General features: G+C 40.8%; 2 protein-coding genes across 2 annotated transcripts; one reads left to right on the forward strand and one right to left on the reverse strand.

Annotated features, from left to right (window-relative positions):
* Positions 1 to 9,037: 9,037 nt before the first annotated feature.
* On the reverse strand, positions 9,038 to 37,560 carry FAM91A1 (family with sequence similarity 91 member A1). Its single transcript, XM_059836121.1, has 24 exons — positions 37,489 to 37,560; positions 35,518 to 35,602; positions 34,650 to 34,801; positions 33,708 to 33,765; positions 31,952 to 32,019; positions 30,586 to 30,699; positions 29,566 to 29,656; positions 26,438 to 26,500; positions 25,259 to 25,365; positions 24,428 to 24,466; positions 24,210 to 24,322; positions 23,178 to 23,296; positions 22,651 to 22,763; positions 22,363 to 22,449; positions 21,464 to 21,596; positions 20,607 to 20,755; positions 20,016 to 20,150; positions 17,742 to 17,855; positions 16,721 to 16,793; positions 15,324 to 15,473; positions 14,724 to 14,831; positions 14,303 to 14,426; positions 13,150 to 13,219; positions 9,038 to 11,736 (listed from the first exon to the last, which is right to left on the reverse strand). The coding sequence occupies exons 1-24, from the start codon at positions 37,558 to 37,560 to the stop codon at positions 11,554 to 11,556; spliced, it is 2,520 nt and encodes an 839-aa protein (XP_059692104.1). The 3' UTR covers positions 9,038 to 11,553.
* Positions 37,561 to 56,567: 19,007 nt separating this feature from the next.
* Positions 56,568 to 69,785, forward strand: ANXA13 (annexin A13). Its single transcript, XM_059836324.1, has 11 exons — positions 56,568 to 56,597; positions 58,136 to 58,214; positions 60,496 to 60,590; positions 62,282 to 62,452; positions 63,053 to 63,086; positions 63,168 to 63,247; positions 65,107 to 65,175; positions 65,380 to 65,481; positions 67,421 to 67,496; positions 68,335 to 68,447; positions 69,666 to 69,785. Exons 1-11 carry the CDS (start codon positions 56,568 to 56,570, stop codon positions 69,783 to 69,785), a joined length of 969 nt encoding a protein of 322 aa, XP_059692307.1.
* Positions 69,786 to 72,089: the final 2,304 nt, after the last annotated feature.

The raw sequence follows: 72,089 nt of genomic DNA on the forward strand, positions 1-72,089 counted from the left end.
TTGCTATTAAATTAGCTCTTATTTTTAGACCTTGGGGACCATAATGTAGAACAATGCAAACTTTAAGCAAATGAAACCTGTAAGACCACATGAGGACAGAGGAAGGGGTAAGCAATACTCCAGCAGAGCGATCAGGCAGCACAGGTATGCCAGTGTAACTCCCCCGTGGGAGCACCTAATCCCAGATTAAAAACAACGCTATTCCAAAATGATGACTCCACTTTGAAGCATAATGACCCTCTTCCCAAGATGCCATTCAATTCCCTGCTCTAGAAAAATTAACTTTACAGTGGTTATGATTGGAAAAATTTATTTCAGTGACACAAATACAACGTAACAGTTAAAAGGAGTCCATGGCGCTAAATAAAAAAGCTTGCTGCATTTTTTCCCCATGTGTAACCCTCTATGTCTTCTAACCCTTTGCAAGGCTTCTGCCAACATCAGTCTTCTTTCTCAAGCACGAAGCAATCCTTCCAAATATAATGGCTGCATACAGCTTTGCAGCTCTGAAAGACTCAGTTATCAGTGCATACCTTCAGAAGACACAGTTTCTTCTTACAGAGACAGTACAGCTCTTTCACAGTTCTCTCTGCTGGTTATTAAACACACAGTGGCCACAGCTGCCCAGTGGCCCAGCTGTCCCTTCCAGTCCCGGGTCCCTGCACAGACCTTTCTGAAGCCATCCGAGACGACAGGACCCTGAGATGTTCAGGAGCAGTTTGGGAAGCGTTTCACCTCCATCCCTTCTCATCCAGCACGGTAAAGGCACTGTGAGTGGAAAGGGGAGGCGTGCAGTGAAGTACAGGCTTTGGCCGACAGACACAGCATGGCTCTATCATGGGGAAAAACCCTTTCCAAAGAGCTGTTACGTGCTGGAATAGCAACACGGAGCAAGACATGGGTTTGACAGCAGAGATGGAGGAAATGGAGTGGGAAGATCTGCAAAAGCAATCCTGGCCCAGCAATCCCAGCATGGAAGTGCAGCAGCGATAGCAATGAAATTCCCACAAGTACTCTCAGTTGTGTGGTACCATCTATTTCTACTCTTCTTCCCCCGCAGCCCTGCTAAGAGGCCAAGAGGTACCCCAGTATCAAACTCCTTCCCTTGAATCACCTCACCAGCACTGTTAATTGATCTCAGCACAGACTAATTGATCTCAGAAGGGGAGATTTTTTCCATCATGGCAACTTTCTTCAGTGGCAGACCACATAGTGTTTAATAAAACTAAAATGATCATCTAAATATTGTAAGAAATCCATCTGAGCTCTTCTCCACTCAAGCAAATGGAAAACTATTAAGAGCATTAAAAATTCTTAATTTGTTTTCTTAAGGTCTAATAAGATCTACACACTAAGAATCATTTCTTCCTCTCTCCCCTTCCCTCCTCCCACAAAATATTACCTGACTGTATGTCTGACTGTTAGCCCACAAAAAACCAAATCATAACCCGGAGTCCAGGGGATACCTGTCTACAAATGACACAAGATAATCCATCACGCTGTGCCACCAGCTTGGGTTTGCAACAAGTCAGACAACACCCACCCCACTGCGAGAGCAGCGCGGAATCAAGCCTCGTTTTGCAAATGTGGGATGGTCCGAAGGGGTTGGACATGGGATGAAACTCTGCTTTTGGGGATGTCTGCTTGGGCTGCGCTGCTGAAGCGGTCCAGGGGTCCCCTTTTAAGCGCAAATCCCCAGTGGATGTATTCACACCGACTGCAAGCAGGTACTTGCAGAGGTTGGCAGCTGGGCTGTTCGAACAGTACAAACCATCATTTTTGAGAAAAGGCAATCGGCCAGGTGGGGATGCAGCTCGCAGGCTGCCAGGCACACCACGCCAATGCTTCCCGGGGTCCTCGGTGGACAGCTAGGGACCACTGCTGCAGGCACCACACCGGCATGCAGCGAGAAGCCACTTCTGCCCTGTAAGCACTTGCAAAGACGAAGTAGAAGTGAGAAGCCAAGCCAGGAGCTGCAGTCAGAAACTTAACACCTTCACAACAAGCTCATCCACTCTCTGCAGATGAAGATTCAGCCAGGAACAGGGATAGGAGGGGAGAGAGCCTCTTTAGAAAAACAAAAATACATTTTTCTAAAATCAAAAGCTTCTGGGTAGCTGCTCTCACTCCTAACCTAGGAGACGCAGACACAACAGCACTTCTCTGCAATAGATTAGTCTCCCATTTTTTCAACCCAAGACTGCTCTCTGTTGGAGAAGCCCTGCCTGCTCTTTGCATCCTATTAAAATCCTGTCAGGCAGCAATTGGTACTTTTCCAGTATCAGCAGGACAGTAGTGCCCCTGGCTGGGAGTTAAAAATCAGTTTATGAAAAAAGTAACAGTTTGTTCAGCATCCTAAGAAAGCATTATCTAGATCTTTCCCTTGATAAACGAAGGGCCTGTTCTGCCCAAATCAGAGCAAGGACTATAAACAATTCTTCTACATGGTACGCTGATTATTTTTTTTTCCTAATTGTGGACTACAGAGTTTCTTTCCCTAATACACAGCTATTTATATGAATTATATTAGTTACAGCAAAGAAGAGCATACCACTTCGGAGTAATGGCACACCTGGTTCAGAGCAGGGATTGAGCGCCCTGCAGACATCTCTGCTGCAGGGAAAAGGGTTCATCGCACACATACAGGCGTCTCGGGCAAATCAGCACTTTCTATCCAGGACTGCTTGCAAAAAGTTCCCAACCAGTTCCAATTTTGCTGGTCTAAAGTGCAAGTTTACACAAAGCATGCAGAGAAGGTATCCACATGCAGCTTCACACAGGTGCCTCCTTTGGCACAAGCTGATTGACCTGGGTCTCTCTCACTTCAGCCCTCCACAGGTTTCCATAAGCAACGGTTGACTCAGACACTCCATGTATTTATGCAGCCTCATGAGTATATTTTGTAGCCAAGGCCGAGATCTCCGCTGCTGTTGGCTTTGCACAGGGCAGGCTGCCTTTGCCCAACTCACCTCACTTAGAACAAGCTCAGCAACGTCCCCAGTAGCTGCTGGCTCCATCAACTCAGTCCACAGGTTTGACATAGATAAATTCATTATTTCAGTGCATGAACTCAAGTCAAAAGATAAACTCCAGACCACCCTGTCCAGAGGAATTGGCTTATTTTATTTTATCTTGCTTCACTCATACCCCACAGCACCTTCACCTCCTGTACAGCTAGCCTGAAAACAAACATACAGAGCACTTCAATTATAGATCCTGGTGTATGTTTAATAATGGATTTGAGATGCATCCCCTCTGAAGACTAGAAATGAAAACACAACATCTCCTTCCCCCTTCTGAAACATTACCATATGTGTGTTACCATGGATAAACCTTCAGTTTCATCACTGACATCTATTCAGTCCTCTTGGGACATATTCTGCATGGTTATAAAATCAGCTCTCTAGGAAGAGGGCAAGAAAAGTTGGTCTAATGAAGAATACGAGCCAACATAATCAGATTTGTTAGCCAAAGAAACTAATACTTTAGAAACTGCTGTATGGAAATTCAGCTAATAATAATTTATCGGACTGCCTTGGAAGCAAGTGCCAAGGAAAAGAGCTCACTTCCGTAATTGACAAGGTCAAAAATACAGAGACAGCCTAGACAAATTGCCAGCCATGATCAATGCAGAGCAAGAAGTGCAAGGAACACTACAAAACCAAGCTTCAGTTGTCTTCTGAATACAAATCCCAATTTATTTCTGAATCAAATGGCTACACTAGCACTGCCAGACTTGGCAGGCACCTGAGGAAGTACCAGGTCCAAGAGAGAGGATGCTCCATGCTGATTTTCTATCTATGGATTAAAAAGACATTTCAAACTCACTCTTCGACCCTTCCAATCACTATTATAAAAAACCCCTTATGTAAACAGAGTTGGGCTAAACCCACGTTCCTCCTATTTCCAAGGTGTCTCGGACCCAGGTTGCTCAGACACTCGAGTTCCATGCATTTACTCAGCGCTGAACCACCTTTCCAGGGCTGGAGTCGAATCCTCCAGGAAAGCTGAGTTAGAGTAAGTCTGCCCTCATTGGGTTTACAGCAAACAAACAAACATGAATGTGAACCAGTTGAAGGTAAGGAGTAAAAGTCCTATAGTCCATCCTTCTCGCAGAGGTTCCTGGTTCTGCTTCAAAAGCCAGGACTTAGCCAACCTGGAGCTAATGCTTAACCTCAAAGATGCTGTCATATATGGCAATGCTTACGGCATCAACAACTGATGAATGTCATTCATCATACCAATATTTGCCAAAGGCTTACTCCTATTATTTAGACAGTTTTATAAACAGCTCTATGGTATTCTGCAAGTAATATTTAACCAAGTCCATTTTCTGAAACCTCTTCATCGAGTAAGCAGAGCTCTGTCTGTTAATTACATAAAATTGCCTTAGTTCAGTAGTGTTCGCTAGCAAAGAACATCCACCTCAAGAATACTTTTAACAAAAAAAAAAAACAAACCCAAATCTACTGTTTTTTGCTGATGCTGCCTGTTGCTGGAAGACAGTAACAAGAGAAGTGCTGACACCTACAGGGCAAGATATTTGTGTGCCTAGAAACCTCAACCTGGTAAGTCCTACTGCACCACTCACACTGTACAGTCCAGTTAGACAAGCATATGATTTCAGAGTATGACAGCTACTTGATCTGATTTTATTTAAAAAATGATTGGAGTAATACATCACCACTTATTTTCAAAATGTGTTTTGTTTTTACACGTCAAGTGAAAACGCAATCCAGGCCAATTCACATTGTTTGTTTGAAGGAGTTCAGAGAGCTGAACAAATAAACCACAAGAGTACTTTTCCAATTCTATTTCTACTCCCTGCTAACATGCTCAGCACCTCTCATTCCTGTGTCCAACTTATTTCCTAGATTTTTTGGGGGTAGGAATGGTCCCTTAGGACTTGTAGTTAAGAAGTTCATTTCCATTTCTCTATTCTGTGAGTTCTAGGATATAACAGGTCAGACAGACACTTCTCCCCTTCTCCCAGCACTTTTTCTAGACTGTTATTCCTTCCCCCTTCTCATCATTAGCTTCTTTTCATTTCCATTTCTGTTCTTCAGTTGAATAGATTCCTTTTACCGCAACAACTCTTTATAGTCAACAACGCTGGGCCAAGACTACTCACCACACCTCGTGGCTTATAGACGTGCTATATGTGTCACAGGCTATACACACTAGAGAGGAGCTTACAAATCACTGCAAGTTTAGCACTGATGTCACATGGAACATTTTATTCCGGACGAGTGACTTGATTCTTCCTGTTGTTTCTAGATCTCTCTCTCTCCTCGGGACTGGGGACTCCGCTGTCCTGTAGCTTTTGAAGAAGCATACTTACAAATTGAAGAAACATCAAAACAGTGTCTTGCCAAGCCAGATCATTCAATCAAAACCCATGTCTGAACCCGTGCTGGAATTCAGCAGCTTCTTGGAAATAAAAGCCCAGATAACTCAGAAAAATTTAGAGCTATCAACGTATGCCTTCAAAACAGGTGGTGTAAGTGGCAGACTCACGACTAGGGCAAAAGCCCATGTGCACTGCAATGAGAAACAGAATAATAGAGGTCTCCCCCCCCACATGGGATTTTATGCAATAACTGCGATAAAAGAAAGTTTTGAGCTTGCTAAAGGCTTTAGACAAGAAAAAAACCACATAAACATTATTAATAAACAGGAAAGACATAAGCAGAGATTCAAGGTTAGATTTTGCACACACACAACAAGCACAGTGTAAAGTGACCAAGAGGGACATGTAGACTAGCCGCAGGTAAAAAGCTGAGGCTGCAGCGCAAAAGCCTGCAGGAAATAAAACATAAGGAAGAAAATGGGCATCACAGAAAACAGGATGGCTTTTCTGCCTATAGAAGGAAAGCAAGCAAAAGCTACAGACCAGGAAAACCAACTTCAAGTCCTGCGACAATAAAACCATAAAAGAATTAAACCCTTATTCACTTACAAACAAAACAGCGAACAAGTTGAAACAAGACAAACAGAGAAACAGCTGTTCTCAAGTGCTACTATCATTGACTCATACAACACAGAAGGAATTCGAAAGACAGAACTGAACAACCTATGAAAACCTTGCAACAGATCTCTTAACAGTTTCTCACAGTGCATTTTTTCGGCTGGGATGTTTCCTATGGGTACATTACATCTAGAAATAAAGGATTCAGCCAGTTCATTAGCATTTCTCTCTTTCACATGGGGGGAAAAAAAAAACCCAAACACAATAGGATAGAAAAGTCAATAGAAAAGAAGCCACCTCTGAGGTTAGGAAATCAGGTTAGCTGCCCAGTAACCACCAAAAAAACCTTCTGGTATTGACCTATATAACAGAACCACAAAGGAAAACTCACTGCTGCTAGACAGCCACAGCTGAAGCAGTGTTGTGGGTTTCTCAGCAGTGAAACTCAAAACCACAGCTTGAGGCCACAGAACCCATTCAGTGCTGTTGGACGAGGAAAGCAGTAAATTCCCCCATACCAGACACCAACAGGTAAGACAGAACCTGGAAGCACATCAACAACTTACAAGTTGCTGTGGACACATGCCTTCTTGCTACCCTTAGCAGCATCACCCTCCTGCTCCATAGGATTTAAACACCCCCATCTCCTTCCACCCTCTCCTCCTCCAAGGTCTCAGTCCTCAGCACTTTGCTGCTACCCTGGGCTCTAGCCCCAGTCTTCTTGTTGCTGTCAAGTCTTCTTGTCACTGGCTCAAAGTAGCTGGTACCACACAAACACCACATTCCTAAAGGTAATCTAATGCCGGTAGTTTGATAGCAGTGAACTATATAGTTTTACAAAAATGCGTTGCACTGTATGACTGGGTGTATGTTCTGCTATACCAGCGTTCTCTAAACCCACAATTTTAATTTTGACTAGCATTCAATCCTGCCCTACTTAAAAACAAGCGTATAAAATCACGTCACATGTTTTATAACCAGGAGCATAGAATAATGGAGGTTGAAAAGGACCTCAGGTGGTCTATAGTCCAACCTCCTGCTCAGAGCCATGAGATCAGATAGAGTTGCTCAGGGCTTTACCCAGTCTGTTTTTTGAAAACCTCCACAGATGGAGGATGCAGAACACCTCTGGGCAGTCTGCTCCAGTACTTGACTGTCTTAATTGCAAAAAAAGCTTTCCCTTATATCCTTGGCAGGGGAAAAAAACCCCCGATAAGTAATTATAAGAAATTATACTGCTATAGTACAGAAAGGTATTAGGAGAAAACATGGGTCACCTGTGTACCTATTTTGAGGTTCTGTCACAGTGCCTGCTTGGACTTGGAACAATAGTTTTCTGTGAGTGGCTGGAAGGGTGGAGGGGAAAGCAAAGGATGGAGAGGGGGAGCCTAGAGTTACAGAACATAGATCCATAATGTAAAGAGAAAATGGTTAAACAAATTAGGTCTCCATTAATTTGCAGGAATCCAACATCCTTATTCACTAAAGCTGTCATAAACTGCCTCCATCATCCTGTTTGCATAGTGATACTTTTGATTCATTTTTGTGAAGCTGTGCAGAATCACCTAACAAAAGAATCAAGGATACAAGGAGTTGCTTGCAACCCTAAAGCCTGTGTTACTGAAGACAGGAATGGAACCCTGAGCTGCATACCTCACTGCAGGCCCAGAAGTACTTTATGTCTCTGAGCCCAGCTCAATTCCTAAAGCCTGCCCAGTCCCAGCTCACCAGAAGGCCCATTTTCAAAAGGCATCTTGTACCAAGTAGTTCCTAAGCAAGCGGTCTCTATTATCAAAGTCACCCAAAGCCTTCTTCAAGAAGCATTAAAAAGCTTCCATCCAAGGGATCGGGGAGAAGATTAATATTAGCTTTAAGCGCTGAACAATAAAACCAGATACATTTTATCTGTGGTCCAAAAGGAGCCTTGAGCTTTATCACGATGACAAAGCTAAAGGCATGCATTTAGAGCATTCAAGTGGAACAAAAGGACTTGGGGTTGAGGGGAAGTAAAAAAAAAAAGGAAAGAAAAAAGGTAGTTACACACACATTCTCAAGAAAATCTGAGATAGAATAAAGGAAGGTTTAAACCCAAGAAGGAGGTTAATCGGTTTCTTTCACCATCTAGGTCTGTATTTCTTCTTTATATTGTAATCAGTCAGACTCTCTGCAGTTATACTGCTAAGATGAATGCTGGGCCTGGATTACTTTAAAGAAACAAACAAATTACAATTTTGGTCTCATTTCTTCCAAGTTCCCAGTCAAAAATGTCTTTAGTCAAATAAAATGGATAAGACACCACATGCACAAGTGCCTTCAAATATCCAATATCAAACACCACAGGTTTAGATTGTGGCTGAAAGAGGAGACAGAGCATACATCATCCTCTTGTACCTTCCCTTCTTAGAGATTAAGCATATGGTATGGACAAAACTACAATAAAATAAAGGGTTTCCATTGATAAAATGGCTTTCTGCTAAATTGCATGCATATGGGAAAGAGATACTTTGATGACATTTGGTAGCCTTGAGCACTATAGTGAGAGTGTGACATTTTAGTGCTGCGCCCACAAGAGAACTACTGCATGTGAAGGATTCTGTACATGGTTTGACCTACATCACAGTTTATTTGTAAACATTTGTTACATGTGCCAATAATTTAATTGAACACAGACTTTGTACACTTCAATGTATAATATTAAACAATGTCACACTAGAAGAGTGCAACTGTATTCAGTTACAGTCATAGTTTAAAACCTTCAAAATACAAACCATTTGGAACACTGAACAATAAAGGAAAAATTGAGAACAATGGTGGAAGAGAAAAAAAGAACTGTGAAATAAGTCATGATCAAAAACCTGAAAACAAACATGCACACTTTCTAGTTGGCTCCTGAACATCTTCAGGTATATCCGTCTAGACTGAATACTACTTGGGTTGTGCCAGAGCACAAAGCCAACCTCTCTCCTGCAAGTTAAAAATCTTGCTGAAGACAGAAACGTAAAACAGCCTTACAATGTGTAATGCATGTGATTTTCCCCACTGTCAATAAAAATACCTGAAGAAAAGAAATTGATTTAAGTTGTCTTTATTTGCAATACAATATAAAATATATTCTTTTGGTATAAAGATCTTTGAGATCTTATTTTTTTTACACCATATTTAAAACAAAAGTCACATACTTTGAGTAAAGCCTCTGGACCATCCCAAGCACTAGAGCTGTAGTTGAGTTTCAGGTATTTTATGGACTTCTTTGGTTGCAATCTGTTCAGTAAACTTCAGATATGCAGACTTGAACATTTAAGCTCCTAAACTAGTGCTGAAGCACCTAAATTAGAGCGGATTGAGTTCTAAGAAACCGCAACATATCTGGAATTCTTACCATTAACTGTAAGATTTATGAGTATTAAACAACTTTGAAGAGCAGGCTACTTTTATTTAGAAACTTTAGACAACCTAATAACAAAGGGTATCCTTCACTTAATAACACTGAAGAATATGCAGTGAGAACAAGAAATCGTCATCCATTTTCAAACGTCCATACAACTTGCGCTATCATCACTTTACATACTAGTATAGACAGTGCATGTCAAAATTCAATACAATACGCCAAACTAGCTCATCTACTACAGCTCACTGTAGCACTTAAAGTAACATCTACAGTACTGAAAGTGTAAGCCATCACCTACTGGTTAGTTCCTCTACAGTGCTAGATATTGGCTTAATCTCCACATAACGACTCTCACAGTAAATGTTTCCTCTGCCATTTCTAGCAGATTGACATCGAATTCCTCTTTAATTTCTTTTGAAGGAAATAAGGCAACTTAAAAACTGCTATGGAGAATATGCACGTCCAGTACAAAAGTCACTGTAGTGTAAATGATCAACTTTATCTAGATAATCTAGCTCTGTAATATACACAGAACACTAAGTTCAGCTGCTGTTGGCAAGATACAAAAACAAAACAGATGCAATAAAGGAGCACTGAGCAAACTGAAGTACTACACACTTCCAGTTTCTCAGAGCACAAGTCCTGCGCTTACACTTTAGGAATGTATATAAAGCAAAGGAAAAAAAAAGAATGGAATTTTCACAGTTGTAACTGAAGCCTCTGCATTATTCTATCGTGGTATGTTTGTCCTTTTCAAACTTCTGTCATGTTTTTTCTTACAGCCATACAGAACAGCATACAAACCCAAATATTGCCATTTTTCTCCTTGCTGTTATCCAGCATCATTTATGCCACAGATTGTTGGCCCATTATGTATTGTAGGCTAGTACTTACAGAATGTCAGTAAAAGTACTGACAGAAAGTCTCATTTTTAATTATGACTATTTAAAACAAGGCAGTTCCAGTAAAGAATGGAGTTGGCAGAGTACTTTAGACAGCTGGGTTAAAAGTCTTAACATTTTACATCTCCTGTCCTCCTCATGTGCTAAATGGGACAGACTTTTTTTAAGCTGGCAAAAAGTTGTTAATGCCTAATATAAACAAAGTGAAATCATGCTACAGAAAATCATCCCCTACAAATAGAATCAGAACATGATTTTAGATGAAACACTCACTGTTAACGTTTGTCATAATCAGCAAGGAAAAGAGATTCAGAGAAGTCTCTGCCTACACATCCTCTGCTGTCATCTTCCTTTACTAATGACTGTCACATGAAAAATCAAGAGCTCTGTTATTTCAAACATTAATCAACATTAATCTAGTTATCTACCTTAAACTCAACTTATGACATCAGGAGTTTTCCTACAGCAATCATCACCAGCTTCAAATAACAATGAGGGACTAGCTCCCAGTGTGATCAAATCTCAGACACTACTCCTGGTTTCATACAAAGAGCAAGATGAATCCATTATCATGAAGAACCCCATGAACAGAGCCAGCCACTTCAGCCCTTTCATAATTCCACACCTCCATCGAACTCTACCACAGATGAAGAGTGTACTACTCATTGTCAGAGCGGCCTTAAGATATCAGCAGGCCTTTGAGTTTTGCACTAACTCAGCCTCCTGTAAGCATCAAATCTCTTTCCATTGTACTGACTTGTCAAGGCCCCAGTGTTAAGCTGACCTACAGAATTCAACAATTCTTAATGCCCATATCACCATAATACTTTTTTTTTTAAACAGTAGGTATCACTGAGCTTTCAGAGGAAGAGCCAAATCTCTTACCTTTATACAGAAAGATTTTCAGTAATACAGTACAAAACTAAACAGAATTTATGTCTGAGTAACGAACATAGAAAACTACCATTGCAATTTTGTGGTGACAGCATAGAAATTTAACAAACATCAGAAAGCCTAGAAAGGACGTGTTTAGTTATAAAAGAAAGATTGTCTCAAGATAAAAATAGTGCTGACAGCTAAAAAGCTCTCTGTTGCAGCAAGATATGCAGTAATGAGCAACAAGTTCTAGATGGTTTAAGCATTTCCCCAATACTGCAACACAACACATTTTTGTAACACTAGTTTTACATAGGTTATGCTGCAGCAGCAGTACACTTCTTAGTGGTTGGCACTAGGAATTAACCATAATAGAAGAAAGGCATTTAGTGATCAATGCATGAGAATCCCTATTTGACCTATTCCTTAGGTGGGTTGAAAAAAACTGAGGAAGGGGACCATCCGTTCCATTCAGACAATACACCTTCTTTGAACATGAGATTCTTGGCAGGAAGTGGAACACCCATATCTGCAGAAATAGGCTGCAAAAGTGAACTTGAAGAACCAGCATCATGGAGCTGATCCAGTCCTGAAATACCTTCCTAAAAGCAAAAGGAAGAAAAAAAAAAATAATGTCTTAAAACCAAGACAAACAATGAAGGTAGAATACGACAGGCTAATCTAATCTGCAAATACACAGTGTTTCTGAAGTGTGTTACTTTAATCCAATAAATACCAAATCATTATGGAAGTAAAACCAGAATAAACAAAGGGAAGCATGAAATAGGCATACAGTTGCCTCAGCTGCATCTGTGCATGCATTATTTGGCTTCCAAGAAACCTTCAGGAAAGCCTGAGGCTTAAAATTGAAAGAAAGACCTAGCAAAATGAATGTAAAGCAATAAAATCGTCAGAACAGCTATCACACTGCTATTTATCCCATACCGTGCTAAGAGCTATACATGTATTAGGAGGCACTGACTTGACCATATTTTGAGTAGTTGTATTTCCCAAAAGTTTGTTTTTCTCAACTGAAAAATCACTTCAGCACCTTCTTTTTTTCACTCTACACACTTTTCCTGATGATGATCTGAATCTCGGAGATAACATCTAAGAGATTAAGACAGGAGTCACTTGAGACTGTTTGACAGATGGTTTCAAGGCTTCAAAACTACTGGCAATCTCCATCTTCCCACAAGGAAGCGGTTTCAGGATCTCACCATCTGTAACGCTACCTGGTTAAGTAACCTGCAAGTTCCTTACCTTACTGCAAAGACAGAATTTCAGAGAAAAGCATTGTAAGACATAAGCAGCTAAGCAGATTCTATGTTACACGTGGACATGCCTTGCTAGCATACACTTCCATGCAGAATTATAGCAGGCTGCAGACCTGGCATTCCTCCTTGCTTGCTACACAAGACTCCTATTCTCTATCTACACTCTTAAAAAATCCTCCCAGAGTACGCAGCTTTGCGTATTTATGCTCATTTAACACCAAGTTCTAGAGGATCTTAGGACAAGTGCAAAAAAGTATACTGGTATGAAATACATGTTAATGTATTTTATTTTTTCCTAAGGGAACACAGTTGACTTGAGATGCAGATAAAAAAAATCTCTAAAGATTAGAATAACCATGGTTTGCAGTAAATCTCCCTGACATATTTAAGAAGCAACCAAGTAACCAGCAGAGTAGGCTGTGTTATAACAAGAGGACTGAAAAACAATTTTGCTGTGCAAGTCCCATAAAAAACAATGAAACTAATTACACACAAGATGCAACCACGGAAGTTAAGAGAGAAATATCACATAAGGCTAGAAAAGGGATAGTGAAGTACTCACTTTTTGCTACCAATAGAATTTGAGGTTGATAGTGCTTTTAATACAGTTACCATTTAAAGAAAAAGCAAATAAAACAAACCATGTGTGTTTCCAGACACCCAAGAATGGCAAGCAGAAGGGCAAAAAGGGATGACAGACCATAAAGAATGATTTACATCTGGATTATTGCTCCTTACCTGGAATGAATGAACAAAATTAAGGACCTGAAGAGACAGCTTTCTACTGGAATGTAAGAGTTTTTGAAGGCTGTCGAAAACAAAAGAGAAAAGCTATGTCCAAGGTGTGCAAATTTTTACTAGTAAAGTAATAACATAGTAACTTGCTCACAATTAACTCTATTAGCACATAACATCATGTGACAAAGTTAAAGGCTTTCACACAGAAAGCTTGATAATATTGCCATTACTGAGGAGGTGCTCAATTCATCTGCTCTTGAGTCTAGCCAGCTAAATGCTATTTTTCCTATCATTTATACTGTGCTAAAGTGAAACCATTGCAACTGAAAAATGCTATTTTACATAAGATATATATTAATATATTAGACTTGATCATGTCTCATTCTTATCTAGGACAGTCTAGTAAGGACTTTTAAGAAGCAGATTAGTAACACACTATTAAAAAGCAGGTCAACTACTATAATAAAATCCTTAAGCCATGTTTTCAAGCAGCCTTATTTTTGGTCTCCAGAACCAGGCTCCAGAAACAAAAAGAAAAAAACAAAAACACAAACCCAAAAATCCCATTGTTGAAAGAGTAATCTTCCATAAAGAAAAACTACAGTAAAAGGCAGAAGATAGCTTGATCATAAGCCATGACTAAACTTAGCAAGTAAGATACCAGTAGTAAAGAAAAATTCCACAAGAGTTAAATGCATTTTACATCAACGCATTACCAGTAAGTTTCCCCACCCTGCCCCCAACCCACCCCCCGGGGCCTCCGGAACAGGAGCAGGGGTAAGGGGATTAGGAGGAAGAAAGAAAACCTGGGCTAGGCTAGGAAGGGGAAATGAGTAGGAAGGCACCCAAATTTACTTTTTTTTTTTCTTTCTGATCTGTTCATAGACAAGTTTGCTACAAAGAATTAATTTTCACCTTGCAGAACTACAAAAACAGCCTAATCTTACCAAAACTAAGGACCACAAAATTGTACAACATAGCTGGTAACTATGAGCCAAAAAGCGGCCACCTTACACACTAGAATTAGGTACTCTATGAAACTTAGCTCAGTTCTGCTCCTATACTCATCGAGTTGTAGGTATCATGTTTTGCAGAAGCTCTGGGGATAACACATACAACCTGTTAAACCTGTCACTGATAAATTACAGCTCACCTTTCTTTTCTACATAATCCATGAGTGGCAATTTTTCTGCAGACTTTCTGATTCAACTCAGAGCTGAAGAGTGGAATACCAAAGCATAATTCCAGGGGAACCCATTCCAGTTCTGTTGTGGGTACTGCAGAAATAAAACCAAGAGACAACCAAATTTTAAGAAAAGACAAAGCAAGAATATTGATCCCAGAACTAGTTCTCGCAGATCAGGCTCCATTGGACAGTTCATACTTTTAAAAACACAGTTAATTTACTGAATTGCTCAAAGATTTAAGGGAATGAGAATTTTAAGGAGGAAGAACACTTAGTGTTGCACTTACCATCCAGACAACAATAAAACAACAATGTGTTCAGATCCTTAAAAACAGGATATCTCATCAGACTGAAAGGATTTAGTACAAGCCATTTGTCATGTTTTTACCTTCAAGGCTTTGCTTGACTGCAGAATCCATTGAGGTTTCTTCTATTACCATCTCAAATGATTCTGTGCTCCCATTTACGTCAGATCCTGATGCTAGTTCAGCCTCTCCTAAAGGTAAAGTAATTCTTACATAAACATTTAAGCAAATATAAGTTTAGATAGCACCTGATGTAAGGAACACAAGTTTTGCCCAAAGACCATACAGCTATAAAACGGAAGGAATGAATATGGAGAAACACAGGGCCTGACCCACTTTAGGACTGAAGAGTCACTTAGGGATCCTCAACACACTTAAAGATTAAGTTCTGGCATATAAAAATTGCACAATTTACTTTTAATGTTTTGCAATTTTTTTTCTTCTATTGACTGTTCTAACCCAGTGATTTTCAGCCTGTATTTGCTATTTTTGAGCCAGTCACAAAGAAGAATTAGGAAGTAAGCCTACTGCCAATAGATTCACACTAAAGAAGGGTTCCTATCTGTGTTGGATAGTACTTCGTAGAGTTCCAAATTGAAGAATTGTAATCCTTTGTTCAACTTTGCTGAAGTGATGAGAAGTTAAGGGAACACAACCAAAAAAGACAATTATTGGTAACTAACCTCTTCCATCAGAAGCATCGCTCAGCTTTCTGTCAGCATGCCGGCTTGTAGGATTCAACATAGTGACATAGCCACAAAAATGCTGCAAGTCTACTTTGTTTCTCAGTATTTTTAAAGCTGTATGAATGCCCATGTTCACACGAGAGAAGTCTAGTAGAAAACAACACATATTCCAGCTTACTTTACTAGAAGACTGTTCCATAACAATATAGTTTGTCTCTAGACTAGGCTAAGTTTTTTATCTGGATTTTCCTCTCTTGCAATGCTCCAAATTAATGATCACATTAGTAGATCTGGGATAACACATAAAGTGATCACAGTCTTCCCACACCAAGCACTAACTGGTATTTTATAGTACAGTAAAAGAGCCAAGGAGGAAGAAACATACAAACAGAAGATGTTCTCTCTCTCACACACAGACACATACAGACAGCAGAGATGGCAAGGTTCAGCTAGGAATCAGATGTCCAGCTCTTTCAGTGCCAGAGTCTTTTACGGCAAATTCAATATAAGAGACATGTTCCACATAGCTGAAATTCTGAAGAATTAGAATGCAATATTAGAAGGTAACAAGGAGTTTCAACACTGAGTTGTTCATGCCAGAACTTAGAGATTTTGCCTTTAAGATTTTTCACCTAGCATCAAGTTGGAAGAAAACAGACAACCCAGAGAGAGCGGATATAAAAGTAACTGATTTTGAACATAGTAAACACTAAATTAGGAAATTCTCTAGTTCTAGGTGGCCCAGATTTTTCTAAGTGGCAGCTTAAATAATTTTAGATTTCATACCTGGAAATTCATATTTTTACAACAGCTCTCAGCTGGGAATGCTATAGCCTCAACTATCCAAAGCTTATGTCCTACTCATCAAGGAGTATCTCAGAACATGTTAATTCCTGCCTCTCAAAATCAGTTGAGCTTGACAGACTTTGAAGGAATAGGAGATTTTCCTAGTAAAGCTCTTCCTGGGGAAAAAAACTCCATGATTAGTAGCACTAGAAACTATTAAGATAAGCTTGTTTGGTTTTGGTCTCACTTGTCTTACAGAAGATTTATTTATGCAGTTAATAAACATGCTAGTTAATAAGCAAGTATGCACAAAGAAAGATTCAGAGGTGTTTGTGGAAGTTACTTCTTTACATCTGTGCTAGGAGAGAAGAGAGGCCAGAAAACACATTCTAATTAGGACAGAGAAAATAGAAAGGGGAAGACTGTACCTCTAAGCCCAGAACAGACTTGTCAACCATTTAAGTATTCTTTCCATTTTCTCATCTAAGTTAACTCATAAGTCCAAGAAAATTTGTATTAAAAGGATTATTGCAACCTTACTGCATGAGGTAACATGCAAGAAAATTAAATATGGTGTTGTAGAGATTACATTAAAGACAGTCAGTTACCTCCCTGCTGCTCAGCTTCATCAAATGGGAAAGGTATGTGCATTGTTTCTCCCATTCCGTGCATGCCATGCCCCTGAACATCAGGAAATTAAATTAGGAACAGAAAAATATACTCATCGCCTTAGCTTAGTTCTACTTGTGCTCCCTTTTAAGCAGTACCAGTCAAGTTGATGAAACAAATAAGCAGATTGAGATATTTATGCAATGAAGTTCTTGCTTAGCTGAAATAAGTAATTAAATGAAATACCTACCCTTCCCCCCCTAAAATGCATGTGAGTAAACACAATGAAATTAAACTTCACTGAAGAGGAGCAATTTTCCTCTCCAATTACTGGTTATAAACGGATTTCCTAATCGCTGAGCTCTTCTGGAAAAAAATAGAGTTTCCACTTGTAAGTGCCAAACATTTTTGAGCAGTCAAGGCTGTCACAAATGGGCCTTTGAGAATGTGTAATATTATGTTTGTTACAATATTAAACATCTATTTTTTTGAATTATTAATTCTGAGAGTTCAGCTGAACCGAAGAAACAGAAGAGGAAGCTATTTTACTTCTCCCAGATAGATAGATAAACCCACTCTATTTCTGCTGTTTGTGGCAAAGGGCATGTTTTGCTCATACTTTACTCTCAGAGCTAAATACCAAGCACTCCAAAAAAGTGCATTTCTTAAATAACACTTCATATTCCCAGTTACCTTATACCACTGCTGTCTAAAAAGCTTGTGGACTCTTCACTTTCATGCAGTTTCCTACATCCCTACTCTCATAAATCCACATCTCATTTTTAGTGAGCAAAACGCTGTTATATCTGCCCATAATACAATAACGCATACATAATATGCATTCAGTCCAAAACACATCTTAACCACCATTGAATCATAGCGGCGCTGGCTACAGAAGTTAAGCATATTTTTCAGCTCTTGGCAAAAATGTAGCTCTCCTACATTGTTAATCTCCTCTACCACGTAACAGCCTAACTCAAAAAATTATGCATGTTTTCATTTATACAGAGCAGTCTGTACCTGAATTAGAACAGCAGAATGCGTTAAAGCATCATTCAACATTGTGAGCACATTTGAAGTAGGAACTACTCCTGGGTCGTGACCCCAAGACGTTATTAGTAAGCGATCATAACCCTAGAAGAGAGAAATTATGAGTATTTAAAGTAGTAAGGGACTACCCAAGCTCATAAAGTAAAATAATAGTTAGGCATTAGCATATTGTTACAATTATGAAGTTACCACAGGTAACTACAACTCTACAGTGTTATACTTTGTACCAAGGATCACTCATGTTCCTATTCCTGGTAAAGACAGAAGTTTGCCAACATCAAAGTTAAGATGCTATTTTGAACAGGAGGTGTCTGTCACCAATTCCTGTAGAACTATATGGCCATTGCAGCAGCCTCCTAGCAAATAGAAGATGAAAATAGTCCCACATAAATTTAAAAGCAAAATATACGCTAAATAAACTAACACCATCAACAGAGAACAGATGTATCCATCTCCAAAATACCTATCCAAGGGGGAGGGACAGGAAGACAAGAACAGTGACTAGGAAGTAATTTCCTAGTTTCTCAGTATTCAAGATTTAATTCCCCTGCATCTCCATATGATTTCTAGAAATGTCTTGACAGTTCCCTAAGAAAATGACACTCTAAAACAGTAGCAGGATAGAAGCACTCACATACGCACACAGGAAAAAAAGCTCCAATAAGTTTGTGATAGTGCAGAATGTGAGATCATTTAGTACAAGAAAACCTGATCTATCAGCACACTGAGATTCAAGCAGTATTGAAGTTTTCCAAGGCTACCACACTGAATGCTTTTTACTAATAAAAGTGCACAATCCATATATTTACTGGTACTTCAAGCTAATGACAGGCTAAGGTTTGAATCAAGCTCATTACCAATGGCCTTATAAAATGCCTTCTGCACTAGAAGCCTCAATTCACTTAATCCTATGTTATCTTAAAGTAAGTCTTAGAAACAGAAGTGTCTACAAAATTTTTGGAATCAGGAAGTGAAGGAACAGGTGAAGGAGGTTTGAGGAATGGAAAATACATCTACAAATCCTAGAGCTAGAGATGACTGTAATGTAGGTACACTGAAGAATGCACATCCCTCTCTGAATGTGTCAATACCATTCAACACATTTAGCTCAAGTATCTGCTCAGGATGATGAGATCAAAACTGTAGAGGCCTCTCTGCAATTATAAATTTGAACGACATTATTTTACAAATGCCATTGTGAGCAGCAAGACCCAAACACTGCTGAGCATCTGTGGCATTTAGAATCAAAGTCGATAGATACAATGATTTTTGGTTCAGGCAAGTTTAGAAGTTGCCATGGCCACTTCCACCTAGGTTTGCCTAGTATACAGAATACCTAACAGTACTCCTTCGTGGCACATTTGTCCTTATTAGCATCTCAGAGACAGACTGGGAAAAGGCAGCATCTGAAGTCTTTCAGGCATGAGTTGATCACCTGCACTGTTTTGTGGAATTCCTTGCCAAAGCACTGTATGGATGCTAGTAAGTTAGGTGGATTCAAGGCTAGAAGGAATTTAGGAGAGGAACTGATCACTGCAGAGACAAGAATTCCAGCCACAACCTCTATATACACAAAGTCACACACAGCTCTAGAAGTTCCAGACCAGAACATGGGGAGGGCTGGAAAGGTCTTAAGAGGAAGTATTACATATTGTGCTTATTCTTTCTTCTTCCAGCCACTGCTAGAGACAGGCTACTGTGCTAGAAAACCTGTTGTCCCGCCTAGTGCAACCTTTATTCAATTATTCTGTCATTTAAACTGCACGGACAATTACAGCCTAGAACTTCAAAGTCTCCATCAGAGATTTCTACAGCGGACAAATTGGAAGTGACCATCTCACTAAACGACGCAAAGCTGTTTATGTAGAGGTATCCTTTCTTATATAATACTAGAATGAGCACAATATACTATGCCTCTATCTTTTCATATAGCTCTTCCACATCTTTGTAACAAATTACAAACCTATATTCACAATGACTGCAGTACCACATTTTACACTAAAATTGAAAGGGATGGTGTCAAATACACTGGAGTCACATTGTGACAAGAAGAGAGATGTAAGTAGAATTCCTTTTTTTAGAACCCAGAAAGAAAAACCAAGTTGCTACATAAAACTTGCTTCTAGAAAAGGTACAACATTGACAATGAATTATACCTCTGACTTCAACTGTTATCCCTGAATAATGTACAGCGTATCTTTGAAACTGGAGAAGGGAGGGAGAATAAATCAATGCATACACTACCTGAAAAATGTCTGGAAGTTTTCGAAGACGTGTTCCTTTAGAGAGCAACAGAGAGGGTGGTCCTTGTCCAGTTATATGGTAAATATACAGTTTGAACCAAACTGAACTGACTTCTGGTATTGCAGGTCCAATATGCTGAAGAGATTATTCAGAAATTAGAAAGTACATAACATGCAACTGTTATACGTAGAGATATAATTTAAAACTGTTGGTTCTTAAAGAAATACAAATCTAGTTTTGCAGCACAGTTCAAATGTATTACTCTGCTACTGATGATATTCTAGGTACTTAGTCCAGTATTACAAGACTCTACAGAAAGGTATTTTCTGTTAATATAAATTCAAGAACAAAATATCTGTCATTGACTCTACCTGAACAGATAAATTGTTAGTAAATTAACTTTGTTTAATTTACTAAGTATTCACATTTTTCCTCACTGTACACTTTTTTTTACAATGAATTGCAATACTATCTACACGCCAAGAATTGAGTCTCTTTAAAAGACATCTAACAGATCTATCCAAAACAAAACTATTAAGATGATATTATATTACTAGATACTGGGGGGAAAACCCTCAGTATTTTTTTCACCTGGGGTGTACAGCTGCTAATAGGTCGAATTTCATTGGTGAGTGGTGCCATGGAAACCAGCAGAGTATAGTTTTTGTTGAGAACTCTGCTGCAAGTAGCTGGATCCAAGCCGAGCAAACTCTCACATCGTAAGAGGTCCAAGGGAAACCCTATGTTGAAAATGTAAGATTCTTAAGTTATCACTTGAGATGGAACATACAACCCAAAGTATTATTTCAGATTTTCCATTCTCCCCTGCTAAGCCATAAATACAATGTTTTCCACAATTAAGTTTTAAATTATTGGGGTGAATTTGGATAAATCTGTACAGAATTTTAGCACTATAGCTTGCACCTCACCAACTAAGTGATGCCAGAAAATAAGCACAAACAGAGATACTGAGGAAGTTACCTAAGATTTAAAAAAAATAAGTAAATCTACCCCCATTAGTAGAATACACTCCCTTTCATGACTTGAGAAATGTTTCTTTGACAGAACAACACTGCCTGAAAAAATAATGATTCCTTTATCATGGCTTTCAGAAGCACATGATTTGAAACCAATCTCTTCCAAAAGTTCAGCTTGTCTTGCCATCGTTATAGAATCATTTAGGTTGGAAAAGATCTTTAAGATCATTATGCTTTAATCTGTTTCTTTGAATGTAAAGTCCAAGCCTTGGCAACCAAACCTGTCATTCAACAGGCAAATCTAGCAATGCAGGCTCAAAGGATGACGAAAAAGTGATGTTTTGGCTTCAAAGTATTTTTAAACAACTAGGATACAGATCGCTTTCTGAAATAGCAGCTTAATCAGAAGCTGAGTCTATGCCAGCTAAGTAAACAAACTTAAAAGGATTTCCTCAAAAGCATTCACAGTACCATTATTTGGTTGATCAGGCTGTACAGCTTGTGCCCCTAGGTCTTTATTATGGCGCAAAAACAGTATTGTGTTTCTCAGTGTAAGTGCATGATCGAAGTATCGCTGTGCTTCCCCTTCACCTGTGCTTTGAACCTACAAAAGAAGCAAAATAAATTCATACAAGTGGCATGCTTTTAATCACAAGCATCAATTACACAAAAGATTAAAAAAATCAGCATTTTAAAGCTTTGTAATTGAGTAACAACCCTGCAGCTTATATGCAGAGGTGATTTATAGCAACTATTAAATGAAAATTGAGTCTTGGCCATGCTAGTCAAACAGTCAAAAAGTACACAAAGACAACATCTATAAATCAGATGTATATAAATCACTTAGTCTTTAGGTAAAAGTAAATGTCCAGTCATCCTGACTGGTATAAAAGGATACCACAATTAACAGCAGTCCTCCTACATAATTCTACAGTTGTCCTAGAATTATCTTTAAAAGGTGGATAGGTTAAACATTCCAGCACATAATCGTCAAATTTCCCTACAAAAATGACGGGCGGACTTTCAGAAATATTAACACCTTACTAAATAGAAAGCGATTTCCATTGAATAAGCCCTAATGCAGGTGTGCATACACACAGACTCAGGCAAAGTGAGTTCATGAACTCACTTTGCTCGCTAGCCTTACATTCATACACATGCTTGGTGTGTCCCTGAAAGTCACTAGAGGTATAAATGCTGTGAATAAGAAACATTTTAACTGAATCACTAAGGTTCGGTATGGTAAGGTGTTTGATCTTGTCATTGTATTGCTAAACAAGCAGTATTACACAGTGAAAATACTGGGGGGTTTTGGCCCCTTTACACTTCAAGTGCTGAAAAAGCACTTGGTCAAACATGTAACAGATTACCTTTTCCAGCTCCACCAAGAAGCTGTCGAGACTCTCATCTGACAGTTTGCCAACTTCAAACATAGTGACTGCATGACTTTTCAAGTTCTAGAACAATAAAACAAAACTGCCTTAATTCTTTGAGAATGGAATGGGTAAGCAAAAAGTTTTTTTAAGCAAAATCATTTCTTAGCAAACAATACAGAAGTTTCTTAAAATAATTACAGCTGTGTAAAATACTTTGACTTCAATATAATAAAGCTTTACATATTTATTCTTGGCATAATACATTGAACAATTTTGACATACTGGCGAAAGGTTTCCCATCATTAGAAAGGCAGTGAGAGTAGAATCAAACAGGAAGGCAATACGCTTTGTGTGTCCGCTAGACAGATTCAGGCTGCTCACACTGGCTGTTTCAGCTAATAGAGAACAAAAAGAAAATATATGATCACATTTGTTTTATTTAAAAATAATCAAGTTTAAGTCAAAGCTATGTAAAAGAAATAATGAAAAAATGTTAGTTATTGCCATACTAAGTAGAACAGAATTCCCTCATCACTACTAAGCTATTGAGTGACTTAATTCAGAAATTGGTATCTTTGCTTCAATTGATATCCATAATACGGATTAGCCAAATAGCTTTTTTCTGAAGATGAGGCTGAAGAAATTCAAACCAAGAAGCAGACACCACCTCCCCCACTGTATATTCCATATGAAGAAAGAATCTACACAATTGTGATTCACATGTTTCTAGACCCCTTTACAGCCTATGGCACTCAAGGATTATAAAAATAATTGATCCTAATGTATTAAAATTTACTGTTAGTGCTAACCTGGATCATCTTGACTGTTGGTATCTGTATCTGTGGCTGATGACCCAGCTTCCTGTATAGGACTTCTGTTTTCCCCACTGTCCCATGAAAGCAGCATCTTTTGAGGGTCCAAAGTACTCCTATTAATGTGAATTAAAATCCACATCTATCGGTCACTGTAGCACCAGAGAAGTATCTCTGCCTTCCAGTGCTAGTAATTCATGCATAGGCATACTCAATACATGCCTTTCGATACTTCAAAGCCCTAACCCAGTCAAGCTTGATCTCCCTCAGCGTCCTGCTTTAGCTTCAGCAGAAAAGTTTATTTGGGGGTTTGAAAATACCAGATTTTGAAAGAGATCTGAAAAATCAAGCCACCATCGCTGAAGAAAAATTCAATAGGAAAAAATCTAATTCACTTTGTTCTCACAGTCCGAATTAGCATTAAAGAAAACTCGGGCATAGCAGTAGTTTTAAATAGCTTAACAGAAATCAAACTAAAAGTGCCTGACAATTCTTGGTTAATGCAACTTGGCTCTCCAACTTAAAGAACCCTTGGTTGACTGGTATTAACATCCTTTTCCCAGGATTTGATATAGATATACATGTATGTGAGAGTGTCAATGACAGAATTGCAATGGTACCTTACAGCAAGCAAGCAAACTTTATGTACGTATTCACTGACAGCAGTGCCCAGAGACATTGTCTCTGCACTAGCACAGTAACAGCTGTTATTTCTGGCCCCAGGGGTTTAAAGGAAATGTACACTTGTCTGTTTCAAAAGCGAGCAACTAGGCATTTAAAGGTCAAAAAGCCAGCACTAAATAACAGCAATAGAAGTAGTACATTGAACTTACAGGGTAAGTTACCACCCCTTATCCTCAGATTAAAAAGAAGATCAAGTATTCTTGCCATTATACACATCAGAAAGCCAAGTGAGATTAGTAATTGCAGGAGTCAAAGAAAGCAACCAATAGCTTTACAATCAGATTTTGGGTCTAGCTTTCTCTTCAATAAGAAAAATAAGCATTGTGAAAGAACGGAGACACTTACTTCAGTCTGTTTACCGAAGGAACATTCTTCCACGATGGATGAAGATTATCCAGGTTTATTACTTGACCTTTTTTATGTGCAAAGCCTAAGCGACAATACATGGACACAGCATTCTGAAGAAACACACATACACATAGTAAGTAACTGCTATATGAAACCAGACTGCAAGACAGTGAACTTTCCACATCAAGTTCAACAGATGCATTATACACACATACCTTTACTAAAGATAAGTCAATCTCTAGGACATTTGCAAGCTAAAAAAAAAAAAAGAATGAATTATCAACAATAAAGTATTAACAATGCAGGGTAATTCACCACTTGTGAGCTTTGGCATCTTTTTGTTGGTTTTCTTTATTTTTAAACCCAACCTGTACCGTTAGAAGCAATTTTGTCTTCATCAAAAGTGATGAAAAAAGGGGATGAAGTCTCATAATTGTCCCACTTGAAAGCATACAAAAGAAATATGAGGTTATCTTCTACTGTGTAATTTCTAGGTTAATCATGTGTATCACAAGATACAAAAACAGGAAAACAAATCCTGGATATATTCAATAGGTATTTTTCAGGTGCTTATTCACCAAGTTTTGAGAATAAAATCTTATTAAAACATATTTCTCATATTAAAGTTATAAATACTTATGCAACATTTACATTCCTACTTTAAGCCAACACCCTGCATGTTTTCACTGCCAAAGAAAAAATTCTAATTTTTTTATTTCACACTAGCAAATGAGAACCAATCTCATTAGGAGATTAGGAAAACAAACTCTGTTCCAGTTCTAGCTCATATAAAATAGCCTACACTAGTCACCCCTGTATATATTCATTCCAGCTGAGGAATTGTTTCACTGAATTGAAGGTACTCCTTCAAGCCTACAAAAGTTACATTCAAGATTAAAGAAACGGGTTGGATCTTAAGCCTGGCAATACCTCTAAATAAAGTCACTTGATATCAACCCATATCTCTGGCTCAAGTACTTCCAGCAGTATGCTTTGGGCCTTTTCAAGTTTTCCTATCCGCCTGACACAGGGTAAGTTTTACTTACCTCTGCCACATTAGTATGTTCATCTATTGAAACAAATATCTTGTACAGGAGTGTTTCAAAGTAATCACCTTGCACTCTGTTCATCACAAAACCTTCAAGTGGTGGCACTGAAAAGAAGAATTACTTGCAAAATTACAATTCGGTAACTGTCTTTATTAAACTGAATAAAATAAAAATTTACACTTATTTCGTTTTCATGGTACCTGTAATTTTGAGGATTTCCCAGTCACACAGTAAAGAGTCTAAAGATAGTCTATACGGTATTTAAAATTCTTCCATTCCTTAAGAAAAGTAATGGTTGTCAACGTGTTTTCTTATAAAAAACTAAAGCCACTCTACCCCACATCATAGCCTTGCAGTCTCCAGCTCATCCACTACCGATAATTTCCAGTCACCCAGCCCATAAAATGATTTTTGTAATGCAGATGGAGACTAAATCATGGCTCTGATTGGAGTGAGACACAAAAATCCCAGCCTACCCACACACTCCAGAGCTGAGACTCCCAAAGCTATTATTTAAGCAGTAAGTCTCTTGTATTTAGAGGACTTTCACTTAACTGATCTCTACTACAGCAATGACAGGTACTTCTGCATGGCCAGGTTCCAAATAATTTATGTCTTTGCAGATTATACTGAATTCTGAAACCCCGAGACCTAGCACAGCATAATGAGTTGTTCAAGGGGCAGCCATATGCTGTGCTAGTTTAAGCTCCTATGTAGTCCCTAGACTCAGCGCATGACTATAATTGAGGTGACGAGACCATGAAGGATGGAACCGGTATCTATAAAAAAGTTGCATCTGTCTAGAAAATAGGAGTCAAAAACCCATGTCCTTTTGGCAAGGCAACTACATTTCTCTATACTATTCTTCTATTTCATTACACACATATAGGAGGGTACTTATTGATTCATGCCATGAATCTTTAAAAGAATGTCATCTTACCTAAATTATATATACAAAATAACTTAAGAATTCAAGTTGAAATCAATCCTATATACAATAAAAACAATGTTTTAATAGGGTTAAAAACATTCAGTCATGAAAAATTTTCATAGCTCAAATGTTTTGTTTAAGCAAACTCATGCACAGAGACAAGCAGCTTCCAAGACAGACGACTACAGGATAACTGAAATGAATCCAAGAAAACATAGATATAATACCATTAAATATTTACTTACCTGCTATACAGCTGTCATCAGATATTGGTACATCAAGGTAAATAAATCCTTTGTTATACAAACCTTTATAAATAAAAGCACATCATTTTAGAAAAAGTAGTTTCCAGAGTACTAATGATACAAAGTAGACTTCCCCATCAGCCAATTCAGAATTTAAAGTAACTTTTCCTACTAGCCTCTGCAGTAGAATATTACTTTGCAATGCATAGATCAATAAACCACATCTGATATTAAACAGGTGTCAACCTAACATAGAGCTCTCTACTTGCAGTCTGATGCAGTATACTTGGAGCTCTACAAGTACTTTGAGGACAACCAAGCATAGTAGAATGACCACAGATTGAAGCAGCTACATTTCACAAAGATGAGCGTGACCTTGCCTAAATGTTAACTTAGTTTTCACCATCATCACTGTACTGTCAAGAAGTGGGGTTTTTTATCCCAAATTAGTTTTGCCAAGTTGAGGATGCTGGCTACATTTTGGGCCTGCCTGTATGGGATCACCTGGCTAAACCGGTTTTGGAGCACAAAGGTGAGATGCAGGGAGCTGTGATTCGACTCAGCTTTGTCTCACCTTGACAGATCCTTATCTATGCAGAGATGACTTGGGGGAAACTGCAAAAACGGCTCAGCCTGGTATTGCCTGAACACTTCGGAAACGGAATGGAGCCATGAATAATCCCTTAACAAACAAAATACCCTGAGTACCATTCCACCACTATTCAGTAACTTTGTGTGCTAGACATGACAAAATTAGCCATACAGACTAAGGAGCCTTCAAGACACCAGAGATAAAAATTCGTGCATAATCCTGCCCCCACCCATCAGATCAGGGAATAAAAACCATAAGGTTTGGGCAGAAAAGCGGGGAGTCTTTTTCCAACTACACAGCTGGCCTGTAGGAGATTCTTCCCGCCTTGTCCAGGCCGCTGTACAAGGTTAACGGCCCAGGAATTAAGAGGTCTTACCTGAGAGAGGGTAAGTGATTAAGAAACATACGTATGGCATTTGGCATGCTTTCAGATAGTGATTAGTGCACTCTTAAGGTATTAAATCTAGCACACTTGTGAATAGTGTATTTAATTGCAATAGTGCATTCCTCCATTGTATCCATAAAAACCTGCGATAGTGGCATATCGGACCTGTGAGTGAAGCTTAAATAAATTGTTTATTTGAACCTTACAGTGAAGTCTCTTTCTCTCCATCACACTGCCCTAACTCAGGCTGGAACTCACACACTTTGCAGCAAGGATACAAACTAAATCACATCAGTTCTGATGGTCCTCACACGTCCTTCCCACACATCTTCACCAAAAATCTTTTTTACACAACTGTAAAAATAAATTCTGGGGCACTTCAACACAAGGTGTCAGCAAAACTGCAGCAGATACAGAGGGACACTGCATAAAATAAGGACAATAATTCTGTTACCGAAAATTGTAACGAAGAAAACTCTCCAAACCAAATGATAGTTTAGAAAGCTGACATTGGTTTACTGCAGCGCTGGGTGCATGGGGGATTATGTTCTGTAACAATACGGTACATTTTAAATGACACTTTCCCCACCTGAGACTGATTTGAGCACTAAGCATCTCAACTGAGTTCTGCAGAGTAGATAAACCAGGGAGAAGTTTTTAAGGAAGGGCAAAACATTTCCAAACCTTATACTCTATAGTAAAGCATAAAGCTAAATTATACAGTATAAAATAAGCCAAATTTATTGTCAGCGGTTCCTTTGATGTTACCCAAGATCACTCCATCTAAATCATATTCATTACAGCAGGGAGGAAGTGTGCCAACAACCCTTGGGTGAAGTGTTATTAAACACATGAAGCAAAATTGTCAGGATGTTTCACATACACAGCTCAGTCCAGCTATAGTGTGGGCGTATATAGATATATATCTACAGGATATATAGTAAAGTTACTACCCCCAATCAGATCTTAAATAAAATGCCTGCAGTACACCAACAACTAACCTGAATTCATGCTGATACAACTGCTGTTCAGTATGGGCAGTGTCACATACTCAGATATGCAAACCAATGTGTATCAACAAACCAGCTTTCATCAATCAGGATAACATTACAAGCCATCAACATGCTAAGGGTGCTTTTCACTGTCTCTCCTTCAGATTCAGCTCTCATAGCTGATACATTCTTACTTACTGTACCTGAAATGTATTGATGGCATCATAGTTTGGACTAAACAGTCCTCTTTTCCCATAAAATCCCATCCTACTGGCAGTCCATTATATTAATCGTCTGTACATTCTTTTTCTACCCCATGAGTTAGGGTAGAAAGGTACATTAGATCCTTCTGAACCTACTAAACCTGAGCCGTAACCCTCTCTACAAGCAACAACAGGACATGTATAGAGAAAGATCATTAAGTGTTTTCTGAATTCAAATTTTCTTAAGCCTTATACTGTTTCAGATCCACCTCAGAGCTTGAATTTCACCTACCACACTTTTGTTTTTATTGTTTTGTTCCACTTCAGTAACAGGCAGTGGAATTCTGCCTCAATTTCTTAACAGAAGTACAGCGTACAGATTCGATTGCTTGTGGTAAGCCAAGCATTTACAGACTGGCTTCTCAAGGAGGAGTTTGTCAGTGGATACGTACTCCCTCACCTAGGATGATTTGTCTGTATCTAATACTTGTTATGCTGAAATGGGGAGACATGTGCACACCACTTTTCAGCAACAGTTGCAGACCTCTGAGCAAGAAGACAGCTTCTTAGATTTAAGCCCCATTTTCATGGTGTTCAAACAGTACAAAATTACAAAAACTCTTCTTCGAAAAGCAAAGATTTAAATTTTACCACCCAGGATTACTGACTCTGACATTTTAAATTTTAGTTTCTCCTGTCCTCATCTACCTCCCCCACAATCTTTACTGACAGTTTCTAACAAAATAATTTGTTGAATCAAACAATAACAGAGCAACAGCTGCTAATGGCTCACTGTTAAACCATTTACAAGATTCAGACTGCAGTCTATACAAGCTCTTGAGTATTTCCTCCAACTACTCTTATGCTTCAGCTGTCTACATCCCCTTTTATTCCTACTCTCAGAATTTACTGAGCAAGATCTACAAACAGAAAAGCAATGTCCATTAAACACTTACTGTGAACTACATTGAAGTCTAATGAACCAGCAAGCTGAGGACCTGAATCAATTATCTTATCAATAGCAGACTTCTCCGATGTAGTACAAATCTAGGTAAAAGAAATCATGTTAGTCTTCTGCAGAAATGAGTCCATGCAACTTATTTAATATCACTCAAAACAATCCAAAAACATTACAGCCTCAAGCTAATCATAAGTAGTATAAGAATATAGGAGGTAACCCATGTTCTTAATCAAAATATTTGCACTGAAGAATTCACTGCAGTTCCTGTTAAAGTCTTAAAATTTTTTACTCTTGTCCCCACACAAAATCATGCATGCTCTAGGAATGGTACTTAATCACACAGGAGCTTGGCAACTGAAGTCCACAGTATAATAGGTTTGCTTTTTAAAACTTCCAAACTGATTGTTCAACCACACAACTGGAACCATTCTAGAAAGATCTCCATTTACAATATCAAAGTAACATGCCTCAGCTTAACTACTCTGGGTTGAGGGGATGTCAGAATATAAGTAGCCACTGCCCAAGATATTCCCAATAATAGCCAAAAAAAGATTCCATCACTGCTTTAAATACACTACAGTCCAAACAAAAGACTTCCAGAGAAGGAATTAAATCCAGATCAAATGACTAGCTGACTGTAAAAAGAAACTGCGAATGGAAGTAGAATTAAATGACCTCACAAGTTTTTCATGTGCAAACAACGAAAAAAATAAGGACACACAAGGAGCAGAAAGAATGACAATACATAAAAATAAAGTTCACTAACATTTTGATTCTAATTATACTGAAGGTGAAGATTCAGTCAAAACTGAGCTGTGAGGGCTGAACTATGAAATTTAAGGAAACACATTTTGTTGCTTGTTCCCTACAAATCACATCATCACGCACATTAGTTACCATAGATTGGTTGACACAAAACCACCTCAGCACTATACATAGTGCAGAAGGGAAGCCGCTGTTTTCAGGGACCATGAGTATTCAGCCAAAATTAGAGATGCAGTCCATACTAAAATACCTTGATGTCATCCTCAGTGATGTAGCCAGACTGCACGACCCACCAAGCTTCTACAGCAATCTCCACGGGTTTCACCGGTAACAGATCATGGGCAGTTTTCCTTCTGAAAAATTTCTGCAGTGGTACAGTCCATTTGAGATAGTAATAAAGAGCATTTCACATGTGCAGACAGCCATTTACCTTTATATAACCTGACTTTTATAAACATCGATTTTTAAGTACATTATATTCACAGACTGGATACACACAAATACTATTAGCCTTGCCATTTAGTAAAAGCACATACTTGTCCAGAAAAAAACATTTCTCGCCTCCCTCAAATCATACAAAAATGGGAAGGAAAAAAGTTATTTACATCTGATATTGTTAAATCTTCAGAAACCCATATTGTATGCGTCACTAATTAAAACCCATACTATTCAAACACATTACGATCAAGTCCAAATTTAAACTATTTATGACATTTTCTAATGTGAACAGGTAAGAAAGCACAGCAAACAAAGTAAACAAATGGGTTATTTTAAAGAAATTCAATTATATTAAAAAAACATTTTAAGAACTTTTTATTTACTTTAAAGGACAAAGTACCCCACATTCTCAATAAGCATGGTGCTAAAAAAATACAGTGAATTTCAGTCCAAGAAAGAAAAAAATGGAGGGTACTGTTTATTTATAGACCTAAATAGCTTCTTTTCCATTGCATAGCCATTGCTTTTTGGTTCATTCTATCAACTTCATGTTTTGGTACGCAAACTTTTGGTTGAAGGAGCACTGTGAAGCTACTGCAAGAGCACTTATGAGTTTCCTGAAGAAAGAAATTAACTGTTGCAAACTAAAGGGTCTACTTCTATCAACAGTTATTACAATGTTTTCCATGTGGGCTATTCACATGCAAGTATGCCTGTTCAGACTCATTACTGTTGTCTCAGAGAAATACATACATACTACAAAAATTTACACTTAGATGGAGACTGTCCCAGGATGAACTCTGATCTCAACTGCACCCACAGAAAAATGGAATAATTCTTCCAGAACCAGTATCATTATTCCATGTTTATACTGGCCAGGTGACATTAGTTATCTGGTGCCACAGAGTAAATAATAGTTCTAAAAATATATGTTTGGAAAAAAAAAGGATGTTGTACTGAATATCTATTTCTTTAGCATACTTTGATTTTAAATTAAAAAGCTCTTTATTAACTTCAGGAAACACAATATGATTAGCAATACACTATGTCACATTCAATTAGCCATACTATTAAACTAACCAGAGCCATGAAATTATTCCACTCTTCATTTCCTATGAAATAATAGCAGGGGTGTAGAGGGAGGAAGGAAAGGGAGAGGAAATTAAAGACAAACTTACTTTTGAAGACCTACATTGGTTCATTAGATCTATATACTGGTTCCTTCCTATACCAAGAAGTCTTAGACCTGAAAAATAAGTAAGGTTTTATTTCTCTTAAGATGGGTTTAAGCTGAAGATACATAAAACATTCTTCAAACTATCAGACCTACTTCTATAATAATATTTTAATTACTCTTTCTTCCCAAAATAAAAGGATAGTTCTAGGAGCTAAATTCAGTTTTAACTGAATTTGACAGAGAACCACATGCATCTAAAACCAGAATCCATCCCCATTTATTTACTCTGTAGAGGTTTAAAAAAAAAAAAAACAAACACCAACATACCTCATATCTTTCAAGTCACAGGGTGGCAGGAAATAATACAGCCCCTTTCTCTCCTACACTCACATCAACAGCTAATAACTATGATTCAAATTAACAGAACTAAAGTTGTACCAGATTTTGGTCAATAGTTTTTCTTCCCCCTAGTAAATCCCACTCCATGCACTGGATTAGAACTCAAAGAGCACAAAAGGCCACATAAGCCTCTAAGGAAGATGATTAAGATCTAGTTGAGTTAAACTGAATCAGAATTTAATTCTATAATCTCTAGCCTTCAACCATTAAGGAATTGTGAACAGATACTGGAAAACTACTCATTAGTTCTAAAACTGAGACAGAATATGGGTTAAGTCCAACTTTCTAGTTTGACAGTAGTTATTATGATAAGATGTTAAAGATGTTTAACTTAATTATACCTCAGCAACTGACCTGCAGCTGCTGCTAAAATAACAATTGCTAGGGAAAAAAACCAAACAGGGAAGCCTCTCCTCTCTTCATACCCCTGAATAACACTAGATTTCCAACAAGCTACACAGCAATGAATAAAAAAGTTTTTCCTGATCTGTTTTCCCAATGTGAACATTACATAGAGGCAAATTAGTAAAATTAACTGACAATATCCTTTTAAAAACAAAAGCAAAAAACCCCGACTGTTTTCAAAAGCCACAGGCTACTCCTTACCTGACTACACACAATCCTTAAATAGAACTATATAAATTCATACAGAAGGTGAGGAATGAAGTCTTTAGCTATGAATAACTTCCAGTGGCAGGTTTGATTAACACCCTCCCTATGCCAGCAGTTTGCATTGTCCTCCATAAGACTTATCAGTAGGCTATTGCTCTTACTCTGTTCTCCTCCAACAGATTCAATGTTTTTGCTTTCCTAATTTCCCCGCCTCATACCCACAACAGTCCAACAGAAAGCAGGATAAAACACCTGGCACATCCAGGAGTGTCATAAAATACCAGATTCTCTTCTCTCTCTTTTTTGGTACATCATTCCTCAATCCACACTGATGCTAATTCATAGGAGTGTCAGCAGCCTTTCAGTGTCTTCTCAAAACTTTCTGCCCAACACATGCCAAAAAACACACTAGGAAAGGACCAGCAGCTCAGCTTGCTGATGCACAACGGCCAGTAAGACCTTCCACCCAGAAGTCCAAGCAAACAGGAGTACAATACAAGCAAGGACAGAAGCTGCACAAGGTTTTGCACCATGCCTATCTGTACTCAAACTTGCCCAATTCCAGTGCTGACCATACGGACAGAACTCAGTATGGAGAGCAGACACTCCTCAATATCACTATTTAAATGCTTCTACAGCTTCATTCACACACTTATGTTCAAGCAAACAGATGCCCACAAAACTGTTTTCAGAAGGTTCGCATTTCCAAGTCATTGAAAGCAGTAACGCAACTAGGTAATACTTACAGTCAGCAGCAGTGAAGTTAGGTAATGAATCATAACTTTTTTCGCTGTTCATTATATCCTTAAAAAGACAAGAAAATTTAGTTCCAACAAGAAAGTCGTCATTTCAGAGGAGCAGGTCAAAAAAAAGAAAGCAGGCAGAATTTTGAAGAACAAAATGAAAACAGATCTATTAAAGTAAGTTACCTTATAAAACTTGACAATTATTGTGTAATGATTAATCAAGTAAGTTAAATACATAAAAAAGAGACTTCTGTTTAATGTAAGCTTTGCAAAGAAAAATGCTGATTGACAGAATAATAAAGATAAAATCCTGTATCTGTCTTCACCAAAAAAAAGCACACAATTACTAACAGGAATAACAGAATAAGCTAACAACTAATCTGTTACATCTGCAATCACTATACACAAAATAAAGAAAACACTTTTGATATCCAATGAAAATAAAAGAAGGTTGCCAGAGTGCTGACAGAAAACAGAACCATCTTTGTTCTCATAGAAAAGGATCTGCTTCAAGCTTTTGAAAAAGCTTCCAATATGGTTAACTGTCCTTTTTGAAAGAGGACAAAAAAGAAAATAACCATTCAAATGTGCTGGTTTTTAAAAATGGAAATTCTCTTTGTTTTATTAATCTAACAGAATTAGCTATTTCTTTTACAGTTTGAAGTGAAGAGTCACAATCTCAAACATCAAAAGAGAAAGACTGGCCTCAGAGTGAGTCCCACCCCTGTTTCACAGGACAAAGTCCAGCTCTTGAAAGGCTTACGGGAGCAGAAGGGAAAAAACTGCAGGTACAAGTAGTTCTCCAGAAAACTTCCTTACTTGTTCGCATATCCTACCCAAAAGCAAACAAACTACATGACACTGCCTCATATGCATTACAGGGCCATCAGCAACATCTCTAGGACAGAAAACAACATATTCCTGCCATAGTTTTGCACTCACCTCCATTATGCCCGTGTAATATGAGAACGGTGTTACTCTCAGACCTTTCACCATGATGTCAGACAAATGATAAGGGTACAACATGAGATGATCTCGACTGTATTTTAACAGATCCTCGTAATATTTACGTTCGTCTTTCTTGACATGCTTAACTACAAGGGGAGAAAAAAGTTACACTGTTCTATGAAGTTCAATTTAAAGTGTTACAACAAAAGGATTAAAAATAGTATAATGGCAATTGACAGAAAACAAAAAAACAAAACAAAGGAGTGATGCAGGACATTCAGCATCCAAGGATTTCTACATATGATACAAGTATTCTCAGAGCCTTTAAGGATAACATTAGAACAGAGCAGATTTATTTTACAGGTTACCAGGAATTGGCCCATTGAGACAGAACTCACACAGGCTGTAGAAAATTATCTTTTAATTAGTGAAACTATTACCTACTTTGGGAAGACAAATGGATGCGGTCAATGCAAAAGAAATTGAAAGTCTGCAAACAAGTCATAGCCAATAGCTCATGTGAGTCAAGGCCACTGTCTGCATCTCATCTAGTGACAGGTTTTATTTTATTAGTCAAATCCTCTCTTAATACCTCTTAATTTGTTGGAAAAGGGTAGCATAACTACAGCTGAAGTTCAGTTCCACCTGCCAACTCAGTAACCTTAAGAAGTGCTTTGCTAGAAAAGCTGCCAAACAGACTCAAAGTCAAGACTTCTCTTGATGTTTTATAATTTTAAAGTATTTATTTTCAGGGAATGAGGGACCTTTGAACAGGGCTAGTTCTTGGAGTTCTACAGTAAAGACAAGCTTACACACAGAAGAATTAGGTAGCAATTAGAAGTTACTTAGCTTCTTTACTCACCTAAGTTATTCCGGTATCGTAACTGATTGCGGATGCTGTAGAGTACAACCTGCCTTTCATATTCCCTCTGAGAGTTTCCAAGACCCTTGAAAATATAAAGGCCTTTTAGCTGACACGCACAAACCCTCTTTTAGTTAAACCACTGCAAAGTGTCTTATGAGGAAACATATGCAGGCATATGAAGACATATATGTCCTTACTCAGGGAGTCCCTCAGTTCAATACAGTGATAGTATCTTTAGTCTCTGTACGAGGTCAAAGTATCTTTAGTTAAACAGATCTCTCTACACGGGGTGCAGATTTAAGCAATAATCTTTAGGGGGTTTTTCCTAGTACCATTATGATAAAAAAGGGAGCATCTAATTCTCAAATCAAAGGTTTTAAACTGGCTTTTAGCAGACATGAAGCATCAAGCATTTTACCAAGCATTCAGTGTCTTGCAGCCTTGAAGAATTACCCAGAACTATTGTAGCATAAACCAAGCATTGTGAATGACATGTGAAGCTTCAACTGCTGCACTTAAGAAGCTTATAATGCAAAAAATAATGAAACAGCTCAAGTTGTAGTTTCACACAAGTAAGGCAATCAAGTGACCTCAGGTCACAAGATTAAGGTGTAAACACAGCACACTACTTGACTATCATGAAAGAAGATAAAAAGAGAACTTTGGTTGATGCTTTAAATGACTTATTTCAAAAACTGTCCCCTCAAAATTCTTCCTATTACTCTTCTACTCTGCATCCACAACAAGCAAACTGTTTTTTTTTTTTTCCCCCAGCTCCTGGTTCCCTCATTGATGCTCATATTAAAGAAGATCCTTACATAAAAAGGTAGTTTATTGCATTGGTGAGATAAACTAGTAATTTACATACATCCTGTAGAATCAGGTATTAGAAAAGAAACACCTGATATCACAGAGTCCATAATTGATTAAATATCCAAAGAGGTATCCAAGTATTTACTCCAAGTACAAAAATATTAAGAACTATTCTAACACTAAAGTAAACAAAACAGTATTCCAGAAGTTACATTAAAGAAAATAATGCATTCGGTACCGGTGTATATTCTATCCTGAATCACATAGCCAACAGCATAGCACTCAGCTGGGCAGGTAAAGAAATCATTATTCATGCCTCTCTTACAGCTCCTGAAATCTCAAACTCAAGGAACTCAATTACTCAGGGCCTGCAGCCGCTACTCATCCTCTCCATCCTTCCTTTGTGCAAGAGCAGGAATTGTTTTTCAGCATCTGCTTTCAAGCAATGTAAGACTTTGGAGTCGAGAACGTCTCGACAGAATACCTCCCTTCTGCTATCAGAGGCCCATTAAATCTGTCAAATCAAAATTTCATGAGGTTTTCTTTTCCAGGAGCCACTCACTGCAACAGTTCCCTGGCTACCAAAACGCAGGGCTGCACCAGTCTCCAATGATACCTGTCATGGTTCAGCTCACACTATTCAGGGGTTGCGTGGGGGATACCCGCCTCAGCTGGTCTTGTGTCTGCAGAAGCTAGGAGAGCACCCCACCCCACCCCACATCCCCCTCTGGCCACAGAGACCCCAAACCACCTCTCCGTCCACATCTCCTCACAGAGGCCCCCACAAACACACACGTATATCCCCCACTCCTCACATATAGACCCCACACAGCCCTCACATCCCACTCTCCCCGCAGACACCCCCCAAACACACACACATCCCCCCTCTCCCCACAGAGGGGCCGCACACCCCCCATGCCCCTCTCTCCTCACACGCAGACCCCACACCCAGCCCATATCCCCCCTCTCCCCACAGCCAAACACCTCCCCCACAGGCAGGCACCCCACGGCCCCCGCGGCAAGGGCCGCCTGCCTTTCCCCGGGACAGCCAGGGCTGAGTCCCCACGTCGCCCCGCACTCCGCCGGGCGCCCTCCCGCCCTCCGCTTCCCCGGGCGTGGAGCTCGGCAGCCCGGACCCTGCCCGCCCGCCGGCACCTGCTTGACGCTGGCCGGCAGCCGGCCCCAGGGGTAGTTGTGGCGGATGTGGAACTCCACGTCGATGTTCATGGCGGGGAGGCCCGGCCGCGCCGCGGGGCCCCGCCGCCAGGAGGCGCTCCAGCCCAGTGGCCGCCCTGCCCTCGGCCCGCCGCCGCAGCCACCTCCCGCCCGCCGCCGCTTCCGCGTTACGCCCCCGGAAGCGCCTGGACACGTTACTTCCGGCGGGGCGGGGAGAGGGGTGGCGGTCATCCCGGGATACAGCCGGTGGCGGGGTGGGGGTGCAGCTGCGCATGCGCACGGCGGCAGCCGGGCCGTCCCGCGGCGGCTGCGGGCGGCGGCCTGGAGGGACCGGGGTGTCGGATGCCGCCCGGGTGACCCCCGGCCGCCCGCTGCCTTTCCCCGCTTCGTCGGGCGGCAGGGGAGCGCGGCGAGGTTACTTCGGTCGGTGTTAATAAGCTGCTGTAAGCGGAGGCGAGGCCTGTGCTTTCCAGCCAGCGTGTTCAGTCGCTGCACCAGCAGCGAGCGGCAGGAGTGTCCAGGCCTTGCACGCACTGTGCTTCCACACACGCTGTAAGACGCAGGTGCTTGTGCCTCGAAAAGGTTATCCCTCGCCTTGTCTGCTTCCCCCGTACACCAGTGCAACCGTCTGTGGGCTGACACAGGTTGGGAACAGATCCGAGCTTGAAATAACTCTCTCTTACCTGTTCGGTTAGTTTTGACATTAGTTTCCTAGCGCAGTTCATGATACACCTGGACAAATGCCAGCGACTGCCCAAAGCAAGGGCTGGTACAGGAGCAGAAATAAGCATTTCACAACAAGGAATGAGCAAGATCATTTCATTGAGCAGTGGCCCTGGGCTATGCCAGCTGATTGTGTGTGGGCTGCGTAGTGCGAGGACTGAAACCTTGCAGACCTGAATGCCAGCAACAGCCTGTTCTGTTCGTACAGGGTCTTGAGCAAGTGGATTAATACCATCAAGGAAGCTGCTCCGAATAAAATAGCAGCAGGTGCCCCTCCTTAGGATCTAGGTTTTTGTGAGTCATTTAAAGTCTTACCAGTGTTAAAATCGGTGCCAACTTTCCGTAAAGAAGCATTTTCTTATTGTTTAAGCGTCAGGGAATTACAAACGGGGGAAGGGCTCTATATTTTTAACACTACACAACATTTTAGTGAATGATTTGATGTATAAGTAGAATAAACAAAGCAAGTGAGCCCCTGATCACTTGTGCCATTTAATTTTTAAGGCTATTATCCTACATGCTCGGTAATAACCTTGGAGCAGTGGTGACAGAGCTGAAAGGGGACCAACAACATTAGAAAGAAACTCAGTGCTCTGTTATCTTTGAGTAGGTCCCAAGAGAACTGCAGACCCAGTTCTTCGGCATCACAGATATCTTCAGGATCCCACTTCTGCCTAACTGCAGAGACACAAAGCCTCAGCCTGTGGACATGCCCCATGGTACCGACATGCAGAGATCCCTGCAGCTGAGGAAATGGTGAGCAGCTTTCACAATCTCCATAGTCTCAGATAAGGCCTCCCTGCTCGTATTACCAGCAGGATTCAGTCCAGGAACACAGTCACAGCCTGACAACTTGACCTCATCATTAATTCTTTTAACCCCAGTTGTCAGGTTTCTTAGGAGCCTTTCTCTGCCACACCCTACATTGGTTTATAAATAAACTATGAAAAGACATTAATAGGAAACCCTTTTTGCCTTGCCCATTGCCACATAAACCACACGGTACAGGTCTTTGGATGGTACTGTCTGTTTGCTTTTGATATCAGTAATTAGACACACCTCTCAACAGGGCAGGACGATTTTTTTCTTGGATGGTTCTGAGGTAAATTATCTTGTTAGTGGCACCAGCACCTGAATAATAATTTTAGTAAGACAGATATGAGAATCCACAAGCTAAAAATTCAGGTGTTCAGAATAACAGTAATGCATGCAGTATTTCTATTCCATTATATTCCTATTGGCTGCCTCAGACTCTTCAGTGATAGCACTGGCAAAAGGGAAGAAAAAACAAGACAATTAGAAAGAAACCATTGATGTGGGGTAGATCTTCAGAGAAGCAAAATAATTGAGCAGAGCTGTGATTAGAAGCCAATAGTGGAAGTACTTGATTTTTAACAGGATTTTAGTTTATTATCAGGAAGGGTACTATACAACAAAATTGTTCTGTGTTTATTAATGCATTTGAGAATTTGCAGACAACTGATTCAAATTCACCTTCTAAATGAAGGTCATAGATAAAACACCCTGAACTCCTGCACTGTCAATTGAGGTCACTGAACTCTGAAGTTATAATCGCATTGGTTTAAATCATGTATGTAAAATACAGTGAGCAGTGAGGATCAGGCCACTGATCCTTTTTTCCAAACTTTAGGATATCATAAAAAACACATCCACTCCCTCCCAGCTCTGCTCCTCAGGATGGATATGTATGTGTAGGATGTTGTGTAGTTTACAGTTTCTCCAGCTGACCCTTCAGGAAGTTGCAGCAATGGGCAGATTTATCCTGGAACACGGACACTATGTGTAGCCTCTCCAGTCATTTACAACTTGCCCTGACTCGTGTTAGTGCTCACAAGTAATCAAACCTGGTTCAGATATTGCTACCCCTAGTTTGACACTCAGTAGATGTGTGCCACTGACTATATATAATATTCATTAATTTTATTTATTCTTTTTCTATTCTGGTTGGTACACATGACTACTGATTTAAATGCATTCATTTCTGGCAGGAATAATCTTCCTTTGTGAGGACAAGCAAAACAAGGTTTGAACACTTTAGCCTTCTGTTCATCATCTATTAGCTGCTCTTCTTCCACATTCTGTGATAAATCTCCACTTACCTTTGTTTATGCCTTACTTCTGAGATATTTTTAGACCATCTTCTTTTTGCCTTTGATGACTCTTGCTGCTCATAACTCATTCTGTCCATTTGCTTTTCTAAATTGATTCCTGTGTTCTTGTTCTCTGTATCTACTTGCAACCTCAGTTATGTCTTTTGGAGTTACATATTCTTAAAAAGTACTTGTTGGAGACTTACTGCTACACATTCTTCTTACTATACTTCTATCTTTCCTTCCTATAGAGAAAATTTGCTTCTTGGGTTTTAATATATTTGCTTCCAGTTATTCTCAGCAGCTTTCATTCTTGAGATCACCCTCTCAAAAGACATTACCTTTTGGTTCACTGACTTTTCAAATGTCTGCTTTTTCCTTATTCCAAGTCTTTTGTGCTTTTTCCTTGCAATAAGTTAACTCCATGTGCCATTACCACTTTCAAACAAACTACCTTCCGCTTCTGAATTTTCAACCAGTTCCTCCATGTTTAAAATCAGAAGCAGCAGCTTGGCTTCCTCTAGTGAATTCCTCTGATTCCTGAGAGAGAAGTTGATTCTGGTGTGCTCAACAAGTTTGATGGGCTGGTGGGGGCCTGCCAGTTTGCTTTTCCCACTGACAGCTAGCTGAGGCATATCTACAGAATAAAATACAGAGCTTTGACAGAGCGAGCTGAGGTGAATCAGTGCAACTGTCCTCTGAACTGAGCACCTGCACTGAGAAGTTGCAATGAGATCTCTTATTCGCATTCCTTCTAGTCCTGGCTGGCTTGATGGGCTGCATGCCACCTTCACCAACATGTGAAGAATATCTACTCTCCAAGATGACTATTGTCTCTTTCTCAGCACCCCCGAGCTGCTTACTCAGATTAACAACTGTTGATCGGGTCTCAAGACCAAATAGTTCCCAGGGAATTCTTTCATCAGAAATAATGTTTTCTTGCATATCCAGGAATGGGACAGTGACTTCCTTCAAGGACACTGACTTCCAACTGGAGACAAATTAATTGTAAATGCCTGAGTTTAGCCAAGTTTGTTAGCGAGCTGAATTGTTTATTTAGGACTTCCACTCCAATTTTCAAGCCCTTAAATTTCTCTCCAAAGCGAAAATTTGAAAGCTTAAGTCCTTCCTGCAGCTTATCCCTGTTGGTGAATGTCTTGGTAAACCTGTCTGAAAATCTTTTGGTCCTTGATAGTGCTTGATCAGCCTCTGGTCAACCCCCTGCCCTTTTTGTTTGGTCTGGATAAATCTCCAAATACTGTTCAGAATTCTTGTAGTTGTCTTTACTTTCTGCAAATTCTCAGTCTCACACAGGTTCACCAGGGATCAGCAGAGTTGAACAGGAATGCCAGGCACTGCTACCGCTGTAAGAGCCATTTCATGGCTCATACCAATGCTGCAGTCAAGGTTGGTGAAGGCATTAATTCTGTTGACTCCAATGTAATCCACAAGCCATGTTTCTCTGTCACACAGAAATCCAGGTGCCTGTCCCTCCAGGGAAAGTTCCACCTCTTCTTGCAGACAGACAAAGCACCATCCCACTGCCCAGCCGCATGGGCACGTTGCTACCACAAACATCCTCTGCAAAAAGCGCAAAGCTCAGCTTCACTTAGTTCTTACCTGTTACCACCTTGGTCCTTTTATTATTTCACTTACTTCACTAGACTGAAGATTTTAATTGCCTCTTTCATTTAGCCTCAGTTAAGGCCCATCAGCTTTAACCAATTCTGTGGCTACCTTTAGAGCAAAGGCTCACTTGGCGGTAGGCAGCAGTAATCTCCAGAGTAGCAGTGTTACCAGTCTACAGTTGCGCTCTGCAGTGTGGGGTGTTTCTTACCTGGTGTAATGTTTCATCTCCTTTTCACCTTTTTCAATTCTCTCCACTCCACCTTTCAGAGGAGAATGTCTGTTTATAGGCAGCCTTGTGATAGGCCCTTTCCGCCTTCTCTGCATCCAGCCTGCTTGATCTTGCCGTGGCATAATACCCGTGCCTCAGTTTTCCATCCTGCTGGCAAAAGCAGGAAGAAACAGATAGAGGCAGACTGCATTCATTAGATACCAAGAGATGCCCCTATCTTATTGCTTGAGGTACATCACCTGCGGGAATGTGGTCCTCAGCTGAAAAGTACCATACAATCCTTAATTTTTGTTAATCATACAAACTTTTAAACTCCCAGTATGTATACTAAGTCAACCAAATTGATGGGTGGGAGTAGCTCATAGTTTTCCTATGGATACCTTATTTGCATGTTTAGATAGACCATTTGCATGCACAGCATGATATCATATGACTCAATCTGCTGTTTGTTTTAAATCCTTAATGAGTTGTGCCTTCTGAGCTGCTGCATTTCACTCACAACCAGTAAAAGCAGTAGGATTACCAGTCTGTATTTGAGCTTATGAATGCCCTCCAACCTGACAGATTCTTGCAACCCTGCAGTTGCTTTCTCTCCAACTTTAGTATTTCCTTTAATGTCAGTTGGGACAGCTTTATTCCCAAAAATACTATGGAAGAAGTGGGTAGTTCCCAGCTCAGTAAAGGCTTTGAAGATGCCTTTGAGACAGTACGTAACCACAAAGCATTGAATTCTGGATTAAAGTCTTCTTATTCACGTTTGATTTTTACATTGCACGTGTTTGAACACCATAATCAAGGCTGATCATTTATTTTTAAGTGTGTTTGAATGGTAGCGAGGTCTTTGCAGGAAAGTACTGTCTGTCAAACCATTTAAAACCTAGAATTATTACCGCACTTTCGGTAACACAGTAATTTTCTTTTGCTTACTGTTTAGATAATCACATAGATTTTTTTCCGCTGAACTGCTATAAATACAAGTGTACTTGTTTTCTTCTCTTATTTTTCTCTGGGTGTCCTACCTGAGATCTAAAGCAGGACGTTGGCTGGCTGCCAGGTGCCTGCCAAGCTGCTCTCTCACTCCCCCTCCTCAAAAGGACAGGGGGAGAAAATAAAATGAAAAAGGTCGTGGGTTAAGATAAAGACAGGGAGATTGTTCACCAGTTACTGTCATGGGCAAAACAGGCTTGACTTAGGGAAATTAATTGACATTATTGCCGATTAAAAATAGAGTAGGATAATGAGAAAGACAAAACTAAAAACACCTTCCTCCACCTGCTTCTTCACAGGCTCAACTTCACTCCTTCATTCCCAGCTTTTCTACCTCCTTCTCCCGAACAGTGGAGGGGGACGGGGAATGGGGGTTGCAGTCAGTCCGTAACACTTTGTCTCTGCTGCTCCTTCCTCCTCATGTTCTTCCCCTGCTCCAGCGTGGGTCCTCCACAGGGTCACAGGTCCTGCCAGAAAACCTGCTCCTGCGTGGGCTCCTCTCCACGGGCCATCATTCCTGCCAGGAGCCTGCTCCAGCGCAGGCTCTCCATGGGCTGCAGCTTCCGTCAGGGCACATCCGCGTGCTCCGGCGTGGGGTCCTCCGTGGGCTGCAGTGTGGATATCTGCTCCACCGTGGACCTCCATGGGCTGCAGGGGGACAACCTGCCTCACCATGGTCTTCACCACGGTCTTCACCACGGGCTGCAGGAGAATCTCTGCTGTAGCACCTGGAGCACCTCCTCCCCCTCCTTCCTCACTGACCTTGGTGTCTGCAGGGATGTTTCTCTTACATTTTTCTCATTCCTCTCTCACAGCTGATATGCAGTATTTTTTACCCTTTCTTAAATATGTTATCACAGAGGCACCACCCGCATTGCTGATGGGGCTCAGCTTTGTCCAGCGGTGGGTCCGTTTTGGACTCAGCTGGCACTGGCTCTGTCCGGCATGGCGGCAACCTCTGCTCTCTTCTCACAGAGACACCCGCCCACTGCCAAAACCTTGCTTTCCCAATAAAAGCAGTGAGATTCTGTTCAAAATATTTTGTAGGAGCTGAGGGTTCTCAATGACATATTAAATACCACTAAATCCCGTAAGATCTAATATAAACTCTTCGGAGGAGGCATCCTTCCTTCTAAAATGTTTGGAAAGCTTGTGTTGGGCAGTACCAGAGCTATATGTTTTAAATCATTGTAATAACAATTAGATAAATGCGTATGTATAATATTGAGGCTTATATTGTGAAATCCTCATTTTCCTTGGAGAAACCAGACAGCTCTATGACACAACAGGATGTGATATTAGATAGTAGGGATAATAAAGCCACCATGTAATGATGAATACACCCCACCTTGAAATGACTAGAATTTTAATAATGTCAGAAGTTATTGATTAACCCAGGGTTGGGTAGGATTTAGCTGCTCTAGTAAAAGTTGACTATTCCATCTGAATGCTTGTTTTATTGAAGAGCAGAAGAGTTTCATCTTCCACACTCAGCAAAAATGGGCAGTTCACATGTAAGTACTTATTTAATTTGAATTGTCAAGAATGCAACTATTTCCTGGTTTTAATTTTGTCCATTTTCTCTTTAAATGACATTAATACAGCTGAAAATGAAGATTTAACCTCAAAATCTACTTTAAGTGTGGGTGGGAAACTTGTATGTAGCTAGTAACATCACTTAATTGCAGTACATGCACAATGAAACTATTACTGTAATACACAGGTTCTGAGTGTTTTAATGCTCATTGTGGCTAAAAAGGGCAGCACTTTAATTTTGAGAAAAAGAAATGATGTGTGGGATGTCATGGGAACACTAATTTTGGTTAGTTTAGCAAATTTGTGTTGGAACATTCTGAACACTAAAATAATTCCCTAAAGATGTATGAAAAACTTCCTGTCCCAAAGGCAAACACTTTCAAAATTTGGCTGTTTATCACTGAATAGTAGGGACAGGAGTAATCTCAAAGTGTGGTGCTCACAGAAGGGCCTGATTAAAATCCATGTGTCAGGTTTTACTACATCAAATTACAGTATGAGTTTTGACTGAGGCAATTTTGGCTAACATTTGGGTGTTTAATAATAAATATCTAAATCTGCATAAAGATATTTAACCTCAAAACAACCTGACTGTAAAAAGTTTGTATGTGATAGCTGTGAATGATCAGTCCTTCTGAAAGTTAAGTAGCTTGTGCTGAAGAAGTTGGGGGTTTTTAGCTCCAATTTTAAAACTAATGGATAAAAGGCAATATTTTTTCAGCAGCGCATTTTCTCCTTGAATGCTGAAAACCTGCAGTTTTACAGTGTGTATCAATAGAAGACAGCCTGTTTGCTGATACAGGCTAATGTTACGTTAGTTTCTCTAAGATTTGTATTATTTTATTACGTGACTATTTTTTAAATTCAAATTCAGCAAGGCCTTGAGAGATGCTGAGCATCTGCTGCCTTTGGACCAGCTCTTCAGGACATTTTCTCTGCCCATACCATTTGTGCAAAGCTCCAGCTACTAAGCCAAGGAGCTTTTTGTCTCCCTGTGAAAGGGTAGATGGGCCCATCTCATCATCCTTTGGTGGCCTGGTTGCTTGCGTAAGGGGAGAGAAGCGAGCAGTTCAGCAACCTATCTTTGCATAGGAAAGAAGGCCAAGAAGGCTCCTGCCGCACAGCCCTCTGTGTCCACATAAGCACACATTGTAGGGTTGTTGGCAGGCATCTTCTGAGGGTCCTGACCCTGGAGAGCCTTTCACTGGACACTGCACTGAATGCAGCGTACAGCAAGCATATTCAATTTAGGTTTAAACTAGCCAGTTGAGGTCTATCTATGGCAAGAGAGAGCTCAGCACTCCATCTCAGGCAGGTTTAGCAGTTGTATGAGCTCCATGCTGGACTAGGTAGCCTGGATATAGGTGCAGTACACTGGAGATGTGCTGTAGGCTTCAGTGGGAAGAGGTGTGAGGCCATGTTGGAATAGAATCCCATGATTCAGCCCATGACTCATCTGGGAATTGCATCATTCTGTGTTTGTCCCTAGGAAATTACAGGTAATCTTGGAGAAATGCCTGCATCTGTATCAGAGAACCACTTCTGGAACAGCCTGAAAATATTAAGTTCTTAACAGAGCTTTTCAGCTGCAGTTTGTTCTTTCTCCTAACCTTGTGTTTTGCAACCACAGGTTCATGAGTGTCTTGTGTATTGTGTTTTTTAAACCTCCAGAGCAAGTCTTACAGACTCACAGAGGATATACGGAAACCAACCATAGGGGCTACCAGTTTGTCAGAAGATGAGCCAGTAAGCACTTTTTTTATGAAGGATGAAAGGGGCACTGTGGTGTTGCAGCACATGTTGCTGTGATTTTGGGAGGCACTGCAGTGCACAAAGGCAACTCCTCTTCCACAGTCAAGACTGACACTGGAAAGCTGGATAAAACTGGGTTGTTTCATTCTGCTAAGTACTGCATCTTTCCAAAATTTTGTCTGCTTTGAAATTTCAGAAGTGAAATTTTTTTAATAACCCCAATTCTGCTGGGAGAAATATCAAATTAATCATTGTTGTCAAATGAGGTGTTTTATTTGGTTCAATGAATTTAGTTTTTAAAACTTTTTAAAAAAATGTCATTATTCAGTGAATTTTTCTCTGAAAGCTAAGCATTGTTCAAAGAAAAGGTTCTGTTAGTGGATGTTAAAATGGAACTTTTCAGCTATAGCAAAATGTCTCATTTTAACATGGAGCTTTCATTAAAATTAGTATCTTCCTGAGCATGTTAATTTGAACAAAAGTAACAAATTTTACTGAAAAAAATGCTTTCAACAAAAAATTTCCAACCAGCTCTAAAGTGTACCTTTCTCTTAGAAAATGGACTTTCGATTAAGAGCTGCACCTGATGCAACATTACAGCTCCAAATCTGCACATTTCCACGCGCATTTTGCTCTCTGAACTTGATCCGGTCCCTTTTTCTACAATCAAAGTTTTTGACTGCACATCCTTAGAGATTTAAAGTGTCTAATTATTTTCTCTGCAGTCTTGCATCAAGCTTATCTATACTTCTGCTGTCTTCAAAATTACCACAAGCAGAATCAATCCACCTGAAAATCTGGGTAGCGGCTCTGCTGTAAGCAAGATGCTTTGGGGACATTTTGGGAATAGCAGCAATGGTTTTGATGATATTGTGGCTTGAAAAGTTTGATGGATTTTGACTTTTGTGAAATTGTGTAATTGTTTTTTAACCTTCTGTCTCTCAAGAATCCAAGAAGACTTTTTATGCATTATTCTGTTCTCTGTGATGTTTGTGACTTGAATTAATCTGGGCAGTGGGCAAGTTCTTTGTTTTTAATTTAAACCACTTTTTGAGATTCTCTGGGACTCCCTTGAGTTTCATCTTCTCACTATAAAGCAGCCCAAACCTTCTGCCAGGGAGGACTATAACATAAGAAGAGGGTGGCAGGTTGTCGTGGGCCAGATGGTTTGAGAACTTGAAAATAAAACAGTAAGTATAACCTGGAGAGCACATCTGCCTGAGGGGTTCTCTTCAGGATAAGCTCACAAACATCACAATGGCCTCTGTGTTGCCTATGGACATTTCTATCCTTGTAGAAATGTTTCCTGAGTACAAGTATTACTTACCACAGTGTGATTTTATTATCTCATCACAAAGCTCAACAATTGCTATTTGTTGCTTCCCTTGGCAGACCAATATTCAGTGACAGTTGATTCTTGTCCAGTCCCTGGCCATAAGCCCACAGTCAGCAGAAGACAAAAATACCTTCTTGTTCAGCCACCCAACACTGAGGAAGAGCTGTGAGAGATTCTTTTCATTTCCATGGTCCCCTTTTATCCAGGATATTTGCTGTTCCTTTTAGGTCTGAGGCTGTCCTGTGAGTGCAGCTGTAGTAGGTGTTAACAAGCATCTACCCATGAAAAATGTATGATGCGTTTGTGGCAAAAAAAAGAACCCATCTGAAGTATGAAAGGGTCATTTACGTTTTACATAATGTAAACAGGTCAAACAGTTATGTTTTACAAAAACATAAAAAATTCCAAAATATCTGGACTCTAAGTTTTTCTTTGTATACAACATTTTTAGTATATTCTACCAAGTTCTGTTGTTACTATCTAGAAAAATTACTCTGCCTTTATTGTTAATTATGACTACTGACTGAAGCAATGGACTGATTGCTGCTGCTCTGAGTAACTCAGCTGACCTGGGAGTATCTTGAGACTTCTTCCACCCTGTGAAGTGGAAGGGAGTTAGACACAGAAACCTCCAAGTTCAGTAGACACAGTTGGTTTCTTGGACACTAAACACACAATGTTTATATAGTAACAGCCCTTCTATGTGTCTATGAATATATAGATGGTGTTGAGATAATGCATCTTGCAGAGGAATATTTTAAAAACAATGAAGGGACCAAGGGGAGAAGCATGTAATCTTGGGGCTTCCCTGATGGGGTGCAACATCCTTCCAGTTCTTCCCCTTTTAAATAATTCAGCTTTAGAATACATGGAGTCGTCAGCATGGTGTTGCCAAAGATTGTGTCCATGTTTTTCAGCCCTGCGTAGGTATACTTAAGTCATGTTAGCTGTCATGCTGGCATACACAAGAATTTACTTCAGTTCCATCAATGTTAACTTAGCAAAACTCATCACAAGTCTTAGTTGAGCTAATGAGTGTAGAATTTTTAATAAGACATAAGAACACTTGAGCTATCTCTGTACCAGTATGCAAGTCAGTGATTTGGTATCTCAGCTGAAAAAGAGGCAGAATATGCCAGTTTCCAATCATTTTAGTTGTCATTATCCCTAATGGCCCAGCATACAAAGTGTTTTCCAACCAGGCATTATGGTCAATAAAATAAAAGTAGACAAGTCTACCGCAGCATAACAGAGAATTATTCCAGACTTGGAGTTCTAGATTTGTCCTAGGTGAATAAAGCCACTTGCTTGCCATTTTTTGTGGCTTCCATTTGCAAGATAAGTATTAAAAGGAAGTGATGTAAGGCATGACTCATGACTAAACACAGGCATGGTGTCTCTGGACATTCCTAGCATCCTTTCGTGCTTCAGCTTCAGCTGCCACATCAGGGGAATGAGGTCCCTCTCAGCCCTCTGTCACCTCTGCCAGCCCCACGCAGGTGCTGGGTGCTCTGGCATGTCTCAAAGGTGCCTGTATTTAGGAAGACGAATTGAGCCCTCTAGAAATAAAAGCTGCAGTTTTGCACCTTTGGCATTCCCACTGCATGGTGCCCTGCTAGCTAACTGATTTTAAATGTAATCTGTGTTAAGAAGTTCCATCAGCCACAAGAGGGTTTGGATGCATTAAAACTGGACAATGTAAAATGCAGCCGTGAGACAACCCCTTCCAAACATTTTTTGCTCGTCATTGTGGACTTCTCTATCGTGATGAGAATGAATAAATTGACTGGATAAAAAATTAGCCGTAAGCTATTATGAAATTATATATTAACAGATACTTAGAAACAGGAGGAACGTTGTAGCAGAGAGATGGTTTTAATTTTGCAGTTTAGATAACTGTCAGAGCAATTACCTTTACTGTTGCCACTTGTTTGTAATAGGAAAAAGTAAATGCAACTAATTCTATTAGGGTCTTGTTGGCACTGTAGCTTTAGTCTCAGACATAGAAAATAAGGTTATTTGCACCTCTCAGTTTAGAAAGAGTCACTGAGTCATTGCAAAGGCTGTTGAATAATGAAGTCTAATCTATATGACTTACATATATTGTATTATCCAGTATAGACTTCATACAGAAATTGTTTTGTTCTTTATAGCAACAAACTGTCAGCAACAAGACAGTGCGTGTTGCTGTCGTACAGCTGTTAGACCTAAAGCAGCTGTAAGGATTTGGGAAAGTGACAGCCTGCCTGGCAGATGGTGGATGGCATTCGGAGACGCTGATACCATTCTCTGAGCAGTCAAGGAGGCAGATGGCAATTTTGCAGCTACATATTGTGGTTGACTGAGAAAATTGCTCAAAGAAACAAAAAATAACAGATACATTTTAGAAAACAGCAGAGGAAGAAGACTTGTGGTCAAAGGGACACACGTAGTCCTTAAGGTAGCGCTTGCCAATTGACATACGTCAAAAAGGTGTTTATCAACCCCACCTTTTTATTACTATAGCACAAACCCTGGTGCTTGCTGATACTGCCCCACTGCCAGCATGCCGCAGCTGTTCACTTCTGTTTGTTTTTAAATGTTAGCGCCCATCTGCTCTGACCTGTGTGCTAAAAGCCTTTGCATTTCACATGAATTTCTACCTGAATAATTGAGCCCAGTTATTTGAATTTCACTGAAGAAGAGCTTGCAGAACATCTTTCTTTGATGCAAGGTTTATAGGAGATGGTGAACCCACCATCCACTAATGACCAGATATCTTCCTCCCTGAACCGCCTTTGCTAGTTACATAAAACCTGACCTTGCCTACGAGTAATTGCTCTTTGATTCTTCTGCTTCTCCACTATATTAAAGAGCTCTAATATTTGGAAGTTTTTCTCATGGCAGTACCTTTACACTGAAATAAAATGGGCTTTATCTGCTTTTCTGCCCTTTCTGATTGATGGGCTGGAGCTTTCTGAACCGGTCACCCTTTTATCCTTCCGGAATATTTGCAGCCCCGTGCCAGACTGACTGACATGGCCAGGAACAGGGCTGTGCTGCTGTCCCAGGGCCTCGCTGCCACAGAAAGCAGCCACAGGTTGCCGGGCCCCATTGCCAGCTTGCCCCAGGGCCCTCGTTCATCCCATGGCAAAGCTAGAGGTTCCTGGTGGAGGGACGATCCTCTGCCTGCCAGCTCTGAGAGCTCTCCCACCACAGCTCTGAGATGTGTGATACGTGGCTCCAGGCTCTTTGCCATGGGTGAGGGAGGTATGTTGCTTGTCAGGCAGGTTGGATGCTACTGCTGAAATGGCTCTTCCGCCTCTCTTTTGATGTTCATTCCAGTCTCAACTGCACAGAAGTTGGCAGATATATTTTCTATTGGGAATGCGTATGTTTAAAATAAGGTGACAATATTATAAAATAATAATACACCTTATATAGGGGCAGAAGGCTGTGACAATTCCTGTTATGCTCATACCTTCTGCTATGGTCCAAAAACTGATCCAGTTCAAAGGGGCCTAAGGTAGCATTAAGTATTGAAAAAAATACTTATGACTGGAAATGTCAGTTCTAGTAAATCACACTACTGATGAAGTACAAACCTAGCATCATGTTTTCAATCTGTCTTTGGAAGTAGATCAGAATCAAAATACAGCAGCTCACTCCTGTGTTTGTTCTTGTGTTTTATTCTTAACGCATGGAAATGCTTGGAAATGAGTGATGAGATTTGGGCTGTTTGTCACTAAGACTGTCCCTTTGGGTGGGAGTTCAGAGTTTGTTCTGCTAACAGAATGTTATCCTGACAACGTGTGATGTACTAGAAGACTAAAACCACAAGATCTAAGACAACAGGCCTTTTTTTCCCTATCCAGTACTGTTAGCCTAGTTAACCTTGGATTCCAGCTGCATTATAGCTCATTAAAGGTTTCTGCCAGGATAAATGATTAATCTTGAGTATATGTGTGTTGATAAAAAATTAATCATGTAGGTGCTGATTTGCCAAAAGCTGTCTTCCATGATCATAATATATTAGATACAATTTAACTAATGAGATGAATACCCAGTCCTGTTGTTTATTATGCTAACAAAGTGACTAGGTGGTTTGGGACATTTCTTGGTAGACAGACAAAATGAATTTTCCTTTCCACACAGAAGAGGAATACAGAAAATCATAGAATTAGAAGGCACCTTGAGATGTCAGCTCACTTATCCATTGCCTAGAGTAAGTTCAGCTCTGCCCAAACCAGTCCTGACAGCTCTAGCAGTGCTGAGCTGGAGAACTGGTTCATTAGCTGGAGACGAGGCTCCCCAAAGGTCTTTGAACCAGTGACTCAGTGACTGCGCGCAGTGAGAACTGAGAAATCGCAACAGGTTCCACAGTTTCTGATATGTGATGGGTTTTCTATTGTTTTGGCTTGTCTGTTTGAATTGCTTCAGCTGCAGTAAGCAGTAGAGGCACCAAAATCAGCCAGACAGGAGATGTGAATCTGTGGGAAACCAGGCAGAGGGGTTTCTGGTGCTCACGTGCACGGTAGAAAGGAAAGCTCAGGTTGTTGCACATGGAACTGGTCTGTGTCATTCTTTTTAAAACCTTGTTTTTCTCAAATGCATTTTTGTGAACATAATTAAGTATATGTGAAGAATAAGAAAACTGATGAAATAGCTGTGGCGTGATTCTGTTGCCCACCTCCAGTAACCATTGGTGATGCCCTCAGATATGTGAGACATCCGCACTGGTTGACAGATGCAGGTCCCACAGGACACCACTCATTTCTGACAGGCAGTGGGCAGTTTACCCTGGGTCATCTCTAACAGCACCAGATACCTACGTTTAGACAACTGAATACTGCCCTGAATTTTATCCCAGACCCCACTCACGTGCAGGAGTCTGTGCTGTATGGAGCATGGCTGGGTCAGTCTGCCCTTTCTATGTGCTGCCATTTTGAGATTTACTTTTTATTTCTTTTAAGCCAAATAAAAATGAAAACAGCAACCAAAGAGAAGCTTGAAATTAGACATCCACTAAATAAAGCACATAAAATGGACCTGGCAAAAATGAGGACTGGGGTAGGAAGTCAACATCCCTGGATCAATCCAGCATGTTTTAGAGCTCTGCCCATAGCTATTACACCTGCAACTTTACTGCTCTGGTCAGCAGCCACATTCCTGCTGGTTCTTCCTAGCGATTTGCTTGTAAGGGTCTGCGTCTGCATTTATCCATGTATTTATCATTATGTATATATTTATCTATGCATTTGTCAGCATCGATCTGTGTTAGAGCTGCAGTGGGTGAGCACTGGCAGCAGCATCCCGAGCAGCTACCCCTTCTGTTGTTTTGACAGTACTCCTCCATAAACCTCTGTTCCTGAGCATGGTTGTGGCATCTGCTTGAGATGATGAAAATGGAAAAATAGCTGTGATTGCTCAGCTGTATTATCAGCTATTTTCAGATAGAGTAGGTTGTCTCTCTTTTGCAATATAAGAAGCTACCTGGCATGTTCATGCTAGTGTTTCTTCGGTTCTTGTCTACTGACAGATGAGCACTTTGTGTCTACTGCAAGTTTAATTGTCTTTAGCTCAAGGAAGATATTAGATTTTGTTTTCAGAAATGTCTGCAATGTATTGTAACGTCCCACTAATTATAACTACTGATGCCTTAAATCCACCACAGCTCTTATTCCCCGCCCCCCCCCCCATGTCTTTCTTGGTTTTGCTGACCTTTTTATTAAACTGTTTATTTGTGCAGCATAAGGGCTCCACATGCTGAAATATCAGTCTCCAAACGCTTTTCTAAGCATTGCAGACCATCTCCTTAAAGTCAAATGTAATTTACAGTAAGAAAAACCACTTGGTGTGCTTTACAACAAGGTAGAAGTGTTAGTTTTAGATCAGTTATAATCTATCCAGTTTAATAGAAATAAATCTGTGGCAATTCTAGCCAAAGCTGCAAGGGAAAATGATTGTTGTCTAAAATATGCTTGAGTGAGGCAAAAACTGTTCAAGCTAACAACACTGTTGGCAGAAAAAACAAGTGGACACAGGCCATGAATACAGCTAGGCTGGAAGTGAAAAGAGGATTTCTTACCACCTGAACTCTGGTTACACTAATTAATATAGAAGTATTGGAGAGAAATATAGGAGAAAATGAAGTAACTGAGTAGATGGAGCTGGACCAATTTATGAAAGAAAGTTCCCTTACATCTTTGTCCAGCTGCAAAACTTGTATGTAATCTGTCCACCTGATATTTCAGCCTCCACATCATACTATCACCAGAATTGCTATAACATTTATAAGTCATTAACTACTGAAATCTAATCTAAGATCCTAGCTCTAAACCAAGAACTATATTAAAGTGATTCTGCCCATATTTTTAAAAGAAAAATGCCTCCAAATTACAAAGGGTATTACACATGAATTTCTTTTGCCATTTATCCCTTGAAGCAAGAGCCACCTGTCAAAATCCACAGGGTGGGAAGCAGTAGAGTTCTGAAACAGTTCTCCCTCTCCTGCATGGGAAGGCTGCGTCAGTAGGCAAAATCAAGGCTGGGAGCCAGCAGGTAGTGAATTTTAACCAGGCCTTTCAGATGACTCAGGAGTTGGCCTTGACAGAGTATCAGATTTCCTATCTATAGAGCTGATGCTAGTATTACACACAGTACTATAAGAATGATAGCCCCCATGCGCATCATTTAATGTTTTACAGTGATTTATTTGAAGACGGAGGCTTTAGCAGAGCTAACTCAATAGATTCCTCTAGTGCTTTAAAACAAACATGTCCTGAACATCATTAAGAAACAGGTCTTCCTTCCATTCCATGTGATTTTCCCCTTGAAAAGAAATAAATTTCTTTCTTTATGTCTTTATGAACCTCATAAATCCACAACGTTATTTCAGTTGCTGGTGCTACCATTTTCATGCCTGTTGCAACTGTGCTGCACACAAACACAACAGTTACAGTGACAAGTTGCACCTAGGATTTAGGGACTTGCTAAAACCTGAGCATAACTGACCAGCCATTAAGGCGTAAGAGAGCAAACCACTCTCCCAAAGTCCTGTAATGACGTTACCCGGAGCAGGTGCATCTGTGACAGGGTTGGGGCAGTGGGAGCTGCGGAGGCGGCAGCATTGGTATGATAAGGACGATACCCACAGCCCAGCACTGCTGGTGGGTAAGGCAAAGCAAAGTACAAACCAGCTCCTTGCCTTTGCGTGTTTGTGTAGACATTTCTGCCCAGGCTGAATGACTGAAAAGTGGGAGCAAATGCCAGACGAAGCCTTTTTCCTCTCACTTCTCACCAGTGCATCTTCTGTCCCAGGTCAGGAGGAAGTGAAAGTGGAGCAACAGTTCTCAACTCATTGTTGGAGTGAATTTGGGGGTCTATAAATTAGAATAGCACTTGAATACTACAAAGTAGTCAAATCTATGCATTTGATATGTTAGCACTTTTCTCTGTATTTTGTGCTCCAGAACTGTCCCGTTTTTTGCTTTTTTTTCAGCTGCTTCCCTGGTCATTACCCTCACAAAGAAATGCTTTGCAAACAACTCTAGAATAACTTCAGTACTGGCTGCCTCACACAGACAGCAGGATCAACTGTATGAGTGGCATGAACGTTATCTGAAAAGCATGCAAACGCTATAGAGCCAAAATAATGATAGCTTAATGTCACCATCATTTACTCCATTCAGATATTGTACCCTGTTCCTACAAAAAGCTTTCCACATAGTGCAGGGGAAAGGCAGGGATACTGTCTCTCCAGCTTACAGCATCCTTTGGGATTGCTCCAGGCTGCATGATACAGGTGCAAGAAGTAATGAGGAGGACATTACCCAACATGGTGGTAACTCTGACAATACTACCAATCATATGTTAAAGTATGGACTGCAGCGTTTAAAAACACTTTGCATGTTAAACTTGGTATTATGGAGAGGGTAAAACTGTATTGGCCACCACACACTGCTGTCTGTGGGGCACACTCAATTGAGCAGGGAGCAGAGCATCCTCCAAAATGCTATGCCACGATGCTCATTGAATCCACCACATGTTGAGGAACACGCGGACCACACCCCTTGTGTCAACATCGTGCCTGTATGACTCTGCAGCAAAGAGACCCATTGTGCATGCAGCATTTGCATCCTGGGGCTGTATATCCAGAATAGGCTTTTGTTGCATTGTGGGATCCCACTATTCTGTTCCCCCAAATTCATCACCTGCTGAGTCTGGTTAGCTGTCATTCTTTGTTTTGGTATTACAGAGATAAATTGTATTCTCACAAGAATGAAACTGAGGGTATAGCATTCAGAAGAGAAGAAAAAAAATAGAGCTGCTTAATTTTCAAGCATGTAGTGCACAAAGATGTCTTTTGTACATGATTCTGTCAAAGAGGAAGCACGTATACCCTATCATAATAGAAAAATGGGAATGCAGTTCATTTTGGATAAAGACAGTGATCAGTGAATGTTTTCTAACTTTGTGCTTTTCCCTTCCCTTTTTGACAAAATTCCTGAGAAATTTGAATACCATTAAATAAAATCTCCCACTAGAAAATATTAGTTACTTATATGCATCTATTTCCACCTTATTTGAAAGGTTTAGAGAAGCACATGTGTGTGTCAGAGCGTACAGTAGGATACGTATTTACAAACAACATTTGTGATAATGATGTGGCAATGAAAGTGTTACTTCGTGCTGTAAAGACCAAGAGAAATTATTGCATTGTTATTGTACCTTACTAATTGCTATTGTTGTAAAAATAACTTTCCATTTCAGTGAGATGGCTGCACTACAGCAGCTACCATTAGCGGTAAGTTGTATCCTAGCTGCTAACTGCATTAGAAAAGCCAGGTACCTAGATGGTCTTTAGTCTATCGCAAAGGTACATTGGTAAAGCAGGGTAAGGATTGGATTTGCGGTTTCTCCTTGAGATAAAACCCTTTGTCTTTAGACAGAGGACTCCTTTATCCAGAGCTGCAGCTCTTCTACCAGAGGTAGTAGAACACAGCATGAAACTTTTGAAGAATACCAACAAACAGACTTCCAGGCTATATCTCTACTTGTAAATAAAACAGGTCGTTCTCTGGCCAGGTGGGTACATGGCAGAGCATGGCCCACAACAATATGGCTAAATTCTCTTTATCCCACATGCAGAATGATCTTGTGCCTAATGTCTTTCACGAATCGTTTCTGCCCTGTGCTACCCCAAAGGCTAACCAGCCATTTAGCCTCTTCTGCTCGTCAGCAGGATGGCGGCATTTTCAGAAGGGCTTAAAAGCAGACTGCCGTGCTCTGGGGTGTCATAGCACTTCATTTACTGGAGTGCAGAGTGCCATGCCCTGGGGTAACATAACCCTTAATTAACAGTGGTGGTGCCCGTGCCTGGCAGCCCTTGGAAGCAAGAAGCCTGATCCACATGTTGCTATTTGAATGGAAATGCCAAAGCACTTGCAGTGCCCCCTTAAACCCCCTGAGTCCATGGTGTGTTTGTAGTTCTACTTGATTTAGGAGCCTAGGACCTATTTTCCAGTCTTATTTTAGAGTTTAGGCATTTAAAAGATCTGATTCATGATATTACAGGGGTTGAAAACATTGCTGACCTCCTGGTCTCAGAAACTTCTACCCTATTCTGAGAATCAGCAGAATAGAGGGTGTGCCAGCATTTCAGCCCTTGTGATTCACAGCTTGTCAGATTAGTAGGAACGGGCATGGTTTTCTGTTTATATTGATATGTCAGGCTGTAAACTACTGCTGCAGCTGTGGACTTTGAGTTATTATCCCCGATAGATCTAGCTCAGGATAACCACATGTACTATTTTGCCAAAATAAAGAAAACACCAGCTTTATCACATTATATATCCCCAATTATCTTGTTTGAATGAATGCATCAACACAAGAAAGGTTTGTGGGACCAGTTTTTATTCAGCTGATTGGGATTGTAAGCTCTTAGTACTTACAAACGTACTGCAGAGACAGCGCCTGGTTCTGAATGCATCTGATCAGACGTTTATATTGGCCTATTGTTAAAGTGGTACAAACAAACAATATTTGATCTGGTATGAAGATGCCTAGTATGAAGTTATTACCTTTAAATGATTTGAATAAGCCTGAACTAGCAGAACAAAGTTAAATAGGATCAGCACCGTGTGTCAGGTGGTGACAGCTATTTGTGGATCCATTCTAGGAGCCCTAGTGATAGATAAAGCATTTCAGCAAAGCCCAGCATGAACTTCACAGTTTAGATGGTGTGATCAAAGGTCAAGGAAGAACCTGGCCCAAACTTCTGTCATTCAGAGAGACTAATGCAAAATTGTTTCCCATGTATCTATTGTGCCTCTGTTTTCCTAGTCAACCAATAAACGCCATCATCATGGTTTTGATGCAGACCGAGATGCCAAGAAAATACATAGCGCCTGCAAAGGAGCAGGTAAGAAAGCTCTTGTTTTTTATATAAAGGGCAATTCAATATTATAAAGAGCATATACTTAAGCTTAGGGCAGAACAACTGTTCCAACCAGTTTCAGGTAATCTTTATGATTTCTGTCACTTACTGACTCAAAGAACATGCACACCCATGAAGTTTTATATGAGTAAGATAAATGGGAAGGGAAGCCAGCTTGTTCCTCAAAGACTGGTAAGATCTAGTTTGTTAATTACTTGGCTCCAGGGGATTGGGATAAACATGATATTTGCTCCTTGCAATAGGACCATCAAGCTGTCAAGACTGATATGACAGTCATGGGCTCCAGCTGGTCAGGTCGGATTAAGGTCATGGTTATATGTCCTTTCCCAGGCCTTCAAGGACCAGTAAAAAACATCACCACCTCCATATGTTCATCAAAGCCCACTGCAGCTCCATCAGCTGAAAGGAATATACAGTGCTCTCAATCTGCATCAGTGATTTAACCAAAAATACTGGCTCTCACCATCTTCTAAGGTAGTTTGAAGTAAGCTGGCTGACTGTGCACTAATGTGAATGAGGAATCTACAGTGCTCATGGGATCCTCAGGTCCGTGGAAGTGACAATGTCCAGCAGAGGAAGAACAGCCAGGCAGCACACAAGAGCAATAAGTTATTAATTCACTCCAGGCATTTACACAGCAAATATGTATTTAAGCATTTCTTCCTGGTATAGCACTGACATTCAGAATCAGCTAGTTAAGTGCTGAATTTTAGGAACTGTTCTCATCCTATCAACTGAGTCCCCTCAAGACAGTTCCCCAGAGGACTCTCCTACTGAGAGTTTAACCCCATACTGTCAGATAGGAGGGCTTTTCCTTCTAAAATTGGACCATGCCTTCTGCCTTGGTTCAAAGCAGGAAGAACTGGACAAGATGCCCTAAACTTGTCCTTTATGTTCCTGGTGGTGATATGCAGGGATGAAAATGCATCAGCTGCTGCTGAATGCCAATATCATTTGTATTTTTATCCTTTGTACTGATAGCTCCTTGGAAACCCTTGTTGGTCCCTGCTCCCGAGAGCCTGCAATGAGGGACGGCACAAAGCCCAATAGGTGGATGGAACAGATGGAAGAGCACAAAGAAATCATGGGCCAGCGTCCACCAGCGTGACATGCGTGCATCAGCAGACCTGGCATATGGCTTGATGCCTTTGATCTGCCATCTAAACCCTTTATAGCCTATGTACATTTTGGCAGTGCCTATCACATGCAGGGTCATAGGTCTCTCCTGATACACATTCTCCATTTCAGTACTTGTCTTGAAGAAATAATGCCTGAGGCAAGCTGCTGGCCCTTAGATGGAAGTGCACCAGAACACGTGTGTTAATGCAATAGCTACCCTATTGTGTCTTTCAGGCATCCAAGTGACATCACTGCAGTCCTGTCCCTTTAGCCACAAACATAAGAAATGCCTTCCAGCAGCTTTGTTTAGTGCAAACATCTGTTTATATGGCTGAGGGGCAAGAAAAGTACAAGAACAAGGTCATTGCCTTCAGTAAGCTGCTTCCATCCATTGCACAAGTTACAGCTCAAAGCTGCCCTGGGTCTTTCTGCTGGAGGGACGCTGCATGTTCAGTTCCTCCGCGGGTTCCCAAGAGATGCAGCTGCTGTGGTGCCCATCACCGGGGCACCCCAAGCTCCCACTTCACTCTCGCTTATTTTTGCCAAGCAAAACAGCATCAGCAGAGACTCAGACTGTGAAGGCTGGTTCCTGCTCCTCTTCCTGACTCCATTTAGCGCAAAGCACAACCCATTTTATAAAGGATGTACATTCAGGCTGTGGGTTAATGAAGCTGATTTAAACACAACCTCACCTACCCTGGCCTCTCGCCCCACGCCGTTTGTTCTGTTGTGCTGGCACAAGCGTTCACGCCCTTAATGAACTGGATCTGGTGGCTGATCCCTCAGGACTGCTCAAACAAGCATTGTCACCAAAAATGTGTATGTCAGCCTGGGCACTGGCATAACCCTGATTTTAGGAGCCGTGTCTGGCCTTCTCAAACAGGAGACTCAATTTCCCTGATAAAATATAAGCAGCACAAGATGGTGAGCTTTTATTTTATGGTCTGAACATTGTAGCTGGCTATAGTTAAATATATCCTCAAAAGAACCTTCGATGCTACAAATCCTGAAGTTGGCACCAGTGGGAATATACGTTTAGCAATTTTTTTCTCTTTAGAGATCATGTTTTCTTTCCTCTGCATTAGACTCCTGATTAAATAATTCCTATGCACAACTTCTTTTTCAGGAACTGATGAAAAGAAAATTATTGAAGTCTTGTCGAGTCGAACATCAGAGCAGAGACAACAAATAAAACAGAAGTACAAGGCTCTGTATAGCAAGGTATTTCGAAATAAATGGCCTCTCTGATTCAAACAGCGTGCCTGATGATAGAAATATAGCCTACAGGTCTCTGCTTTTGAAAATATCAAGGGCACAGTGGATTTAAGGAGGACACCAGTTAATTTATGATTCAGCAATTTATTTTATCGCCTAAAATACCGATTCCATTTCCAGTCTTAGGCCTCAGAGTCTTCTTGAAATCAGCCTTAACCAGATCACAGCATTTTAATCAAAGTTGGGAGAGCTAGAAAATAGTTCATAACTGAAACAAAAATATTTCAGATCTTGTTCATCTTCAGCACATTCAGAAAAAGGAATTAATGTAAAAGGGAAATTTTAAGTCAGAATGCCTCTCAGACCAGATGCAAATTCAGAGGAACTATTTGATCTTACATCATTATATTTCTGTTGAGTTTAATAGATGTAGTATTGATTTCTTCCAGTGATGAAGTAGAATACACATGGTAAAACTGAGAAGTCTCATTGGGCACTTGATTTCTGGAGGAGGAAACATAGACTGCCTTAATGATTTTGCGTGTAAGAAAAAGAAAGCTTTCAATATATTATTTAGGTAAACAGCTGAATCCTGCAGAGCTTGTTATTAAATTGGTATTTTCTTAAGGTCTGCGTGCTCATTAGTCAATGTTAATAAGACAGGCAGCACTGAACCTGAAAGCCGCCTATATGTAAAACTTACAGCAAGCATGATAAAGATTTTGGTTACATAAATAGTATAGATTCAGTTCTATAATGAGGATTAATAAAAATAGGTATTAGAAATGAGCAAATGCCATGAGACTTCCCAGTTACATCAGCATGTAGCAACCCTTCTCGCTTGCCTGGGCAGCCGGAATCTCTGGGGAAGGAGCCACAAGTCATACCATTTCGGTCTCCTGCTGCTCGAGGAAGCGATGTTTGTGGTGCGCGTGTTGAAACTGCTCCAACACCGATGTCAGCTTCTGACTTCAACAGATTGAGTGTTCACTTGTGATTGTGTAAGAGGGTGTTTAAGAACGATAGGTTTAGAGCTGGGCTTCTCGTTCATTGTTCTGAACTTGTCAAGTACTTCCCATACTACAGGAAATGTTAACTTCAGATAGGGCTTCAAATAAATCATCAGTAGGCATCCTTCTCAGCATACATACACTGGCTAGTTCTTCTCCAGGGTCTTACTAAATTTTGAATTAAGTAGATCATATCACAGAAGGTTGATTTTTTTAATTTTTTTTTTTTGGTGGAAAAAATGCTGATTGCTTGGCACCAAAGCACTTTGTAGAAATGTGTTGCTTTTTCCAGAAGTAAATTTTAACCAAAACTGGAAGAGAAGTTTGGTAAGTTTGATCCCTTCTGTTGCAGCTCTTTTGAAAAGGGAAGTTTCTGCGTTGTGTTTCAGAGTAAAATCTCCTGTTAAGCTTTTAAAAACACTAGTTTGCATTTAATTAAACAAGTAAGAGTCAAAACTGGACTGATATCGGCTGTTATTTGAAGATGGAACAATCATTCAATCTGAAATTAAAATTTTTAGGGAATTTATTTTGCAAAAAAAATCCATGTATCTAAAGGCTTTTTTATGTTTTTGTCCCCTTTTGGTACAGAAGCAGCTTTGAAATAATGAAATTCCCCAAAACAATTTAAGAAACCCTCTAATCCCACCTCAGCTTTTATGCTAACCCTTCTGACTGTCCCTGTAGGATTTGGAAGAGGACCTCAAGGGAGACCTGAGTGGGAATTTCGAAAAGGCTGTGCTGGCTCTGCTAGACCTGCCCTGTGAGTACGAGGCCCGAGAGCTTCAGAAGGCGATGAAAGGCGCTGGGACGGATGAGTCGCTGCTGATCGAGATTCTCTGCACACGAAACAATAAGGTTGGGACACCATGTGTGACCTTCCTTAGGTAGCAGGGCAAAGAGCTCGCCAAGAGCACCCTCCCAGAAGGAGCAGGAGGGATCAGACTCTTGCAGGAGTTAAGAGCAATATAATTCACATTCCTCCCTTGGTTTGACTCACACCTCCCATGGACAGCACAAGGGTAACACTGATGATAAAGAAATCCCCGGGTGCCTGGTAAAGGCAGCTTTGGCACTGCTTTGACTGTTCAGAGGTGGCTCCCGCCAGGTACGGGAATGTTATCCTCTTCAAAAGGCCCTTTAGCTTACGCCTAAACACAAGTGAAACTAGAGGGACACCTGCACAAGTCAGGCATCTCTCGAAATGCTGTCCTGAACTGGGCTGGGTTTGAGTTGTGTCTCTGCGCTGCGGTGAGTCCCAGCATGAGCGGGAATAGGAATTTGGCTTCTCCTGCGTCCACGCCTGCTATGCCTCAAGCAACATCAGGGTGGTACTGACTTGCTGGGGTTTTGTTTGCTTATTTATTTATTAATGAAATAAATTTTTTTATTTGTTTATTTATTTATAATTTTTTTCCTTATTTATTAATTTGCTTTTTTTTTTAATTATTTGCCTAGGAAATTGTAAACATAAAGGAGGCATACAAACGGCGTAAGTAGTACTGTCTTTCAAACACCTTCATTTAAAGCCTTTGTCACTGGGTGAACCCTCACAGGTTTTTTTTCTCCACAGTCTTTGATAGGGATCTAGAGTCTGATGTTAAAAGTGACACAAGTGGCTCCCTACAGAAGATATTAGTCACTGTGCTAGAGGTAAGGCTCAGGGCTTTACTCATGCATCTACCTGATAGAGATATTTCCTTTTGTCTATCCTGTCTACCCTGGGTAATCATAATAAGTGTTAGCTGGCATTTATAATAAAGTAATACAATAATGAGGTAATTATAATAAGCAAAAGGCATTCTTCATTATAAGAGCCTTTTATATTTACAACTTTTTAATATAATTGAAGGAGTTATATAAAATCAGAAGGAATTTTATAAATTCTAATAATTTAAAGACAACAGCATCGTTTTATTACTATTTATACCACAGTAATGGCTAGAATACCCACTCAGGGTCATGGCTACATTATGCTGAATTTGGCCTAAAACAAGCAAATTCTGATTTCCATCTCAACTGAGGAATTTACAATTCAGATAGATACAGAAAAAGTAAGAAAGAGATGGCTGTTAATTTTCCATTCACAAAAAAGCGCGTATTTTCCAGTATGACATGCTTTAAACCAGCTATATATAATCACAGAACCATAGAATATCTCAAGTTGGAAGGGACCCACAAGGATCATCGAGTCCAACTCCCTGTCCTCACAGGACTACCTAAGAGCATTGCCCAGACACTTCTTGAACTCTGACAGGCTTGAAAAAAATTAACATCTCTATAAAGACACAGTACAACTAGGAAGAGTAGGATCATGCCTAGGAATGCAATATGGTGGCCAGTCTAAGCAGACAGCCCTTAGAAATGAAAAGATTCAGTAAATAAAGAAGCTTTAAAGACCTAACAGTCACATTGCTAAATACACCACAATTAGACTCCCATTCTGGAAAAGCATGGATACCTATCTCTTCAACCTCTTGGGATATATTTTCAGGAGTGACAAATACATATTATTCATAGATCATTTTCATAGATTAATCCTTCATAATTTCTACCAGGAATTACAGTGTTAGTGAATACTCAGAGTATATAGGTTAGTCAAGAAAATACTTTGCAGTTATCAGGGCATATGCAGCACCACAAAAACCATCAGCACTGCACTGCAGGTACTGGGAACCTTTTTGGAGTAGCTGGGGGATGGAGACACCAGCTGCTTTCCTAAGAAACTTTGCAGTTTGAGCCCAAGGTGCTGTACGTACCCAGCAGCTCAGCCCTCCGGGGGTGAAACCAAATGCCGTGTTGGGGCAGCCCTGCCCCAGCTCTGTCTGCACATTTCAGCCCCATTCCCACCCCAGCGTCTGGCCACACACACTACCACTTCCCACCAGTGGAAAAACACCCGCAAAAAATGGCAGAAAGCAGATCCAAAGAACAAGCCAGGTGGGAAGGGACCACCCTCTGGTCTGGCTCCTCTGGTCTGGCCCTCCTCAAAGCAAGGCTAATTCCAAACTCAGATCAGGTTTTCCTCTGACTTTGTCTTCTGCTCCAGACACGTGCTGGCTGGGGGAGGGAGCGGGAACACCCACGGGATGGCAAGGAGGCTAGGGACAAGGGGGGCAGCAGGCCACCCTGCCGCAGGGCAGCATCCGCAGGGTATGGTCTAATGCCATGCGGCTGCCCAGCCCCGATAGTCACTTCCTGCTCCAGAGGCATCAGAGTTGCCATCTCATAAGGGTCCCAGCACACAGCAAATAAATCTGAGGGATAAACCTTACCATACATGCTTCACCTCTAAAGTCAGGAAAACCAGGGGCTGTGGTAAACATGACCAGACCACGCAAAACTCTACCACCGAGTCCCACCGTGCCCCATTACGAGGCATTGTCAGCAGATGGCAGCAAAACTATAACCAAAAGATTTGTGAGGACCCCGAGCTGACAACCTTCCTTTCCGCTACGCAATGTCACCCGCACTTGGTCTGGTTTTTTTTACTGTCATGTCCTTTCCTGTAGGCAACCCGGGATGAGACCCAACAGGTCAATGCAGAGCTCGCTGAGCAAGATGCTACAGATCTGTATAAAGTAAGTGCAATCCTGGAAAAATCCCGGTTTGCCCCATGCCGCGCAGCAAGGGCTGCCTTGGGGGGGACAAAAGACACCAAGTACGAGCGCAATTAAGGAGATGAGCAAGGGGGGCACAGGCTGGAGCTTGGTGGATCAAGGGCTCTGGCTGAATTTTTGTCTCTACTGTGAAGCACTTCAGAAAAATAACATGCAATCTTTAAGGCAGGAGAAGGCCGCTGGGGAACAGAGGAGCTGGCTTTCAACGTGGTCTTAGCAAAGAGAAGCTATAGTCAGCTGAGAGCTACTTTTCAAGCCTATGAAAAGGTGAGTTAATCTCTTGTGTGATTGTGGGTTGCATAGGGCCTGACATGTAATTTGCAGACCCTACAACGACATGTCGAGCAGGCAATCCCTTATTTGCCATTTTAAAACTTCTGAATGCTTTAAGAATCTTGGAAAAACATTTCTATACGACTGGATACTGATCTTATGGAAAGACACAGGGGATAAAAGCTGTATCTTCTGCCAGTGAAGAACCTATTCCCCTTTATAACCCACACAACATCCAGCCAAATAGATGTCACAATGTCATTTCCTTCCCACAGCTGCATGACGGTGGGTGTCCCCACTCCTTCACAGGAGGCTCAGCAGAGCGGCAGGTTCACAAACTCCTGCCCTGAAGCAGGGTTTTGCTTTTCTAGTCTTTTCCTCTCCTCCAAAGCAGAGCCTGACAAGGTCTCTCATCCTGATCCCCCTGCTTCACATGCTCATATTGGCTGGGCAGAGGCACATCTCCAGCCTCTTCCTCTCTGTCCACGCTGGGCAGGCAGCCTGTGCAAGAACTTTGCTGCACTCTCCTCTGTCTCCAAGCATAAGGCAAAGTAGATAGCAGGATCCCGACTGTCTGGTACTTCTCCCTATGTCACCCACCAGGGGCATTTTACTCATGCCTGGACCTGGAACCGACCTCCACTGAGACCTCTCACCTGGAAATTACCTGTGAAAGTCAAAGCAATGGGAGATCCAAGGTCCTCCTCCTGGCAGCAAGGTGGAAGCTCAGCAGAGACATTTCTTCTCAGGAGAGGGTCCACCCTCCAGCCTCTGGCTCATAATCCTGAACTTCCCTGGGACAACTCTTGAGTTCATCAGAAAACTGTAACCCTAGGCACTGAAGATGAAAAAAACTCCAGTTAAGGCCATATTTCAGTGTCAGCACAATAGGGAACCCATAGTTGGAAAAATGTTTGCAGCTTAATCCAAGTTTTGGTTTGTTGCTGGCAGGAGAACAAAACCAGTCACTAACTGATACTCTCTCCCTTGGAGTGGCCCAAACCCTGGGGGTTCAGTTAAATGCTCCGATAGCCAAGCTACCTTGGCTTTTTGATTCCTAAAGCCAAGCAGATCAGGTTGCCCAAACCGATCCACCACATCCTGCCTGGCTGTATTTGAAGTAGAAGTGGGCCAAGATTAAAGCCATGCAAACATCAGTCCTTCTCTGCATTTGGAAAGATAAATAGGGCTAGATCTAAACCAGGTTAAGGGTTTGCAGGACTTAAGCCCAAATCCTCAGAAGGTACCTCTTCCCTCCTTGTACCTATGGTCTCCCAGCTCTGACCTAGAAGTCCACTGGAGTCTTGAACCATGCAGGACCATCCTGATAGGAAAAACAGAGTAAAGTAAAAGGCTTTGAGGTTCACGAAGTTCAAAAAAGTCAGGATAAACTCTGTTTTGAAGTGGCAGTCTGTTTTTCCCCTTTCCTACAGAATAATACAAAAACTCGGGAACAACTGCAGTGCTTGTAAACTTTCCCTGGGAAGCCAAAGACAATAAGTAACAAAACTTCACAGAGCTGGTAAAACTCCAAAAATTATCTTATTTGTGTGGGAGCCATCCAGAGCCTTTGATAGAGGGGTTAGAGGAAGCTCGAACAGTTTCTCCTGACTAGGCATCACTCAAGAAGAAGCTGCAGCTTCTTTGTCCTAGAAGCCCTCAGATACACACAACTGCTTCATTTAGGTTGTCCATCTCTTAACCATTGTGCCTTACCTGGCTGCATAGACCTTCTTCTCTTGGTGCCAGTGGATCTGTGAGCACTTACACCAGAGGAGAACTTTGTTTGCTCTTGAATTACTCCCTTGGAAAGGCTCTAAAGGATCTGAATTGGCCTTTTGCCATTGGATCCTAAATCTGATGCTAGTTTTATGGCAGTGGGATGACATGTGCAGACAGTGGCTCTGATGTCTCCTTTTTGTTGTCCTCATAGGTGTGTGGGAAGGACATAGAAGAATCCATTAAAAATGAAACATCGGGAGATCTGGAGAAGGCTTATCTCACTCTTGGTAAAAAAAAAAAAAAGTGTCAAGAGCTTTCTTTTCTGGTTCTTGCCATCATCTGACACTGGTTATTGGGGGTCTGTGTACAGCCCAGCGACAGACATCGAGGTAGCCCTAAACTGAGCTGACATATCTGCCAGGAAAAGAAAAGGCAGTTTTCAGTAGTGATTTGGACCCCTTGGTTTTAGAAATAACACCTGCTAGGCACCGCTTCTCTCCACGCAGCTAAATTATTTGCCCCCTAACACAGGGCACCCACCTCCAAGCTGCCCCTGAGGCCATGGCTTTTGATAACTTCCAGCGGATGCCTGGGCATCGTTGGAAGTGTGCTAGCCAGCCACCACAAAAATGTACAGGGTCCTCGACAGCAGTTTAGCATTGGGGATGGCTGTGACCAGTATTTAAGCCCGTGCCCTGGCCCTGGTTAGCTTACTGGTATTGCTGTTATCCATCTGGATCTGGGCTCTTCCAAATCTTGCCCCTGTGAGCTGTGGAATGAGCAGCTACCCCAAGAATAGATGGGCAAGAGGAACTGCAGAGGGGCAAGTGCTTGTTCTCATTCATTTCATTTGCACTGTGGAATGGCAGAGTACTCGGTGCTGATCATCTCAGTGTGTAAAATGCTTTCCCTGTAGAGAAATGTACATCGCTGTTCAGACTCCAAGACTTATCCTTGCATACTGATAGGGGACCAGTCACAGAATGAAAGCCCTACCAGCTCATATGTCTAAGCATAAACCCTAGAGAGTTTCCTTTATTTCTTCCTTATTTATTTCCTTCTCATTTAAGATGTATCACAAAGTGTAAATATACAAGCAATGAAGTCTCTTACTGTTTTCTTTAGTCAGCTGTGCCAAAGACTGCCCAGGTTACTTCGCTACACTTCTGCACAAGTCGATGAAAGGAGGTGGGACTGATGAAGAGACCTTGATTCGCATCCTTGTGACCAGGGCTGAGGTATGGTACCCTGCGACCTGTAATATCTCACATCAGCTCTGGGAGAAATACCAATGTAGAGAGTATGGAGTCAGTCCTGGTAGGTCATGTGCTCAATCAACCCATTTCAGCCCAATGACATCAGTGGTCACACTCTGCTTTTGTAGCCGGGCAACTCTGATTTTGGTATTACATCTATTTCTGTTTTCAGAAGAACTAAAGCAGAAAGCATGCAGGCAATTTCAAGTGGAGTCAACTGTACCTAGTTAAAACTAGCACATGGGAAGGTCTGGCCCCAATAGGATGTTAAAAGTAAAATCCTAGTTAAGTAATGATAAATCAGCAGTTCCCAAAATTGAGAATTGCTTATAAACATATGTTGCCAATTCTCTCTGATTCCAGCTGGGAAAAACAGATGGGGAAAAGGGAATAAAAATAAAGAGCCAAAGTAGATAATTGTCATTTTAAAAAGCACAAAACTGCACAAGACTTTTGAGATCTTAAACACAGTCTTTACAGTCTTTAAGCCTTCCTTCCTTGTAAGCTGTGTAGACTGTAACCCCAGGGCTGTTTCAGTCTTGACATAGAGGAGGAGTTGTTCACAGGGACGAGGAGAGCATATTTCTCAATGATCAGCAGTGTGAGAAATTAGTCTCCAGGGTAGTCTCTCTGTTAAGACATGGTCCAATCATGCTAACATTTAAAACCCTCAGTGATAAAGATCAGAACTGTGCCATGGGTGCCTTTTCACAGGAAAGCTTGGGACAAGGCATTTAATTCTCCCCCGTGTAGTAACCAGAAAAATACTTTTGTGGGTAGAACAAAACTCTCTTTTAGCCATACTCCAAGAAGTGCCTCTTTTCCTGCTTGCCACCACAGAGTGGCCTCAGGAGCTCACAGTGCCCTGTGTGAGTTTGTCCAGTACCAAGGCTGTGCTCGCACGGCACCACTGAGCACCAGACAGAGATGCCCCCAGCCACCCTGGCATGGATCTCCACACAGGCCCATACCCCTCTTTGCAGCTAGCGTCCCCTCACCACACCATCTGACATGGGCTTACCTCAAATCTGAATGTTAAGCTGAAAGTCCTCCAAGATTTTTAGACTTCCTGCTTTCTCCTCTCCTCCTCCCACTGGGTGCGGTGGACCTTGGATCAGACCCCAGGGGTTCTGGTAGGAGCGGAGCACATTACTCAAAGCACATCCCACTCTTCTAAAGAGGCTCTTGGTGTCTCCTCAGAGTGACCTGCCAGCAATAAAGGAGAAGTTCCAGCAAATGTACAAGAAGTCGTTAGCTGAAGCTGTCCGATCTGATACCTCTGGAGACTTCAGAAAGTTGCTGCTGGCTCTTTTGCACTAAAAAGCCATCAAGAATGAAGAGGCATGCTGAGCAGCCACCTCTTGATTAGTTTCCAAAATAGCATCCAAAAAATGTGGCATTAGCACAAAGAAAAAAATCCAATTTATTTTCTTTCCAGCTGGGAAATGTGTTGCCAAGTAATGCTGGACGTGAGGCTTATGTTATGGCTATCTCGCCAAATGTCCTTAAGCAATAAAGACATGTTAAAAAAACCCAATCTAAATTGACCTCTTTTTGTTTGCATATGTGGAGGAATCTTCTGTCATTGTTTCTTCTGGGTAGATTTTCTGTCTTTCTCTTGTTCTGAAGATTATCCCTGTTCTTTCCGCAATTCGACGGGTGCCATGTCATGCCGTTACAGTCCTGCCAAGAGAAAATGGATAGTAATTTCATCTCAGCCCATTATCACAGCTCTTTAAACAACCTGAGGGCTATGAATTAATGATTTAAGTCAGGCTCTTATTAAAATCCTGCTATCGATGGGGAAGGTCTGAGTGATTTCCCTGTCTGTGAGTTGCCCTTTCAGCATAGTCACCTCCTAAGTTACCCTATGAAGGAGAAACGGACTTGCAGACCCTGTTGGCACCACCTCCTGGGATATGGTGCAGGGGCACAGCTGCGAAAGAGATGGGGCTTCATGAGGTGGATCTGCCAGGCAGAGAAATGCTGTTTCCACAGAGGCAGACATGGGCCTCAGGACAGCTGCCTGGTCTCCATCCTTGGAGGTTTCCAAGACCTGACTGGATAAAACCCTGAGCAACCTTGTCTAGTCTCATGGTTGACCCGGCTTTGAGCAGGAGGTTGAACTACAGACCACCGGAGGTCCCTTCCTCCCTGAATTACCCTAAAATCCTATAATTGTATGACAGAAGATGTAGATGAAAAATAACATGACAGGGCCTGACAAATAAGAAGAGAGTCTGGGTCAAGGAGATGGGCTTGTGAGTGTTTCTCTGTGCCTGGCCCCTTCCCCCTTTTGAGTGTACCACTCTATGAGGGGAGGGGTCTTTCAGACCTAAATCCTCTGAGGTGTGATAGCTGATGGCGTCTGATTCCCACTGAAAATAGTATTTCTGAAGCACTGGACGTGTTTCTCCCTGCCTGTATTAATGTCACAGCAGTAGTACCTGGCTGTCTAGTTATAGTCTGTAAAGATGGGGCAAAATAAATGGGAGATGGGAAAGATGGAGGGCTTTTCAGAAAGATTATCTGTGTCACACAGGTGTAACAGGATGTTCCGGTGTTTTAGAGGCCTGATCCCCCTTTGGCAACATTTCTAGCAACCTAAAAATATCAGAGACAGATCCTGAACCTGCAATGAACCACCTGATTCCGGATTTGACTTTATCAAAGGCATTTTAACATTCAGACCCAGAAAGAGCAGAGCAGTGCAGGGTCTCCGTATCTCCTTATTGCTGTTGCCATGGGGCTCTTGTAACCAGAGACTATAGAAAGGATAGATGAATAATCTACTTAGGTGTCCAGTGTTCCTGGTGATATTTTATACTCCAGAGGTCACGCTGTATGTTCAGTCCAAGATAAGCTGGCAGGTACCCATTCTCAAATGATGCAGTTTGAAGAAAAAGTCAGCGGGTGTCTGAAATGCACATGAAGGAGCTGGTTTAGGCAAAGGATTTGTTTTAAAATATTCCAACAAGAGTGCCCAAAGCTGTATGAGTGGTTTCTATGAAACCTCTAGAAGCTCAGCATGCTTTAAACCCAGCTATGTCCTTATTTAATGTGAAGTACATAACTTTGGCAGCCAAATATATTTTTTGCCTGAAGACTGTTTTAATTAACGCTAGTAGGTCATTCTGACTAAAGAAGGAAGAGTACAATTGCTTTCATCTTAATCTTTCACTCTTTAATTAGAGATTGGCCTGAAACCAAGCCAGGAGCCCACACATCTTCACACCCACACATACTGGGCCAAAGTCATTACTGAATTACATGCTGTATCTCTCTATCTGTACACAATACATACAGTGATGGCAGTGACACTTGTGGAGTTGCTCTGTGTCTCCAAAGCTGTAAGAGTAAAACTTGTCCCTATGCCTCTGTAACAAAAGTTTAGGTCAGGGGATCAAAATTCAAGTTCAGATTTCAAGACCAGTGTCTACAGATGTAGTCTGTTACCTTGCCTACAAAATCAGAACCAAACTCAGATTCGATCAAGTCTTAAACTAAGCCTTAGTTCAGAATTAAGTATCATACCTATGTGAACAACAGCTGTGGTGATAGGGCACTCAGGGAAATCATGTTTGCTGAGCAGCTAAATAGAAAATGAGTAACACAATAGTTACA

The sequence above is a fragment of the Gavia stellata genome, chromosome 3 (genome assembly GCF_030936135.1).
Source record: "Gavia stellata isolate bGavSte3 chromosome 3, bGavSte3.hap2, whole genome shotgun sequence".
In the NCBI taxonomy this organism is placed as follows: Eukaryota; Metazoa; Chordata; class Aves; order Gaviiformes; family Gaviidae; genus Gavia; species Gavia stellata.

Bases quoted from the DNA above. Each gene is read 5' to 3' on its own strand.
- FAM91A1 (XM_059836121.1), bottom strand. From the start codon at position 37,560: ATGAACATCGACGTGGAGTTCCACATCCGCCACAACTACCCCTGGGGC. The intron at 34,802-35,517 runs GTGAGTAAAGAA...CTCCCCTTGTAG, and splicing joins ACGATACCGGAATAACTTAG to TTAAGCATGTCAAGAAAGAC. The intron at 11,737-13,149 runs GTAAGGAGCAAT...TTTTGCTTTTAG, and splicing joins ATTTTGTTCATTCATTCCAG to GAAGGTATTTCAGGACTGGA.
- ANXA13 (XM_059836324.1), top strand. From the start codon at position 56,568: ATGGCTGCACTACAGCAGCTACCATTAGCG. The intron at 63,248-65,106 runs GTAAGGCTCAGG...CCTTTCCTGTAG, and splicing joins TATTAGTCACTGTGCTAGAG to GCAACCCGGGATGAGACCCA. The intron at 65,482-67,420 runs GTGAGTTAATCT...TTGTCCTCATAG, and splicing joins CTTTTCAAGCCTATGAAAAG to GTGTGTGGGAAGGACATAGA.